We start from the raw sequence: 72,089 nt of genomic DNA on the forward strand, positions 1-72,089 counted from the left end.
GAAGGAGTCAACATTGACTTTTGAGGGTTGATCACGAAACCTAGATTCTGCAAGAGATCCGTGGTCCAGGCAAGATGTTGCAAAACAAGACGAGGACATTGACCCATGATGAGGATGTCGTCCAGATAAATAATGAGGCGAACGCCCCTGACCCGAAGAAACTCGACCACAGGCCTCAGAAGTTTCATGAAGCACCAAGGTGCCGACGAGAGGCCGAAAGGAAGGACTTTGTACTCGTACCATAGACCCAGCCACTGGAATTGTAGAAAACGACGATGAGGGCCGAAGATGGGTACTGACAGATAAGCATCCTTCAGATCCAGACGGACCATCCAGTCCCCTTCCTGAAGAAGATCGCGAAGAAGATGGATCCCCTCCATCTTGAAATGACGATAGACGACCCAACCATTGAAGTCCTTGAGATTTAAAACAAGCCTGGATCCACCCCCTTTTTTCTGAACTAGGAATACGTTGCTGACAAAGCCCTGAGGATGACGAACCGTCTGCTCTATGGCCCCTTTCCGAAGAAGCGAATCTATCTCGCTGGAAATGAAATCCCGATCTAAATGGGAAAAAACCATCGGACGGGGGGCAAGACTCTGAGAGGGGGAATGAAGAAATTCTATTCTGTAACCCTGCACCGTATCCAGGATCCACGCATCCTGCGAGATCTCTTGCCATTTGTGGAGAAAAAACTGGAGACGGCCCCCCAAGAGAACCTCTGAAAAGGGGATTAAGCTCACCTGAAGGAGTGGCATCGCGGTGACCTCCTTGGTTGCCTCCAAAACGTCCTTTTTTGCTGGAGTTACGGGATCCCCGAGTGGGGTAGAAATTGGCGGATGAAGTGGACTCCTGGAACTTCCCACGGTGAGTATCGTAGCCTCGCTGGGTGCCTCTTTGGAAACCTCGGCCGAACGACCGCCCCCTATATCGTCCGGCCCTTCCAAAAACCGGGCGGAAAGCTCGCTTCAAGGAGCCTTGAGCTTTATCCAGACCACTGAATGTTGCAACAAACTTAGTCAATTCTTTTAAAAAGGGCTGACCAAAAAGGAGACCCTGAGCCAAAGGGCCGGACTCCGAGGAGGACAACTCAGCGAGCTTGGGATCAAGCTTTAAAAGGATAGAGCGGCGACGCTCAGAAGACATGGCACAATTTGCATTGCCTAAGAAACATATTGCCCGTTGGGCCCAACCAATTAAATCATCAGGGTTGATAATCTGCCCCGAGGCTTTGGCAATGTACCCTAAATCCAAGATCTTGGTGAGGGGGCCGGACAAATCCAGTAACTTATCTTGGCAGGATCTCCATGCCCGATCAAGACCTCTCTTGGGATCCTTCGTATATTTCTTAAGATAAGTAAGCATGGAAGGATCCACATCTGGAGTATCCGCTATCTTGTCTGCTAGGTCTGGGCGGGGACATTCAGAACGCAAACGCGCTCGAACATCTTTGTCAAAGGGTTGACGTAAATGGGAATGGACGTAAGTCGCAACTTCATCCGACGGGAGCCATGAAGAAGAGTTCGGATGAACAATTGAAGAAGGCTCGAAGGTCAATAAAGAGGGATGCGAGGGGGCGTCCACAAATCTCTCTTTGCGTGATTTCTTTGCTGGAGGAGGAGAAGACTCGGACTCCGACGAAGTACCAGAGGAGGTATTACCATCATCTCCGGGGGAGGAGCTAGAAGGAGAAATTTTGGAAGTGGAGCCATAGGAATGGTCTGAAGCCATGGTTTTAGCCAGTTTTGCAAAATCTGATGAATGTGGGTTCTTGCGTTTTACCCCAGCAGAAGTGCGGGACGAAGAGGCTGGAAGCCATCCCTGCTGTAAGGCATAGTTGCATAAATGGCGCTTCAGGGGTGCAATTGCCTTGACCATTGCTTTATTAACGGAGTGCTGGACTCCCACATCAAGAGCTTCGACGAGCTCATACTCCAAAGACCCAGAGGGTTCCTCCTCAAAATAGTCCGCCTCATCATAATAATATTCGGACATTATAATCACTAAAAGTGACCAAATCTACCCACAGGAGGAATTAAGAGGAGTAATATGCACTGTCAGAGGTATCAAAATGGTAAATCAATGAAGACAGTGACAAATAAGGGGAGTGGCCAAACCCTAGGCAAGCCAAACACAGAGGAATGAGGAAATTCCAATGTGAAAATAAATGCAAATAGGTAAAATGTGGAGGGAGGGCTTGCCAATAATGCCACTCTAGGCAAAGCCTTATGCAAATTATCCAGCCCAAGCCCTCTGGTGGACTTGGACGTCAATGGGGAGAAAACTGGCAAGTTTTGTGGGTATAGGGCACAAAACGCTGCCCCTGCGTTCAACACCGGTGCTGTGAGGAGAAAAAAGTCGCCGGTAATATTTTATTATGCAAATATGGCCGCCGCGCATGCGCGGACGACCAAACTAGCCAGAAGAAGGACTGCGCTGCAACGCGCGCGTGTCCACACTCCCCCGTCTCCCACTCCACTGCAAAGCTCAACGGGCGAAGAACGCCCGTAAGCGGGAGGCGAGAGACGCGCTCCCAAGGCAACCGGCAAAGCCAATGACAGAGAGACCGACGTCGCAAGAAATGCGAAGTATGCACGGGGAAGGAGGCGGGGACCGCCGAAGAGCACAAAGGCAGCAATAAACAATGCGAGCAACGCGCACCACAATCACAAAGCCAAGTAAGCAAGCAACAGTAAAAAACACTCGTAAGAGAAAAAGGAGAATGTACTTAACTGGCTGCGGAGCAGCAAAGAAAGAGGAAGTGGTATTCTCTTGGACTGCATTTATAGTGGGCTACTCTATGGTTATGTCATGATACCCACTGGGTTTATGGGTATTGTAGTACTTGTTGTGTTTTTTCTACTTTCTGATTGGCTGCTGAGATTTTCAGTAAAGAAAATGAGAAGCATAATCGGAGCCTCCGTTCCTGACATAGAATTCATAGTGTGTTACATATTGTGGTCATCTTAGAACAGATTGTTATATAATCAAACAAAAATTATTTTGAAAAATGGATTTGCAAGAATGTTAGCAAGAATTTTTAAGGGGAATGTTATCTTAAATTTCAAATTCATATTCAAGTAAATCTTCATTGAATCCCTTTGACTGGATTAATATCAAGCCCAGGATGGGCTATGCGATAACTAGGCCTCGTTCCGTTCACGGAAATTGCGATCATTTGACATTTTCGCGTTCCGCGGAGAGCACGAAAATGTAAAAAATTCCGGTTTCCGCAGCTTGGCGATAATTTGTTTCTTGCTCGCGCTGTAAAATAATACATTCTCGTGCGCGCGATCACCTTACCTGAATCCCTGCATTCGCTGACAAGTTTTCTTGATCCGGTCGCGTTCTCCATGAGATGTTGTCTTGTTTTTAGCCATTTGCGCTGTCTCGCGACAGTTCGCGCCCGCAGTGACGTCATGCGTCGCGCGATCACGTCTTTCTTCTCGCGATCATGCACCGCGAGACAACTCAAAACAAGGTGGCCGCGCCCACAAGCAACCACATGGGTAAGTTCGCGACCCGCAACCATGCAGAAAATCTCGCGAACATGCCGGAAAAAAACTTCCGCATCTTCGCGATATTTCCGCTTGTTTGCGATAATTTTAAACATTTTCGCGATAATTTGCGAAAGTTAATTTCGCAAATTCCGCCCAACCCTACCGACAACCCCATTACATGGGAAAGTATGAAGCCATCAATGGGCTATGCAAACTTCGTACATCTAGTCCAGCTTCTCCCTTCTTAAAACTATCACTATTATCAGTGGTTTCTGGTTTATCACTGGTATGCCCCTTCGCTTGTGGATAAATAGGATGACCTGATATTTATTGTTAAATATGTTATTATTTTTACAAGTGAGTTTCATCCTACATGTATCCATAATTCCTCTTCGGTATTGAGCCCTGTTGGTGCTTTCGTCCCCAATTTAATTATGTACCTAGACTCCAATTGTCTTAATGACCTCACTCTGTCTCTACCCAACTGTTTATGCGGTATTTAGTCAATGCAGAAAAATCATAGGGCCTGATTCACAAAAATAATCTGAGATAAAATCCTAACTTTACGACTTTCAGTATTCACAAAAGGAATTTAGGACTAGTAAGTTAGGATTCCTAACTTTAGTACTCATAAACTGAGACAAAATCCTAACAAAGGGCAGGAATCCTAATTTTACGACTCCTAAATGCCTTTTGTGAATACCGAAAGTCAGAAAGTTAGGATTTTGTCTCATTTTAGGAGTAGTAAAGTTAGGAATCCTAACTTTACTACTCCTAAATGCCTTTTGTGAATACCGAAAGTCGTAAAGTTAGGATTTTGTCTCAGATTACTTATGTGAATCCGGCCCAGAGACTTCACTCCCGCCCCATTCTCTGACACTGTTGAGTGACCGCTTCACCAGGGCACTCAGCTTCCATGTTAGAGAGTTCACTAAGCATTCACAGGCAGTTTCTCCACTGCGGGGATCTCACACAGACACTTTGAACTGCATAAAAATAGAAGTGGGATTGACGCCTTAGGACGCAACAAAAATTGTTGTGGTCAAAGTCCTCATTTTTCCTGCATCGTCCCAAATGAGGATGGTGAAAGTGACATGGCACGAGGTGCCCTGAATTAATGCATTACGCTCTATCCAGTATAGGAAAAATGCCTGCTCTAGAGTCATAATAAAAAGGCTAAGAAAAGATTACTCGTTACCTGAACTGTTACTCCATCAGAGCATCCTAGCGCTAATCCAAATACAAAGACTATATCACATTCACTACTGCTTAGATAAAAAAAAAGGTGGAAACTTATAATGATCGGCCAAAAACTCCTGAAGCAAAGAGACTAACCAAGTCTTAAGATGCTTTCTATAGGTAACCTCATTTTCAACTTGTCTCAGTAAAAGGTGAAGCTGATTCTAGGCTTTAGCTCCTAAAACAGAAAAGGATATTTCACCTCTAGTACTCAATCTGAAGTTGGAGATCTGAAGAAGTTTAGTGCTGGTGGATGTCAAAATCCTTTGGGTACTACAATGTGTGTAACGGTCAGAGAGATGTTTTAGGCCTGTTTAGTGAAAGGACCTGAAAACAATATTCAGGGATTTGAATAAAAAACAGTTTCTGCACTGGTAATCAATGGAGTATCCTAAGCCACCATGATATGGAACCCCTGTGAGAGAGCTTGAGCATCAAGCTGTGTTTTTTACAACTTGTAGTTTATTATTCAGGTATTTGGGAATAGCTAAATAGAGACTGTTAGAAATAGGGTTTATGGTTGGTTAAGGTATACACCCAGGTTAGGCAGAACCCACCACTCAAGACAGGGTACGTTAGATACACAACTGAGATAAACTGTGCTCACCCCCTGGTAGCTTGACACAGAGCAGGCAGTCTTATGAAAAGATGAAGTGTGTAAAGTGTTTGTGCAACGTACACACACACACATTAATACAATGAAAGTACCACAAAAATACTCCACACAGGTTTATAAAAATAGGTTGTTATTTCATAAACACATTAAGGCCAAACAATAAATATCGAATGCCTACTTTGCGAGATATATGTGTTTTAAAATGCAGGTAAAATACGGTGCAAGAGCAATCTCAGGTTAAAATGTTGCTGATCCATGCAGTGGATTGCTAGATGCCGGCAAAAAGCTACTACTATCATGCCCGCGCCACTCATTGAGGGGCATGCAGCAAAGTAGTCACTTGGGAGCGTACAAGGTGGTTTTACGAACCTTGCAGCTTCAAGGTCTTATGCACAGTAACTTGTCTGCAGCAGTGGCAGCTCACTTCACTCAGACTCCCCTGATGGAAAGAGGTGCAGTTTGGTCCTGGATGCAGTCTCGGGGGTCCACCGACAATAGGGAAAAACACAGATGGCAATCCCCCGTGTTAAGGTCTCTCACTCTGAAGTGGTCGATGTCAGTGTGTATCGTTGGGTCTGCTCATGTGGGGGGACTGAGCTGAGAAGAACATACTTTATGAAGGGAACCTGTAGGAGCCCCATTGATAGGGCTTTCCTCTGCAATGTGGCATTATTAGCAACATCATCTTGATCTTTCCTCAGAGACACTGGTGCTTGGGCAGTGCTGATACTTCTGATCAGTCAGCCCAGCAGGGCCGGCTGATTCTGAAAGAAGCATAAAATGCTCTGAAATTAAAAAGATTGAGGTAAGTTAAATCCATTTATTATGAACACAACATCCATGAACAGGTCACTGCTGTCATTAGAATCAACGGATTCAAAACAGACACCCTTCTGACTTCCAGGGCCCTGTTGAGACGATAGAGAACTCTTCTTCTTCTGGATGTCATGTCCAAGGACTTCCTAGAGCCTATATTTAGTCACTCCTCTTCCAGATGGTTCACGTCATCACCTTGCTTAGTGTAGGTACTTCGAGCCACACTTCTTCGAAACAACTTGCAGTGTCTACTTCTTGAAGTATACAATGAGGTCATTCTAATTAAAACATATCTGTGCTTCTAGAAGTTTAAACCACACCACAGCCATGACTCGTTAACCGCCAGAACAGTGAATTTGAAGCTCAATCAGCTCCGAAGCTAATCTTAGCCTCACAGAAAATGTACCTCATAGAATCATAGGGAATGTTGAGCGTGTTGTCCTCTGCACAAGTCGTCATCGCCAGTGAAATACTAAAGATTGAGGAACGTTTAATCTAAGTTAAATCCATTTAATAGGAACACAACATCCATGGACAGGTCACTGCTGTAGTTAGAACCAAATGAATCAAAACGGCAGCTGAAGTATAACATTCTAACAAGGACGGGAGAGAGAAAGAATGAAAGGAAGGGGAAAAGGGCAAGCCATCATGAAAAAAGAATAGAAAGAAGGAAAAGGAAGTACAAGGAAGTACATCATAAAGTGGTAAAATACAACACACTCGATATCAATTCCTCGCCAAAATGCTTGACCTCTGCAAAATGCTTGCTTTGGAGCAGCAAAAGCTGGTAAGCAGGCACTGTCTAATTCTGGCCAAAGTGTAGCTGCTGGATTCCTGACTGGCAGAGTGCCACAGCAGGGTGTATATTATTTGATGTTCTTTAGACTTCAGGAATAGGGACAAGCCAGAAAGCCCTAGTGAGCACTTTGAGTTCAGCACACAAAAGGTAGCATGTAGCAGGCCAGCATAACAAGGCAGGTAGCAAAGTGACCATCTCTCCTGCAGCACAGCAATCTGTAAGCAGCAGGCCAACACAGCAGATCAGTTAGCAGAGTGACAATCCCTCCTGGCTGCACAGCAGTCCATCTGGCAAGGTGCAGTTGTAAATCAAGCAATGTCTGTTTACAGGTCTGAAAAGTGTTTGCTATTAGTAGGTCAGAGACCCAATACTTATACCCAAAAGTGCCTTTGATGTAGTGGGTGTCTTCAAAGGAGCTCTTTGAAGTGCACAATGAACCCAAGGCTATCTGTGGGGGGTAATCAGCACTTTGTGTGTAGACACAACACTACTCCCTGCCCAAGAAGACCCATTAGAATGCAGATTAATGCAGATGTAGTTCAGTGTCCTGTGATGTTGCTGTCTAGAGGAAATTAAAAAATGTAACTGTCACCCAGCCCAGCCATGTATTGCATACAGGCTGGCAGGCACACAGAGCAGTAAGTGTGGAGAAATGTCCACTTTCTAAAAGTGGCATTTCTAAACTGGTAATGTTAAATCCAACTTCACTAGTAAGAGGGATTTATCATTATCACCCAAAGATATAAAAAACATAAAAAAGCTATGCCTCTCTGATCAGGAATTGCAGTTTAAAAGCATATAAGGGAATTCCCAATGCGAACCGATGAGAGGGGTATGCCTCACAGTAGTGAAGAATTAATTTGGCTGTTTGACACTATCAGGACATGTAAGGCATCACAGTGCATGCCCCACCTTTGATTTACATAGCATATGTAGGATAATATGGTAACCAGGTGCAAAGCAAATAAGGGTGCACTGCAATCCTATTTTAGGGGGAGTAAATGGCAAATATAGTATATGTTAGGTGCTCCGAGGAAAAGAAGGTTGGTTACCATGAACAACCCTGTATCGCCCTCCAAATGAAGTTAAAAAAATATGAACATAAAAATACGAGCACTCAGGTATTTAAAAAATAGTCATGTATACTGTAATTTCGCAGTAATAATCCAGTTTAATCCAAGGTTTTTTTTTTTTTTTAAAACCTTTATTGAAACAAAAAAAAAGACACCTAGTCTGACACAGCTATCCAAGTTTTTAGTTCAGTCCCAAGAGGAACAATTCAAGTCTTCACAATAGGCTAGTAGTGAATATCACTGCCAGTTCGTGTTCCAAAGGAGAAACAATCACCTACAATAAAGCAAATCATCCAGCATGTGTTTCATCGACGGGTCAGTAACACCTCGACTTCTTCAGGACTGGTACATTTGGTGTATAGGTATTCATCCACATAATCAATATCAGATATATTTTGAAGAATAATGCTAGAATCCAGTAGAAGTCAAAGATTGCCAGAGTCAGTTATCCAAAGAGGTGTGTCAGCAAGTAGAGTACTCCTCGTGTTCTGGTAGCGTGGCTAGGAAGGAAAAACATTTGGGTGACCCTTCAGAGAGGGCCATATTCCATCAGAGACATTAAAGTAGTCAATCTTAGAAGTAATATGAGCGTAAGCTATCATTTTCCTGGATGCTAAAAGAAAAAACTGAAAAACTTTTTTAAAAGATTTAATTTAATAAGGGAAGAACAAGTTCAAGGCACTGCCAGGATTTGTGGATGGAAAGATATGTCACTGTCAAATTTCACCCCTAGATTCCTAGCTACAGCCACCGGACAGGAGGGCTGGCAAATTCATTGGGCAATCAATCAAAGGCAGAGAGCATGTTTATCTTTTTGCCCTGGAGAATTTCTGTTTTCTTCATATGACACTTTAATTGATTACTTTCCATCCAACTGATGACTTAAGTGAGGTGAGTCAATTCTTAAAATTCAATTAAGAGCCAAAGGGATTCTGATCTAAACCATGAAAAAGTGAATGTCATCAGCATGTGAGATGGTGGCAATTCCAAAATATTAAAACAGATAGATCAAAGGAGGCATTTAAATGTTAAATGGTGTTGGACTGAGGTATGAACCCAGGGGGACGTCATACTTCAGTAATTTTTCTCCTGAGGTAAAATGACCAGTTGTGTCAGCATGACCTATTGGCAAGGAAAGATTGAAACCATGACCATTCATGGCCACAAATTCCAATATTAACAAGGTGCTGTAGTAATAAAGCAAGTAATACAGTATCAAACACTGACAAGTCAATAACAATTGAAACAGTATTATAACCGTTATCAAGAGTGATCTTTATAGACTCAAACACTTCAAGAAGAGCAGATTCTGTAAAATGTCATGTATAAAGCCTGATTTAAAGGGATGTAGAAGCTTAAACATTTCTAATAGTGCTCCAATAGTTCATTTACTAGCTTATTCCAACATTTTGACTCAGGCAGGGAATTTGAAAATAAGTCTAAAATTAGTTAAAATGTGGGGTTCTTCTGTTCACCAGGGATTAACTGTGACCAATTTCCAACTGCCCAGTACTAAGGCGCATTTTAAATAATGACTTTAAAATAGAATTAAAAATAGGATTTATGATGTTGATGGCTTTCCTAACGATTGGTCGAAGGGAGGGATCAATAAGTGAGCCAGATTTGCAAAGCTGAAAAGCACATTCAGAATGCTGTAAAGTGATTGGTTGAAACTCAGCGAGTCAATTGTTGGAATTAGGATGGCATGCATCTCCACTGGCTGTGCCTTATTATTTGAAAACACTGCTTGGATCACTTCAATCTTCTGTCCAAACACACTGTGTTTGAGAAGGCTGGATTTCACAGGAACAGGCTTTGGGATGAGAAAAACCCTTCGCAATCTGAAAGATCTCTGTAGGCACATCCTTTTCTGATTCAATGTGTGAGGTGAAATAAACCAATTTGACTTCTTTTATCAACTTATGTTAGCATTTAATGCTAGCTTGTACCTCGTCCTATCATTTGAATGATAGTGGGATCTCCATTTTCTTTCAGCCCTTTCACAGGCTATCCTCTCCTTTGCCAAAGAAGATGAAAATCAGGGAGAAGATGGGGCCTTACGTTTATGACCTTGGAAAGTCGTTGATGCTAAATCATCTATGGCCTCAGTAAGTGTTTATCATAGCAAGTCAAACTACCCTACACGTTTCGGACTTGTGGCCTTGCTCACAGGTAATGGTGAAAAGGTGAACCAAACATAAACAACGGCATGAAGGAATTGGAGGTTTAACATGAATAAACAAGCACCATCTTGGAATTCCCAATAGGTCAAAAGAATATGTCCAATTAACATGAATTTAGTAAGCGATACAAAATTCACCTTGAAACATTAGCAATTCATAAAATCAAAAAAACAATGAATCTGGGAATCATCAACATAAAATCTCTGCCCATTTTAGCTACACCCCATTCTTCAATAACTTGTAACATGCAGATTTTCAAACCAGACGATCTAAAATGTGTAGTCATATTTGTCTATATATCCACCACACAAGTGGCTCCAGTAACCAACTACAAATTGATACTGCCCAAGTCGGCTTTGTAGCAGAGGATAGTAACCGGTGATATGCTAGGCATCTGACAAATTAATTCATTAACATCTCAACCATTATGGTCAATCCATTATTGTTGATACTTGTATGTTGTAGGGCATACCATTATCAATTAATTTTGTGTACATGATCTCCATAAAGAGTGACCTCATAAAAACAAAAGTGTGTTTGGCGAGCTAACCAGGTACCGTCACCAATGAAGCAACATCATAAATCTGTACTCAGAGAGAAGAGAGGTGCATACCCTGGAATCAAGTAGCAAACAATACCCAATACTGCCTCTGTGGTCATTCTAACTGATTGTTGGTGTATTGACAAGCAATATACTAATACAGTCCAATTAAACTTCCTCTCATGCATCATAATCAAACATAATATGTTACAGTTGGAAATATTAACATCTCTATCAGTGTCTTCTTCAAGTCCTCATCCCTCCCTATAAATATCATTTAGTATATCAAGTGTTTATCTAAGTTTCAACATGCAAATGACCACAAATATATAAAAAAAGACTGAAATTAGCTTCAAGTGTCTCGTCTCCATGACCTGCCTGAAAACATATATCTGTTAAATTTGCCTAAAACACAGATGGTACATGCCTATTCTAAAGAAATAATGTTTACACATGTTAAAGCATGGTTTTGAATCCCACTTTGGGAATGTTATTGACTACATTTATTTTTTGGTCTGAATGATACACCATATGTTGTTTGTCTTTCCGATTATGTAAAACAAAGAGATGCACTATATCCCACAAGAGTGACTGTTCCTATAAGAGGAATGCAAAGAAAGGAAACAATTGCCATTCTACTACTGTGATTACTGGGGACAGTATGTCCTATTTTTGGTGCCCTCACATGCCCCGAAGGATGTCATGCTTCATCATTGGGCTATTGCTCCTCGTCGGTCTGGCCCTGCAATGCCCTATGGGTCCCCCGAAGGGTCACCTTTTCGGAGAACTTTTCAGGATAAAGCCGTATGGGTGTGTAACGCCCTGAACGTCTCAGGATCGTTTAACAGACACGGCAATGAGGACGCAACCACTTGTGAAGGGTTAGTTCTTTTAATGAAGGCAAATAAAATACAAAGAACAAACAAAAGTTATAGTCACTGGAATCCTCCAGGCTAAGTACGTTACCAGCCCACAGCACGGATGGTCCTAACCGTCCTCTGCATATACGCCGATCCCGGCGTATGCCAACAGAGGGCAGAAATGAAATGGCCGACAATGCCAATCGGTAGGCGGTGAGGGGCACGAAGAGTGTTGGGGAGAATCGAGGAGTCAGGGAAACACCCAGCCGGGGTCTCTACCTGAAGGGAGCAGCCGCTCAACCTCTTCCTCAGACTGCACCGGGACGCGGAGTCACCTCCTGGTGATGCGTCACCGATACCCCAATCACAAGCAAGAAGACTGAACCGAGAGCAGCCGCTCGATCGATCCTGTGGACTTCCGAGTCTGTAACGCGGCAAACACCTCCTGGTGTGCGTTACAGCTGGCAGTCCCTGTGTCTCTGGTCGGGCTGGGAGTTACGACTCCAACCAGCAAAAGCGCCACTGCGCTTGGACTCAGCCGAGTCAAAAAGCGAAGCTCAATGGTTGACCGGTAGAGCTTCCGGGTCCTTCACAGGTGACGATGGGGCAAGACACGGCCCAGGGAGTAACGACTCGACCTACCTCCGTTCTTGCCTTACTGGAGCACCACTCCGGAACACTGCTCTTCATGAAGCAGGTACGTCGGTGTAAACACAATATCCGACAGCCTTGTACCTCCCGGTTCCTCCCTTTATAGGGCGTGTTTTCCTTGAGTTATGTAACAGCTCTCCTGTTTACATAAGGGCGTGTTTCCCTTGAGTTATGTAACAGCTCTCCTGTTTACATAAGGGCGTGTTTCCCTTGAGTTATGTAACAGCTCTCCTGTTTACATAAGGGCGTGTTTCCCTTGAGTTATGTAACAGCTCTCCTGTTTACATAAGGGCGTGTTTCCCTTGAGTTATGTAACAGCTCTCCTGTTTACATAACCTCTCAACCGCTAAGCATCCTGGGAGATGTAGTCCGTTTTCGCTGGTTACCGTTTTCCTCCCCTCGTATGACAGGAATTCTTGACAGTACATCCTCCCTCTCAGCGGCTCCCCACGGGTCCAGCGCTGGCAGGAAAACGCCGATGGAACAAGGAGACCAAGCGCGGAGCATGAACCCCTTCAGCCGGTTCCCATGAATGCTCCTCCGGGCCAAAGCCTTTCCACGCAACCAGGTACCACAGCTTCCCCCTGCGCCATTTGGACGCCCGTATGCCCGACACTTCATACTCCACCTCCGACTCCACGCATACCGGCCTAGGTGTCCCAGACGGCTTGAAGGGTGCTGGTTTGAGCAATGATACATGAAAGACAGGGTGTATCCGCAATGACTGGGGCAAGCACACCTTCACGTTCACGGGACCCATACACTTGGTAATTCGATAGGGGCCCATGTACTTGGGATGGAACACACTGTTCTTTCGAAACCTCATGTTTCTCGTGGATATCCAGACGTAGTCTCCAGTGCGGTACAGTGGCCCGGGCCTTCTCTTCCTATCTGCCGCAGCCTTGTATCTTCTCTTGGCCTCTATTAGGACAGCCCTTGAGCGCATCAACGTGTCTTTTATGTGTGCCACCCTGTCCGCTGTGGCGGGAATCCTGTCCTCTCTGAACGGATGTAGAAATGGCAAGAACCTGGGATGTTGGCCATAGTTGCTATAGAACGGAGATGACTGTGTGGAGCTGTGAGTGGCGTTGTTATAGGCTATCTCTGCAACCCATAGCAAGTCGACCCATTCTTCCCTGCCCTGGTCCACAAAACATCGCAGATACTGTTTGAGCGTTTGGTTCAGGCGCTCGGTTTGGCCGTCCGTTTGAGGGTGGTAGCTGGTGGACAGGGCGGTCTTAACATGCAGCGCAGTGCACCAAGTCTTCCAGAATTGCGCAGTAAACTGCGACCCCCGGTCCGACACGATCACCCCAGGTAATCCATGCAGTCGTACCACATTCTTTAGGAGTAGTGACGCCAATTCCCCGGCCGTAGGGACTCTCTTGCAGGGGATGAAGTGCCCCATTTTCGTCAAGTAATCCACCACCACCAGTATTGCCGTCATCCCCTGGTCTACCGGTAGGCCCACCACGAAGTCCAGTGATATGTTATCCCATGGTCTATCCGGGGTCGGAAGTGGATGTAAGAGCCCTTGGGTTCGGCCATGGTCGGCCTTCATGGTAGCACACGTAGGACACTCCTGTCCCCACCTCCTGACATCCACTCTCATGGTTGGCCACCAGAAATGCCGTCCCATGCTAGCCACCGTTTTTTCAAAGCCCAAATGACCTGCGCATGGAGAGTCATGGCACCAGATGAATGCTTGTTTCCTTAGCCTATGCGTGGGTATCAATAGGCACCTGCCCTTCAGGGGTATCCCGTCCTTCAGCTGCCATTCTCTGTGACTGAGGAGCCACCTCCGCCATGCGAATGACCTGATCCCTCTCTTTATTCCCCTCAGGAAAGTATCCGGTTGGATAACCCCCAATACCATCCTCGGGGAAATGATGGAACGCTCGGTTGCAGGCAATGGTTCCTTAACTGCAGATTGACGGGACAGGGCGTCCGCCTTCCGGTTTTCCGTCCCCGGCCGATATGTGATGCGGAAGTTGAACCCCGCAAAGAAGATCATCCACCGCAGCTGCCTGGGAGAAAGGTGTCTAGTGGCCGTCATGAACTGTAGGTTCCGATGGTCCGTGTACACCGATACCACATGTCTTGCCCCCATCAACCAATGCCTCCATTCGGTGAAGGCGTCCTTGATTGCGAGAAGCTCCTTCTCCGCAATATGGTAGTTGCGTTCGGCGTCGTTGAGTTTGCGGGACATGTACGCAACGGGATGAAGCACCCCTGTGTCGTGGTTGCGTTGGGACAAGATAGCCCCCAGCGCCACATCCGATGCGTCTGCTTCCACCACGTAGGGGAGATCCGGATCGGGGTGAGCCAACACCGGCGCCTTACCAAAGGCGCTTTTCAGGGCCTCAAAGGCTTTGTTCGCTTCAGGGGACCAGACAAACTCCTTGGACTTCCTCAGTAGCTGTGTGATTGGGGCCACCACTCCTGAAAATCCATCTATAAACCGCCTGTAAAAGTTGGCGAAGCCAATGAAACTTTGGACGTCCTTCACGCTTTGGGGCACCGGCCATTCTTTCACCGCCTTGATCTTTCGTTCTGCCATCTCCTGTCCCTCTGGACTCAGCATCACTCCGAGGAATTCCACGGATGTGACGTGGAAGTCACACTTGCTGAGTTTACAAAACAGCATGTTTTCCCTCAGCTTTTGGAGCACAGCTTTGACGTGGTGTACGTGCTCCTCCACACTGGACGAATAGATGAGGATGTCGTCGATATATACGACCACGTAGATATCCAACTCCTCTCTGAATACCTCATTCAAAAAGTACTGAAAGGCTGCCGGGGCGTTGCACAGACCGAACGGCATGACGAGGTACTCAAAAAGGCCGAACCTGGTCTTAAAGGCGGTCTTCCACTCGTCTCCGTCCCTCATGCGCACCAGATGGTATGCCCCTTTCAAATCCAACTTGGTGTAGATACGAGCTTTCTTGACCTGTTCCAGAAGTACACTGATGAGAGGCAAGGGGTACCGATTTTTTATGGTTATCGCATTCAATGCCCTAAAGTCCACACAGGCTCTCAGCTCCCCATTAGCCTTCGGGATGAAGAAGAGTGGCGAGGCGGCCGGAGACTTGGACGGGCGGATGAATCCTAGCTTGAGGAGTTTATCCAGGTACCCCCGGAGATGCACGTTTTCAGGCTCCGTCAGGGCATACAGCCTGCCGCTGGGAACGCTGGCCCCTGGCACCAGGTCGATCTGGCAGTCAAACTGTCTATGTGGTGGTAGCACTTCCGCCTTCACCTCATCAAATACATCCTCAAAACTGTGATAAGCCTGGGGGAGAGCCACATCTTTTTCTGCCGCTGTAGCCACCGTCTGACTCCCGCTCTCATCTGCGTCAAGGGATTCCGTTCTTATTCCACAATGCAGGATGCAATACGGTGACGTCATTTCGATGCGATGTGTTGGCCAATCCACAAAGGGGTTGTGTTTCTGTAGCCACGGCAATCCCAATATGACGCCATATTGGGACGCTCGGATGATGTTAAAATCGATTTGTTCCAAATGGTTCCTCCCATATCTCATCGGAAGGACCCCCGTGTGCTGTCCGATGGGCCCCGTCACCAATCGCCTTCCGTCTACCGCATAGACGTCTTCGGGTACTGCTTTGGGAAGAAGCACTAGCCCTAGCCTGCATGCCTCGTTGTGGTCCATAAACATGCCAGTGGCTCCTGAATCCACCATGGCCACAACGGGTATCCACTGGTCATGCACTCCCACGTGCACCGTGATAAACAGGTGTCGTTGTCCCTTAGTGACCGAGTTGGAAAGTGAAGGGATGGATGAGTGACTCCGAGATGCCCCTTCTCTGGTCTTGGAGTCCTCTAGTTTTCCGCCGGTATGTCCACCACGGCTGTTACCGACCGGTTGGCCCGATAACGTGACGTCTTCGGTTTGGCAGGGCATTCACGTACGTAGTGGCCTTTTTTGCCACAATATAGGCACAATCCTTGTTTACGGCGTGACTCTTTCTCCGTGGCTGTGAGGCTCGCTCGTATTGCGCTGATGTCCATGGGTTCTCCCTTGGATGCGGTGGAAGTTTCAGGACTTCCCACCGTCACATAGGATGGAAGGGATTTTCCTTTTCTCCCATGATCCCCCTTTCTTTCACTTAGCCTATGTTCCAGCCGTAATACCAGGTTGATAAGGCCCTCACATGTCTTGGGTTGAGGGTCAATATGAGCCACGGCGTCCTTGAGCTCATCGCACAGCCCTTGATGGAAGAGCGCCGTCTGTTTAGCAACAGGCCACTTGGTTTCCGCAACCAGCCTTCGGAACGCGTTGAGATACTGCACCAGGTCGTTGGATCCCTGTCTCAACTCAAGCATTTCACGGTCCGCCGTGTACGAGTCAGCCCTTCTGTCGAATACCTTCAGGAATTCCTCGCGAAAAGCACCCCAATCACATAAGAGGGGGTCGTCCCTGCTCACCAGAGGTACGGCCCATTGTGCCGCGTTTACAGCCAAATAGGATATAAGGAAAACCACACGAGCCTGACTCGTGGGGAACGCCTTTGGTTTGCACGATAAATGTAGCGCCACTTGTGTGAGGAATACCTGCACTGTGTTAGGATCCCCACTGTACCTCTCTGGTGTTGCCAAGGGGATGGCTACCGGCATTTCCACTACTACTGCAGGGGTCTGGTTCGTGAGGGAGGTGCTGGGCGTGAGCGGGTCCAATTGGATAGCATCCAGTCTGGCTTTTACATCGGCTGTTTCTTGCCTAGAGGCAGCCACTTCAACTTGCATGGCCGCTAAAGCAGCCAGCACATCATCATGTGTTGCCATGTCTGTTATCGACCGGGAGACAGTTAGTGTTATTAAGGTCGGATATTTTGTAACGCCCTGAACGTCTCAGGATCGTTTAACAGACACTTTTAATGATGGCAAATAAAATACAAAGAACAAACAAAAGTTATAGTCACTGGAATCCTCCAGGCTAAGTACGTTACCAGCCCACAGCACGGATGGTCCTAACCGTCCTCTGCATATACGCCGATCCCGGCGTATGCCAACAGAGGGCAGAAATGAAATGGCCGACAATGCCAATCGGTAGGCTGTGAGGGGCACGAAGAGTGTTGGGGAGAATCGAGGAGTCAGGGAAACACCCAGCCGGGGTCTCTACCTGAAGGGAGCAGCCGCTCAACCTCTTCCTCAGACTGCACCGGGACGCGGAGTCACCTCCTGGTGATGCGTCACCGATACCCCAATCACAAGCAAGAAGACTGAACCGAGAGCAGCCGCTCGATCGATCCTGTGGACTTCCGAGTCTGTAACGCGGCAAACACCTCCTGGTGTGCGTTACAGCTGGCAGTCCCTGTGTCTCTGGTCGGGCTGGGAGTTACGACTCCAACCAGCAAAAGCGCCACTGCGCTTGGACTCAGCCGAGTCAAAAAGCGAAGCTCAATGGTTGACCGGTAGAGCTTCCGGGTCCTTCACAGGTGACGATGGGGCAAGACACGGCCCAGGGAGTAACGACTCGACCTACCTCCGTTCTTGCCTTACTGGAGCACCACTCCGGAACACTGCTCTTCACGAAGCAGGTACGTCGGTGTAAACACAATATCCGACAGCCTTGTAGCTCCCGGTTCCTCCCTTTATAGGGCGTGTTTTCCTTGAGTTATGTAACAGCTCTCCTGTTTACATAAGGGCGTGTTTCCCTTGAGTTATGTAACAGCTCTCCTGTTTACATAAGGGCGTGTTTCCCTTGAGTTATGTAACAGCTCTCCTGTTTACATAAGGGCGTGTTTCCCTTGAGTTATGTAACAGCTCTCCTGTTTACATAAGGGCGTGTTTCCCTTGAGTTATGTAACAGCTCTCCTGTTTACATAACCTCTCAACCGCTAAGCATCCTGGGAGATGTAGTCCGTTTTCGCTGGTTACCGTTTTCCTCCCCTCGTATGACAGGAATTCTTGACAGGGTGCGTGGGGTGAGTGGCAGTGGTGTACTCGTGAAGTTTATAAAATGACTGGAGGGTAGCCTAGAGAAATTTTTAAGAAAGAGAGTCCCTCTGACATTAGTAAAATGGTGGTGCTGCTGTGAGGGATATGATGGCCCTCTGTAGCTAGGCTTGTAACACACCCCTAGTGGGTATGCTTTTTAGATCGACATGCTTCGCGCAATTTAGTGGTCTCAGGAGGAGATCCCATGCGCTTCTTCAGGATCAGAAAATGTGTGGTGATAGATAGTAAAGATATGTGGCCTGTAATAATTAATCTAGTGCCACAAAGGAGGTAAGGAAGTAGTATTTCAATTTAAGCAGGAAGAAATCCCCATGAGAGTCGGCTGAGGATCCATCGAGATAGTTCCTTGTAGGAATTGGAGGCCCGTGCACCCACCCTACCTCACTCTGTCAGACGGCGTGAGGTCGGGTAGGTGCAAGGGCTGTAGGGGATGGAAATGTTGAGGCTGATTGTAAAAATTGTGGAGATAATAGGAATGCAGTATAGTGACAGGGTAATAATTTTTCCTGTCCAGGGAAGACATGGCTTTGCAATTCGGGCTGGACTGTTCCCATGAGGCACAGGGTCAAGACTGATTTGCATATGGCCATGTCTGAACTGGGGTGGCGTGGTGAGTAAAATAACGATGGATTAAACCCAGATCTGTGACTGGGGGTGAATGTTTTGCCAATGCGCAACATTCCGTCCATCATCTTGTGTGTTTTGCTGTTCGCCCTATTTGGGAAGGGTATGCCCAGATGTGGGTCCCGTGCTCACTACACCACTGGAGTCATGCTATCCTGGCTGAAGAGGGGTGAAACCCCAAAACCGGTCCTAGGATGCTTGATTCCGGTCCAGGGAAGACATGGCTTTGCAGTTCGGGCTGGACTGTTCCCATGAGGCACAGGGTAAAGACTGATTTGCATATGGCCTTGTCTGAGCTGGGGTGGCGTGGGGAGCAAAGTAATGATGGATTAAACCCAGATCTGTGACTGGGGGTGAATGTTTTGCCAACGTGCAACATTCCGTCCATCATCTTGTGTGTTTTGCTGTTCGCTCTATGTGGGAAGGGTATGCCTAGATGTGGGTCCCGTGCTCAGTACGCCACTGGAGTCAAACTATCCTGGCTGAAGAGTGGTGAAACCCCGAAACTGGTCCTAGGATGCTTGTTTCCGGTCCAGGGAAGACATGCCTTGCCGTTCGGGGTGGACTGTACCCATGAGGCACAGGGTCAAGACTGATTTTCATATGCCATGTCTGAACTGGGGTGGCGTGGTGAGCAAAAGAACGATGATGGATTCAACCCAGATCAGTGACTGGTAGTGAGTGTCTGAAAATTTTCAGCGCTCCGTTCATCATCTCCTTGTGTTTACTCTCTGGAAGTGTCCAGAGATGAAACTGGAGGAGGGTGACTTTGTGTTATGTTATGTTATGTTATGTTAATAACTTTTATTAGGCGCACAGCTGCCCCAGCGAAGGGGCGTCCTGGCGCCTGATCAGGTACACAACACAACAGGTCAAAGCTGAGGAGAAGAGAAATCAATTAGCAGAGGCAAACAGGTGGGTTTTAATGGCGCGTCTAAAAAGAGTCAGACTATTTAGGGCGCGAATATGTAAAGGAAGGGAATTCCATAGATCAGCCGCCAGAACACGGAAGGAGCGTCCTCCCATCCTACTCAGCCTGAACCTAGGCTTAATCGCCAGATGGTAAGATTCATACCTGAGGGACCGCGTGGGGACGTATGAAGAAATAAGGCCCGCCAAAGCAGGGGGAGAGGAAAGCTTCAGAATCTTAAATGTCAGACAGAGAGCCTTAAATTTGATTCTCTGTCTGACCGGAAGCCAGTGAAGGGAGGTCAGAACAGCAGAGACAGAACATCGTCTCGGAAGGCCAACAATGGCCCGTGTCAGTGTTGGACCCGGCCTCGTGGCGTGGTCTTAACCCTCTTGGATTGTGCTCGTCCCCCGCACCGGCCTACATGGGCCGCCCTTTCAGGCCGCCAGGGACCCCTCCTCCCTTCGAGGCCCCCTTTGGATTGTACCCGTTTTCCTACACCTGCCTCAGCGGCCCCCTTTTCCAGGCCGCACAGGGACCCCTCATCCCTTCGGGGTCCCCCCCATGCTTGCTCCACGCACCAGCCCACGCAGCCCGGCTCCCTCCGGCCTCGGCCCCAGCGAAGCCCCGACATCGAGGCACCAAGATCTGGGCAGGGGGCACCGCATGGCCACTTCACCACTCCCGGAGGAGGAGAATTTCGATGCGACCCCCACCGTCCCCCAACACCTAGGTGCGATCGTCCACCGGCCTCCCCGGGCCTGGCGCCTCTCCCGCTGGGCGTCTGGCCTCTCCCAGCCCGGCCTCTCCGCCCCCCCAGGCGCAAGGGCCCGGACATCAAAGGGCTCCAGACCTATATCTGGGGCAACCCCGCAATGGGACAGTAGTTGTATCCCGGAGTCAAGAGCCCTGCTGATGGAATTGCGGCTGACCCTATGGAGAAGAACTCTTGCTTGATACTATACCACGAGCCCTGCTGACTGCGTCGCGGCTCCACCTTATTGAGACCAGGAACCTCACGGAACATCGGGGCCCTGCTGACGCTGTCGCGGCCCAACCTCGCTGAAACCTCCACCAGAGCCCTGCTGACTTCGTCGCGGCTCGAGCTGAACTGAAACACCTTAAGAGCCCTGCTGACCTAGTCGCGGCTCAAGCTCCACGAACTGATCGCCAGAGCCCTGCTGACGCCGTCGCGGCTCGACCACTCCGAGACCCGGAGTCCCTCCAGCTTGAGGATCAAGAACTGGGCCAAGGTACCCTCGTACCCAGCTGCTACTAAAGACTGTCCCGCTACCCCGTCCCTACCAAAGACTTTGAGACTCTTGCGGATCCCTCGATCCCCCCTTGCATATATCGATAACCGTAACTTCCTAAATGCTGATAAAGAATTGCTCGTCTTGATAAACATCCTCGAGTCCTGTGTGGTGGTGTTACTGTGCGAGTACGGTATAGGAGAAGGACCTCTCCTAGGAGGCTTCTCAGCAGCGCTCGGCTACTTCGTACAGTGTGGGGGCCCCTCTGGGTGGTCTCTCCGACTCCCCCGAGGTCCGCCTTCCAACTTTTGGTGGCCAGCGACGGGATCCGAGCCGAACACAGATCGTACAAGCAAGTAACCCACTCGCTATCCATCCAGACGAACAGAGACCATGAGCAACCAGGAAACCACCGCGACCATGGAGTTCCAACCAGAACGATTGGAAGAGTACACGCACAAAGAGTTAAAACAGTTCTGCAAGGACAAGGGAATTGCGACCACCGGCCTAGGTACCAAGGAAGAGATGCAGAAAGCCCTGTGAACCTGGATAGAGTCCGAGGCGGGTCCCTCCCAGAGTGAAGGTCCCCTGCCCCTGAATGCAGCCACGCCACCAGCACCGACCCCAGCGAACGGAGGGAGAAACAGCCTGGAAACTGGCCTCTCCGCGGAAGAAATACGAGAGCGGGAGAAGGTCCGGACCCATGAGCTAGAGCTCGCACGACTTCGGCTGGACGGCGAACTCCTGCTGGCCGAAAAGAAATTGGCCATGGAACAGCTACGGCTACAAGAGGAGATAGAGGAGAAGAAGCGGCATCGAGAGCTGGAGGAGAAAAGGCTGACCCTCGAACACGAGCGGGGCCTCAAAGAACTCGAGCTCAAGGCCCAGAAGGGGGAGACCGGCACCCCCAGCAATAGAGACGCTCTGCCGCCCACCGAAGCCAAGGTCCATATTCCCAAAGATTTCGTCAAGGAGTACTATAAAAACGACGACATCCAGCAGTGGTTTAAGGCGTACGAGGTGCCCATGACCTCCCATCGGGTACCCCGGAAGGATTGGGGTGCCGGCCTATGGGGTCGGTTCCTTAGCGAGGGCCGAGACACCCTACTCCAGCTCCCGGAAGAGGTGATGACCTCGTACGACCATATGAAGGAGGCCCTGCTCACCCGCTATGGACTAACCGCGGAAATGTACCGCCAGTGTTTCAGAGACTGCCAGAAAATCCCCGGTACCACGTGGGTAGAGTATGTTGACTTTTTCAGCAGGGCCCTAGAAGGTTGGATCAAGGGGAGCAAGGTCACCACCTACGGGCAGCTGGTCGACCTCATTATTTGGGAACACCTCTCCAACAACTGCTTCGTGGAGCTAAGACAACACCTCCTCGACAGCAAGCTGACCGAGCCGCGGAAGCTCGCCGCCGAGGCCGATCGATGGGTCAACACCCGAGTCCCCCGGAGCTCGATGGGGGAGTACCAGCGAAACCCCACCGGACCCCCCCGCCAGCGCGGCGGGGGAGGAGGGTCGAACAGGAATCGGGACATCCCAGCCGGAGTCCTCCTCGGGGGCCGCCTCAGCAACACACCTCCCCGAACGTAGCCCGAAGAGGGACGACGCCTGCCAAAACCGGACCCCGGCCCACGATAACCTGCTACGGCTGCCAACAAACAGGACACTATGTCAGTGACCCTGCCTGCCCCCGGAACCGACGAAGTGGGACCAGCAGGCCCCCGCCCCGACAACTAGCGGCTGCCGCCCTGGGAGAAGGGGAGGAAGAGGAAGAACCCCTCGACGGGGGTCCACTGAGTGGGAGCCGGCGGCCATGTCCCTGGTCTGCCTGGGCAGCCGAGAAATGGTGCCCCGAACACCCATCCCGAGCAGCACCCAGAAGTACCAACAGTGGGTCACTATCAATGGACGACGGGCCGAAGCCCTCCGTGACACCGGAGCCAGTGTCACCGCTGTCCGCTGCCAACTGGTGGCCCCCGAACAGATCCTGCCAAATGTGCTATGCCCCGTCCGGACGGCCGACAACAGCGAGAGCCTGTGCCAGATGGCCCAGATTCCCTTCGAATGGGGAGGGGTGACGGGCATGCTGAAGGTGACTGTCCGCGACGATGCTCCAGTGGACTGCCTCCTGGGGAACGACCTTGAGAGTTCCCCCTGTGCTCAAGTGGAGCAGCGAGAGCATCTCCAAATGCTAGGACTACCCGAATGGGCCTGCGCCACCACCCGGTCCATGGCCGCCCAGGCCCCCCGTTCGTCCACGGCCGCCGACATCGTCGAGCCCGAGGGGCCCGTGCCACCACCTGCCTCCAGCGAGGAAGAAGCGGACGCCGATGCCAGATCCACGGTGCCCCCCCCGGACGAGATCGCCTCTCTCGGCACATTCCCGGAGCTTGCCCAATGGCGCCACAACGGGGGCCCCACCAGAGAACAGTTCTTGCAGGAACAGAAGACCTGCCCCTCCCTTGAAGGAGTCCGGCAGCAAGCGGCCGCGCAGGCCAACGGTGACCCGACCGGAACCCACTGGGTCTATTGGGCCGAAGGACTACTGTACAGCGAGCAGAAGATTGCAGAACTGGGGGCCAGTCGAGTGCTGGTGGTCCCCCTCCGATTCCGGGAGTTCCTCCTTAACCTGGCACATGATGTGCCCCTCGCCGGGCACCTGGGGCAGGACAAAACCTACAGCCGCCTGGTGACCCACTTCTACTGGCCCCGGATGCGGAGGGGCATGGAAAACCACTGCCGGTCCTGCCAGACCTGCCAAGCCAGCGGCAAGACAGGGGGACGGGTCAAAGCCCCTCTCCAGCCCTTCCCAGCAGTGAACACCCCGTTCAAATGGGTCGGAATAGACATCGTAGGGCCCCTGGACCCCCGGACCGCCCTGGGTCACCGCTTCATCCTGGTCCTCGTAGACCACGCAACCAGGTACCCTGAGGCCATCCCGCTTCGAACTGTGACAGCCCCCGTAGTGGCCTTAATGGGGATCTTCTCGAGAGTGGGGTTCCCCCGAGAAGTGGTGAGCGACCGAGGTACGAACTTCATCTCTAAATACATGCGGTCCCTGTGGCAGCAGTGCGGGGTCACGTACAAGTTCACCACCCCATACCACCCTCAGGGGAACGGACTGGTCGAGCGGTTCAACAGAACCTTAAAAGGCATGATCAAGGGCCTGGAAGAACCCCTACGGCGGAGATGGGATGTCCTGCTGCCGTGCCTCCTGTTTGCCTATCGGGAGGTCCTGCAGAAGTCCCTGGGATTCAGCCCCTTCGAATTGTTGTACGGGCATCCAGTCCGAGGACCCCTCAGCCTGGTCAAGGAGGGCTGGGAGACGAAGCCCCGAGATGCCCCTCCCGACGTCTACAGATAACTCCTGACCCTACGAAACCAGACACGAAGGTTCCGAGCCCTGGCCGAAGCCAACCTCGAGGCCAGCCAAGAGGACATGAAAAGATGGTACGATCAAAACGCCTCTACCATCGAGTTTGAGCCGGGCCAGCAAGTCTGGGTCATGTCACCGATTGACCCCTGCGCTCTCCAGGACAAATCGACCGGGCCCTTCAAGGTGGTGGAAAAGAAGAGCCCTGTCACCTACCTGATCGACATGGAGTCTCCCCGGAACCCCCTCCGGGTTCTACACGCTAACCGGCTCAAACCCCACTTTGCCCGGACCGAACTAAGCCTACTGCTAGCGACCGACGACGGGGGCGAAGGCGACTCCGAGCCCCTACCCGACCTCCTGCGGACCAGCGACCACGACGGGACCATCGAAGGCGTCCAACTCGCCTCCTCCCTGACCCCGGAACAGCACCACGACTGTCAGCAACTGTTGCAGCCCTTTGCGGCCCTCTTCTCCCTCACTCCGGGGGTGACTCCATGGTGTGTCCATGACGTCAACACTGGGAACAGTCCCCCGTGCAACACAGAGCCTACAGAGTACCCGACCGGGTGCGGGCCTGCATCCAGGCTGAGGTGGCGAAGATGCTGGCCCTCGGGGTCATCGAGCCCTCCGACAGCCCGTGGGCCAGTCCCGTCGTCCTGGTGCCAAAGGCCGCCGCCCCAGGCACCCCCCCAGAGCTACGATTTTGTGTGGACTACCGGGCCCTGAACACTGTTACCAAGACCGATGCCCATCCTCTTCCCCGGGCCGACGAGCTCATCGACCGCTTAGGGGCAGCCCGCTACCTGAGCACTTTTGACCTCACAGCCGGGTACTGGCAGATCCAGCTCACCCCCGGTGCCCAAGAGAGATCCGCTTTCTCCACCCCTGATGGGCACTACCACTTTCGGGTGATGCCCTTCGGCATGAAGAACGCCCCGGCCACCTTCCAGAGACTAGTGAACAGGGTCCTGGCCGGGCTAGAGGCCTTCAGCGCGGCTTATTTAGATGACATTGCCGTATACAGCAGCCACTGGGCTGAGCACCTGGGGCACCTCAAAGCAGTCCTGGCCGCCCTCCAAAGGGCCGGGCTCACGATCAAGGCCAGCAAATGCCAGATAGGCCAAGGATCGGTGACCTATCTGGGCCATCAAGTAGGGAGCGGTCAGGTGGCTCCCCTCCAACTGAAAGTTGATGCCATCCAGGCGTGGGAACCCCCCACCACCCAGACAGCTGTCCGGGCCTTCCTGGGCCTCACCGGTTACTACCGGCGATTCATCAGAGACTATGGGAGCATTGTTGGCCCCCTCACAGAGCTCACGTAAAAAAGCAGCCCAAGAAGGTACACTGGACCCCCCGCTGCCAGACGGCCTTCGAGACTCTCAAAACGGCGATGTGCACTGCCCCCGTGCTACAGGCCCCTGATTACAGCAAGGAGTTCGTGGTGAAGACGGACGCCTCCGAATATGGAATTGGGGCCGTCCTGTCCCAGGTAGGTTCGGAGGGACTCGACAGACCCGTGGCCTTCATCAGCCGACGGCTGCTGCCCCGGGAGCAGCGGTGGAGCACCATCGAGCGGGAGGCCTTCGCTGTAGTGTGGGCCCTCAAAAAGCTCCGGCCCTATCTCTTCGGCACCCACTTCCGGGTCCAGACCGACCACCGGCCCTTGCGGTGGTTAATGCAAATGAGGGGCGAGAACCCCAAGCTGCTGCAATGGTCCATCTCGCTGCAAGGGATGGACTTCTCTGTTGAACACCGGCCCGGCAATTACCACGCCAACGCCGACGGCCTGTCCTGCTTCTTCCGCCTCGACGAGGAGAACCCCCAAGGAAATGGGTGACTCTCCCTGCCTTCGGCTGGGGGGGACGCCTGTTGGACCCGGCCTCGTGGCGTGGTCTTAACCCTCTTGGATTGTGCTCGTCCCCCGCACCGGCCTACACGGGCCGCCCTTTCAGGCCGCCAGGGACCCCTCCTCCCTTCGAGGCCCCCTTTGGATTGTACCCGTTTTCCTACACCTGCCTCAGCGGCCCCCTTTTCCAGGCCGCACAGGGACCCCTCATCCCTTCGGGGTCCCCCCCATGCTTGCTCCACGCACCAGCCCACGCAGCCCGGCTCCCTCCGGCCTCGGCCCCAGCGAAGCCCCGACATCGAGGCACCAAGATCTGGCCAGGGGGCACCGCATGGCCACTTCACCACTCCCGGAGGAGGAGAGATTCGATGGGACCCCCACCATCCCTCAACACCTAGGTGCGATCGTCCTCCGGCCTCCCCGGGCCTGGCGCCTCTCCCGCTGGGCGTCTGGCCTCTCCCAGCCCGGCCTCTCCGCTCCCCCAGGCGCAAGGGCCTGGACATCAAAGGGCTCCAGACCTATATCTGGGGCAACCCCGCAATGGGATAGTAGTTGTATCCCGGAGTCAAGAGCCCTGCTGATGGAATCGCGGCTGACCCTACGGAGAAGAACTCTTGCTTGATACTATACCACGAGCCCTGCTGACTGCGTCGCGGCTCCACCTTATTGAGACCAGGAACCTCACGGAACATCGGGGCCCTGCTGACGCTGTTGCGGCCCAACCTCGCTGAAACCTCCACCAGAGCCCTGCTGACGTCGTCGCGGCTCGAGCTGAACTGAAACACCTTAAGAGCCCTGCTGACCTAGTCGCGGCTCAAGCTCCACGAACTGATCGCCAGAGCCCTGCTGACGCCGTCGCGGCTCGACCACTCCGAGACCCGGAGTCCCTCCAGCTTGAGGATCAAGAACTGGGCCAAGGTACCCTCGTACCCAGCTGCTACTAAAGACTGTCCCGCTACCCCGTCCCTACCAAAGACTTTGAGACTCTTGCGGATCCCTCGATCCCCCCTTGTATATATCGATAACCGTAACTTCCTAAATGCTGATAAAGAATTGCTCGTCTTGATATACATCCTCGAGTCCTGTGTGGTGGTGTTACTGTGTTAGTACGGTATAGGAGAAGGACCTCTCCTAGGAGGCTTCTCAGCAGCGCTCGGCTACTTCGTACAGTGTGGGGCCCCTCTGGGTGGTCTCTCCGACTCCCCCGAGGTCCACCTTCCAACAGTCAGGCTGTGTGTGGTCCTGAGGCGAGTGGTGAGGTTGACTTTTTTTGTGAGGCTACTACCAGAGATGTAGTAGAGGCATGATGATAAGAGGTGAGAAATTCAACAGCATAGGGAGTAACACTGGGATCCGGATGGCTGTAGTGCAAGAAAAGCTGAAAGTAAGAATGTGTGTGTGTTCTGAGGCATTGAGTGTGTCTGGGTGTTACGGTTACTGCATTTTGAATGCTGTGTTTCATTCAGTTTGAAAAGATAATGATGTGCTATTGCCTTCTTGCCATTAGTGTGTATATAATGAAATATTGTCTTAGAATTACTGGGGATTTCTGCCGCTATTATTGGAAGTTTGCATCATATATCTTATCCGAGGGCCATGTTTTCTCAGAATTAGACTAGTCAGTTAAAGGCTGAGCCGACAAGCAATCGCTGTACATTGCTTCGAATTTACTAGGAATCGCGTCTCGCTAAGTCTGAATAGTGACTGCTTCATTCTTTTTGTGGACATTTTCAGTGTATCGTGGTTTTTGTATGGCTCCTTGATTGGTTACTATTCAATGTTTGTTCTTTCACCACCATTTTCAGACATAGCATCGAGCAACATAGTGCTCCTGTCCTCAATGCTCTTCCCTCAGCACTACCCTCTTCAACGTATACATGACACCCCTAGCTAACATCCTCAGGAGCCACATACTCAACAACATCTCCTATGCCGGCGGCACCCAACTCATCCTTTCCCTGACAAACGACCGTACAACCATCAAAGAAAAGTTCCAAAGATGCATGAAGGACATGGCAAAATGGATGAGCAGCAACTGTCTCAAACTCAACCCAGACAAGACAGAAGTACTCATCTTTTGGAAAGGCAAGAACACCCTATGGAACAAGAATGGTGGCCACCTGAGCTGGGCCCTACCCCCAAAACCACTGAACGTGCCTGCAACCTCAGCATCATCCTCGGCAGCCAGCTAACCATGGTAGGCACTGTCTCCTCTTCTTGCTTCCTTACTCTCCAAACACTCAAGAATGTCTTCAGATGGCTCCCATCCAACACTAGGTGAACTATCATACAAGCTCTCATCACCAGCAGACTCGAGCACTGCAACCCCCTCTATGCAGAAATCACTGCACAACTCATAAGGATACTCCAGCCATTCAGAACACAGCAGCCAGACTCATCTTCAACCTCCCCAGACAGAGACATATCAGACCTCACCTCAGGAAACTCCATTGGCTACCAGTCTCAAAGAGAAGCCGGTTCAAGCTGCTACCTTAACAACGAGTGAAGTTTCACTAACTTACCAGGGAGCTTTGTTGCAGATCCCTCGCCCTAGCAGCAAACCCAATGCATCCGCCAAGCAAACAGCGATGGCTGATCCAGCAGCTAAGACTGGAAACACCATCCCCCTGCACCACAGAGCCTCACCATCGCTCCAGCAGTTCAGGAAGGATCTCAAGACCTGGATTTTCAACCAATAGATACAGGCAACATGATCCAGAAGCCTCGAGACCCTCATGGGGGAAGCAGCTGTGCTTTTTAAATCTTGATTGATTACTTGACAGGTGTGAGGATATTGATCTAAGGTAATTGTTGAGTCTAGCAACTTAGCCTCAATCATCTTTTATTCTACAAACCTCCAAAAAACAGCTTTGCAAACGTCATATGTGCAAAACCTACTTTTTCAGAATAAATGTCTCTGGCAAATATCAGCAGGTGAACTATATAGCAGAGCCTACATTATTGAATGTATTTTGTGTTATTACTACACATCTATCGACTGCTAGCCATGCACAACAATTTAAAGATAGTCCTTTCCTCTCACAATTTATCGTTATTACAAAAACATGTATTATTCTTCAAAGGATTTAGTCTTATCTGATGTGCGAGTTAAAGTTTGAATGTTATTTTTAACGATCTAAGATTCCACTTTTCATCTTATATTGTTGTTTGAAAACTATATATTTGTAAAGTTTTAAATGTGGGCTTTGTCCTACCCTTTTTCTGGATAAAAATGATACTGACTATATTAACTACAATTTTCAATTCATCCTCACGATCACAAGCAAGACCAGAGACAGCTGTTGAAGATTTATAGAGGGATATATTTAGATCCTAGCACATTTATGCCTCTCTTAAGTTGTTTGATGATATATTTATTAGTATTTCACAGTTCAGGCAATTTTTTGGCTTGCCCGACATAAAGCATGTTTATCATCTTTATGCGCAACATTCCCTAGAGGACGCGGCAGAATTACAATCGGAATTATGCCTGTATACCCACTGCGACAGAACTATCAAACACTTGCTGCACAGAAAAGCACGGATCTGCTGTGAGTCATAGCTGACCTTTAATAATGCCATACTAAGAGCTCTAGTGAAATAGGAGTGTGTCCTTGTATTGTGAATGGAATTTAAAAAATGCAATTTCCTGTGACATTTAACGTTAAAATGTTGTTCTGTATTCTATGTTGTGATTACAATGACAAGAGCTATTTATATTGTTTGGATATAGTTTGCAGTGACTATTCATTTTCACAATGATTTATTTAAATTAATATTTGAAAATTGTATTCGGTTATACACATTTCTCTTGCCCACATTACTTTTATGCTGTATACCACTGGCAACTTGTATGGATATTTAATATAAAGCGGATAGATGGAATCCCTGTTTCTTTTTCCTGGAAGTCAAAGAAAGTCAAGCTAACCCCGTCAAATGCCATATTTTTAATCAAATGTCAACCCGTATTGCTTTGTAAAGGTTCTTGACAACTGTTTTAAACATTAGGTTCGTAAAGCTCGTAAAGGTGTTTTGATTCAATGTGTGTACCGAAAACCTCAAGATATCATATATTGTATCAATTTTGAGAGATGCATTTTGGGTTCCAAATTGCCTCAATGAAAATGTATTATTCATTTCATTTATTTATCTTTATTTCGGTCACTCGGACCCTAAAAGAGTACAAAAAATACAATAAAATCATGACAATATAAATAGGATCATATTTCAGTTGGAATTTGAACATTTACACAGCTAAAATGAAGTCATCACGTTAATTCATCGACTGGAGTAGTTTGAGATGATGCAAACGAGTGAACCACATTGATGTTAAAAATTTGGCAACAGCAAAGGCGATTGGTGCCGAAAGATCAGTTTTCAATATTCTAAAAGCAGGGGAATACTGTCTAAAGCCCAGATTTCTAAGAAGAGGGCGGAGCCAGTACATCCTTGCTCTTTCATACGCTGGACAGAAAAATATGACATGCAAATTTGTCTCACGTGTATGCTTGCAAAAGGGGCATAGGACTGTGTGGTCCGAATGTACCCAAAGTGCTGTGTACGCCCTAAGAGGGAGGGTACTGTAACGCCATTGCATATAAAGCTTCCTTGTGAATGGCGGGCCCATATTGTTAAAAGTCGGCTCTAGATGGTATGAGTCTTTGAAGGCCAAAAAATAGGCGATATTGGACCCCACCCGCACACTCATAATGGCATCTCGTAAGTAATGCTCATAATAAGCCTTCGAGATAAGTTTGCGTGAGACCCTGGGGCAAGCAGTCTCAGGGTCCTGCCACAACTCTAATCTATCAAGTAGCTCACAAGTATGCTTTATATAGTTTAGCCATGGTATTTGTATATTTTTATGGAGACGCAAGATCTCTGACAGCTCCGCTCTATATTTAGAGAGTTCCGGCGAAGACCAGATTTTACACCAGAAGGTTAGGGGTTTGAGGCCCAGCTCCTCTGAAATCGGTCTTAAACCCAAATCTAGTCTAAGTGGCAGAAGGGGTGTACTTACAGGCAGGGCTGCCAGCTGCCTGAGGAAAGTATTCTCCGTTACCTGGAGCTTCTGCGTTGGCGTGTGCCCCCAGATCTCGGCTCCGTAAGTAACAGCCCCCCTGGCCTGTACTTTGTAGATTTGTATACGTGGGCCGAAGGGCCTATAAGTCAGTCGTTTAGTCATCCTGGCAATTCCGCCCACCAGCTGGGTCAATTTCATGTTTGCCCTTGTTTTATGGGAATCCCAGGTCATAGACTGATTGATAACTATCCCCAGATATTCAAAGGTATAGACCCTCTCTAGTCTGGAGGACCCTATGGTGGGGCCCGCACGCGTTGTGGGGGGCGGGTTGAAGATCATGTATTTGGTTTTAGCGGCATTGATCTCCAAACCGCGATCCACACAAAAACTCGCGAACCCATCGAGGACCCGTTGTAAATCCATGGGGGATTTGGAAAGCAGCAGGGTATCATCTGCAAACATAATTGCAGGGACCCTGCTGCCGTCCAGCTTTGGGGCATCGATGTTACTCAAGGAGCTAAGATGGTTTATAACCCCGTTGACAAAAAGACAGAAAAGGGTCGGAGCAAGGACGCATCCTTTTCTATCCCCCTTTCAACGGGGAAAGCGTCCGAGAGAGTGCCTCCTCTTCCGCATCTTACCTTGGCGAAATTTCCCTGGTGCAATCTTCTCAGAATTGAGAGAATGTCAGCAGGAACCCCCAGGTCCATTAACACCGCCCATAATTTGTCCCTAGGCACCAAATCAAAGGCGGCACGGAGATCCACAAAGACTGTATAAAGGCTGCCGCCCTCGATCAGCACCGTCTTCCAGTATAGGAGATTTAAACGGAAAATTTGGTCAGTGGTGGAAATGCCTCTTTGGAACCCCGCTTGATAAGGGCTCATTGTCGCCGTATCTTCTATCCATTCCTGGAGGCGGTTTAGAATAAGTCTGCCAAAGATCTTCTGTGTTACATCTATAAGACTAATGGGTCTGTAGTTGGCTGGGAGCAGAGGCGAACCCTTTTTGAAAATTGGGACAATCTCTGCGCCCAGCAAAGTACCTGGCATGGCCATGCCTCTCAGGATGGCATTAAAGAGAGTCATAAGATAGGGCGACCAGACATCCGGTTCCTGCTTAAACAGATCGCCCGGCAACCCATCTAGCCCCGGTGCCTTTCCTGAAGCCAGTCCCAGCACAGCTGCACATACCTCCTTGAGTGTGAACAACTCACCAATCTCGACAGGGCAATGAAGTTGGCTAGAGTTTGCCCTAGCATCCTCGGGGATTTTGTAGAGGGATTGAAAGTGGTCCTGCCATGCCTTAGCTGAAATATTAGGTTCTATGGCAGATGTCAATTCCTCTGAGCCTGTGTTGACACAGCGCCAAAATTTGCGCGAGTCCGCACAGGCCAGGGAGTTGGTTAGTTTGATCCATTTATCGTGTTCCCACTCACTTTTAGCATTAGAAGTCAAAAACTTGTAGGCTAATCGCCTTGCCCTAATAGCCACACTACCCTTTCCTTCTTTAATTGATGTCAAGAGATCGGTTTTTGCCTTGCGGCAAGCACCATTATAGCAGAGGGGGCCAGGTGTTTTTCCATTAGACCTAGTTATTTTTTTGGTTAGGAATTCAGAGAGGGTTTTAGCAAGGGCAACATGTAGCTGTCCTAATTGGAGATGCATGTCCTCTGTGGTGTCTTTCATCATAAGTGCCTCAACCTTTTCAAATAAGGGCACTACCTGTGCATATAGGTTAGGTATCTTAGCCGGGTGGGAAGGTATTAGCTCCCACTTCACTCTACGCCTGTTATTCTCGAGACCAAGCTCTCCTGAATTGCCTCCTGTTGTTTCCCCCTGGCCGTGGGTCCGGGATGATTATAGATTAGTTCGAGGGCATTATGGTCACTGTCATCCCTATTAGTGACCCAAAAATCTCTGATATGCGACCAGGAGGGCAGGGGGACCAGAAGATAGTCCAGCCTTGACTCACTGCCCACTCTATTAAAAGTGCATCTTGCCGGGATGTCGGAATTAAACCTTCCATTACATGCCCGAAGGCCGTATTTCAAAGTTAAGGAGGTAATTTGTAGGGCCAAGGGGGACCAAGTTTTTGGGGCCGGAGCCTGTGGGGGCGGTATATGCCACAGTAGATCCTCCTCCAAGGCCAGGCCTTCCATAGTGCCAAAGAGTGGCTCATAGTGACAGTTAAAATCTTCTCCTATTGTATTGTATTGTATTGATTCTTGTATAGCGCTGCTGTGACCCTACGGGTATCCTGGCGCTCTGATATAGCACAACTATTACCGGTTCGAGATAATAAACAGATGGGGGATTAGGCTTTCGGAAACAGCCATGTTTTAAGGCTCTTTCTGAAGTCGGTAAATGAGTCAAGTTGTCTAATCTTCTGTGGTAGCTCATTCCACAGCAAGGCACCTGCCACGCTGAAAGCCCTCCCGCCCATCCTAGACCGTTTGAATCTAGGAACTACCAGCAGGTTAGCGCTGGAAGAGCGAAGCTGTCTCTGCGGGAGGTACCAGGTGAACTTTTCCTGGAGGGGTATTGGGCCCATCCCGTGTGTTGCTCTATATACCAAACAGAGGGATTTAAAATGGACCCGTTCTTTGATTGGCAGCCAGTGAAGCTCTCTCAGAGCCTGAGTAGAGGATGAAGCACGTCTGCGGTTTAGCACTAATTTGGCTGCAGCTGATTGGACTCTTTGCAGCCCCTGGATGATATATTGAGGGGCCCCCAAATACAGGGAGTTACAGTAGTCCATCCTACTCATCACTGTGCTGCTCACGACCAGGGAGCGCATCTCATTCGGTAGAATCGGTAAGATCTGGCGCAACAAGCGCAGTAGCCCAAAGCACACACTGGCTGTCTTGCCTGCCTGAGATTCCATTTGGAGGTTGTTATCTATAAGGACCCCCAGGTTGCGTATTGTCTTAGTCGGGGTCAACGAATCTTCCTCTGGGGCAAGCCTGAACTCCACCGGTGAAAGTAGAGGCGCTCTTGCTGGTGAGTAATACAGTATCTCAGTCTTCCCTCCATTGAACTGTAGAGAATTACGCTGCAGCCAGTTTGTGGTCAGCCGCATGCACTCATGGAATCGTTCCATGGGGACAGCATGTTTACCCTCCATGGAGAATACCAATTGCGTGTCATCAGCATAGTTGACCAGTTCAACCCCAAATGCTTTAATAATAGAGAAGAGTGGTTGTAAGTAAATGTTGAAAAGAATGGGGCTGATACTGGAACCCTGCGGTACTCCATGGGCTATGGAAGAAGTCCTAGATGTAAATGGTCCCAAGGTTACCATCTGCTGTCTCCCTGTCAGATAGGAACGGAACCACTGCAGTGCCCGTCCCTTTATCCCAATGCCCTCCAGTCTCTCAAGCAGAATTGGATGACTCACTGTATCGAATGCGGCTGACATATCCAGGAGCACCAAGACCGCTGTGCTCCCGTTGTCCGCCCGCATCCGTAAATTATCCATCATAGTTGTCAGGGCTGACTCTGTCCCATGTCCGGGTCGGAAGCCAAACTGGTCCCTATCCAACAAGTTATGCTCTTCCAAATAATCTGAGAGCGATCTGCTCACGGCCCTTTCCAAAATTTTAATTGGAAAAGGAAGGAGGGAGATTGGCCGAAAGTTGGCCGGGTTATTCGGGTCCAAAGAGGGCTTCTTAATCAGAGGTGACACCACCGCCTTCTTCCAACCCTTTGGGACTATACCTTCTTCCAGAGAGTGGTTACATATCTGTCGCAACCAAGGAAAGGTCAGGCGGCCATATGATCTCCACACCTTCTGGGGCAGGGGGTCGAGTGGTGAGCCCGAGGATATGCTTTGCACCGTAGAATTAAAGACAGGGTCTGAAAGGGTAGGAAACCTATCCAAGGTGCATTGCTGACCCGGGACCCCTTCTGTTACCTCTAACCCATGGACCTGAGTGGCAGTTTCGTTATCCTTGAAGGAGCCCACGATCTTTGCCACTTTTTCCTCAAAGTGGGTGGCAATCTCATCGCATAACTTCTGTGAAGCCTCCACTTTGTTTTCTAGGCAAGTTGGAGCTGAGAGGTCTCTAACAATCTTAAAGAGTTCTCTGGTTCTATTTGTTGCTTGTACAATAGTTTTGGCGTAGAAGGTGGCTTTACTTTCTAGAATAAGCGTCTTGTACTTTGTCTGTGCCGTCTTTAGCACTAACTTATCCTCCTCCAAGTACCCCTTCCTCCATTTCCTTTCTGCCTGCTTGCACAAGAGGCGTAACTGTTTCAGTTCCTCATTGTACCAGGGCGCAGAAATTTTATTTCTGGTTTTTATTTTCCTCAGAGGGATTAATTGGTCCAGGGCATACGTAATGAACTCCTGATAAATAGTATAGTTTTCCTCCACTGTGCTAGATGCACGGAAGAGGTTCCCTGTAGGAGGTATCAGGAGGGCACCGGTCTTGGCCAACTGAGCCCAGTTTCTACCTCTTCGAGAAGTCGCAGAAGTTTTAACTTGGTCCCGTCGGCCAGCTAGCAACATTTTAAAATGAATTAGGTAATGATCTGTCCAATTTTGAGGTACAATGTTTAGTATTTCAACTTTCAACTCATTTGCAAACAGGAGATCGAGAATGTGCCCTCCCTGGTGGGTCGGGGAGGTGACTAATTGTTGGAGATTTAAATTGGTACAGGTGCATTTCAAATCTCTCAAATAGCTACCCATATTTGCATTCTCCCACAAGTTGAAATCGCCCAGAATGATTAGATTAGAGTGTGTTAGGGATAGGTTGGTAATGGTATCCAGGAAGGACTGATACATAGTGGTACTCCCTGGAGGACGATAACAGATCAAACCTGAAAAGAGATTGCCCTTGGCTTCCTGCAGCGAGAATCCCATCAGTTCTATCCCTATCTCCTATGAGATAGGGGGTGCCCTCCGTGATATCGTTCAAAACCAGGGCAAGCTCCGCAATAGTGGGCGACTCCTGTGTGATGTTAGTTGGCCTGGAATAGATGTTAATCAGCAGGAGGCTTTGGGCATTTGGCCATTCCAGCAATACAGCAAGAATATCTGCCATGTTCGTCGGAAGGACAGCGGCCCTACAACCCAGGTCAGTGGCCACCCATGTTGCAAGGCCGCCCGAAGGGTGCCCTCTGCCCCCCCAGGATGCGTGTGTTGAAAATGTTGCAAAACCGTTGTGGGAGATGTCTTCTCTTGCCCATGTCTCTTGGAGGAGGCAAATATCTTTATGCTCAATAAAGGAGCACCAGGACGGGTTGTTCAATTTGTTGGCTAGGCCCGCCACATTCCAAGATAGGATCCTAATGGGGGTGGAATTTATTGGGGGCGGGGGATGGACTTGGATGTGCAACCTCTTCCAAGTCCATCCTCCGAAAATGGCTTGAGCCATAGTTGTTTCCGTGAGGAATCCACTCAGATGATGTAGTAGGCGTGGAGTGGATAATCCCTAAGCCTCCCTCACCATTGACTTTAGTATGCAGAGAGTGCTCCTTCTCCATAGCAAATACTAATTGGCTATTGACTGCTTTATTCTTACTTTGGGACATGGCACCACCAACCTCTGGCGCAGACGGTCAATCCTCCATATCTAAAGTACTAAATCGATTGTGAATTGGAACATAATCTGGTCGGGGAAAACCTATAGTCGGGTACTCCCTACCAGCCCCTCGACCCCTTCTGCCATCTCTCCTGGGTACTAAATCCCACCCTTCCTCATCTTGTTCAATATTTGTGGGAGGATAGAAGAATGAAAGGGGGAGGGGCTGGATAGAAGATCCCGGTGTGATGTGCGGCCAGCAACATATATGTGATACTGTGCGGGGGTCCCTGATTTAATCAGTACACAGTCGCCCTGTATGGTTCTTTTAGTATTCCCAAGCCACGGAAGTCTCCTCACCATAAGGACCTTGCTATTAATACCCAAAGGGAGAGGCCTATTTTTGGAGAGCCAGTGAATGACCTTGTTTTTCAAGGCCACCGCTAGTTCTCTGTTTGGTAATTTTAGTTCGGGAATACCCGCTAAAATAACTGTGTATGGAGCTGACTCAGGTGGTAGATTAACTGGCCTGTGTCTACCACCTTGACCCTGGATCCGTGTTGGAGATAGTGTTGACATATCACAAGGGCTAGGAATGGTTGTGCAAGGTGGAATCGTGGGCCTAGGTGTTTGAGAAAAGGGTGAACTAGGAGGGTGTGGGTGTGCAAGCTTTTGCGGACAGCAGCCTTCCCTGGCTAATGGTGCTTTCGTGGGATTCATGTTTGCACTAACTATTTTGGAAGCTTCCACTAATTGATCGATTCCCTTTTGGAAATTAATTAGGCGTGATTCCAAGTTAGCAAGGCGATCTATTAGGGGAGTAAGCATTTCATTCATTAGAGATTTTATATCTAAAAGAGAAAGACCAACCGCACGTGGTGTAGTATTAAAGCTAGATGGTCTATTAACCTGGGTTGGAGGTATATCCGCCCCCGTATAAGCCACTCCCTGTTGGTTGGCTTCACCCCTTGGGTTGTGCTTTGTGATCTTTGGCTTGCGCCCCCCTGCAGTTGGGGCCCTTCTTTTTCTTTTGGGGATTGCTCCCTCCTGATCCCCCTGTGTTGACTGTATAATTGAGTTAATACTATCAGTGGTGGGTGCCTCACTGGCAATACCTGCTTTGCAAATAGTTTGGGCAGGGGGAAGCCTGGGTGGTGGAAAGGGTATTACGCTAAAATCTGCAGAGGCAGAGATATCACAGTCTACGATAGATAGGGTCGAGATGTTTGACTCCAATGGTGCAGAGATAACAGGTTCCCCCCCACATCAGGAGTGACAATTTCTGACAGTTGTACTGGGGAGGTAGCATGTGCAAGAGGACCCAATGACGATCTTCTGACCCTGTCAATTTCGAGAGAAATGCGCCTCTCTAAGGTTGTTATATCATCGATCAGCAGAGAACCAACCTTAGCGAAATACAAGTCCAATGTACCTGTGGGCTTAGCTGCGATCTGCGCAGTTTTACTCCGAGTTTCTCTGGCAGGCATGTTCGATGCTACAGTCCTCAGTCCGATCCCTTGCGATCTCTGTCAAACGCAGGAGATTAGCCCTGTCCCTGCCTCTCCCGTACTCGAACGGCCTCAAACGGCCCGCTCTTTGCCCGGTCTTCGCCCCGGACGTCGCCCCGCGCGCGTCCCGCTGGCGCGTATGGGCGTGGGCTTACTAATCAAAGAGGGGTTAGGAGGGGGAGGAGCGGGAAGAGGTCCCAGATGCTGCTGATGAATTATGCGCTCAGCACCCTGGTCCTCGCAGTCCCGGGGCAGTGGATTTCGGCTTCCAAGAGCAACTTTCCCTTCACGGAGCCTGGCGACCTTCCCAGCGATGGAGAAAGTTCTGAAAATGATCCCAGCAGGTAATCAGCAAAGTCTGAGCCTCCGAGCGGCTCCCGCGAAGCGGGGGCCGCGAGGCGTGAAATAGCTAGTGAGGGAGGAGCGGGAAGTGGTCTCAGGTGCTGCTGATGAATTATGCGCTCAGCACCCTGGTCCTCGCAGTCCCGGTGCAGTGGATTTCGGCTTCCAAGAGCAACTTTCCCTTCACGGAGCCTGGCGACCTTCCTAGCGATGGAGAAAGTTCTGAAAATGATCCCAGCAGGTAATCAGCCAAGTCTGAGCCTCCGAGCGGCTTATTCAAATAAAAGACTTTATTCAACAATAGTATTTGGAAACGTTTTGCATGTGTATATATAGGTGTTAGCCTTAGGGGGATCTTTTCCCAAACTTTTTGCCTGCTTGCTTCCTATTTTGCTGATCTTGTTTTTGTTGGTTTTAGGACTCTGGACACTTTACCGCTGCTGACCAATGCAAAAGTGCATGTGCCCTGTTCCTAAACATGGTTTTATTGACTTATCCACATTTTGCATATTTAATTCACTTATAAATTCATAGTAAAGGGCCTTTAAATGTATTGCTACTAGTGAGCCTGCAGCATTGATTGTGCCACCCACTTCAATAGCCCCTTACAAAAAGGCTCACGTCTGCCACTGCAGAGGCTGTGTGGGCAATTTACATTGCCTTTTCGACTTGACATTTAAAACTCCTTGCCAAGCATGAAGCTCCCCTTTTACTACATATGAGTCACTCAAAGGTAGGCCTTAGGTAATTCATACGGCATGGTGCTGTGTAATTGAAAAGTAGTGGTGGTAAAAAAAAAAGATTTGCTTTTCCCTACTGTGAAACCTACCCATCCCAAAAGTTGACATTGGGGAGTCCTTATTACATCGAATACATGCAATTCCCAGTTGGAGGAAGGTTAAGCTATCATGTTTAGTAACTATCAAACTGTAATGATAAATCCTCTTCAATGGTGTAATTAAATTGATCATTACAATTTTAAGATTTCCACTTTTAGAAAGAATACATGTTTCTGCCCCTGACCCTGTGTGCCCATGTTTGGGGTGGGTGACAGCATGGCTTTGTGCATTCCCTCTAGACAGCCACACACAAAGGGATCTGAGGTGTGACTCAGTGTGCCATTCACATCCTGATGCGCCATCCTGAGCAGGATGGAAGGGAGGAGCTGGACACATGCTCATACTTACACATGCATAGGCTGTGTCATGTCACCACACAAAGCACTGCGTAACCCCCTAGAGTGAGTCTGGAGCCAGGGCAGAAAGGGAGGATCTCTGCACACTTCAAAGCCCCTCTTTGAATCATACCCTGCTTCAAAGGCACCACTGCGTTTGAGAGCTGGACTTCTGACCCTACCAACTCAGTAAACTTCTTAACCTGTGGATACTCTGCCAGGAAGAAGAACTGCTGTGCTGCTGAAGGACTGCCACTTTGCTTGACAGCTGCTCTGGGAGAACTGCTTTCTTGCTGCTCTCCTTGCCTCAGTGAGAAGGACTGGACCCACATCACTTGAACCAAGAACCAGAGTGACTCCAAAGGCCTACTGGCTTGCCTCCTGATTGAAATCTCGGGGGCATAAAAGACTTCTAACTCACCTGCTACCACACCTGGACTTTGCCATCTGTGAGTCTTGCCCTGGAAAGTGGTGCTAAACCAGTCCTGGGCCCTTGGAAGTGGGCATAATGTACTGCTCCAGCAAAAATCCACACACCAACGCCATTGTGCCACCCAGAACCAGTGCACCTTCAATGATGGCGATGCAACGCCACTGCTGTGAGGATCAAGCACATCACACTACCTCCATCACTGACGCAGCTCCAACTTTGGGCAGCTCAGAGCCGATGCATCACCTACAGCCGAAAGATTGACGATGACGCATCGCCTTCTCTGCTCCTCGCATCTCCCTTCAAATTGATGCAAACAAGGTACTTTGCTGTCGTTCAAGGCAGGTCCCTGTAATCATCCTGCACTCCATCATGGTCAGACTGAAATTTTGCATTTTATCAAAAGAGACCAGATAGCCCCAAATGGTGTTTTATGTCTTGAAGCCCTATTTTACAGGTCATTCTTTAAAAATTCATAACTCCAGTTCTAATTATTGGATATTTGTCGTTTTGGTCTTGTTTAATTTTTTTAATTAAGCCTTATTGTTCTAACCTGGTGTGGTATCTTTTTGTGTGGTGCTTTCACTGCTTTACTGTTCGAAGTGTGGAACAAATACTTTACACATTGCCTCTTAAGTTAAGCCTGACTGCTCTGTGCCAAGTTACCAGGTTAATTTATGGTATGTTTGTGACTTACTCTGACTGGGATTGTGGTTCCCTGCTTGGACAGGGCGCAAACTTCTGCCGCCCAGAAACCCAATTCCTAACAATAGGGAATGTGCTTCCTTATACACTGTGTAGGAAGGTGGAATCTGACTATATGGTTGCCCCCACTTTTTTCCTGGTGTTTTGCTGGTTTATGACTTAGTTGGACTGGGACCCTGATATTCAGGGCCCCAGTCTATCTGCATTCTCTGTAAAATGGTTTCCAATGTAGTTGGATTCTGGCGTGCCTTATAAGCCCCTCGTATATAGTATACTATGTACCTAGGTCATAGGTACCTCAGAGGCCTACCAGGGGCTGAAGCAGGCCTTAACAATCCTGAAGGCAGAGTGCTTGGTTTTTATGTGAGAGGGTGCCCCTGCATGAGTAGAGCCCCTCTGCAGCATTCGGAGTACCTCCTCTGATGCTGTTTGTGGTGCAGCCTGACAATATACTCTTAAGTTCATTATAACTTCGCGGTAAATGCTAACTTTGGGATGGCTGCACGGACACATGTCGTGTTTGCTGTCAAACGCTTTCGAATACTACCCCCGGCCAGTTCTGGCAGCGGGGGTAGCATTCCACACTTCTAGAGGGAGAGACATGTTCACACTGGTCTAACCCTGTAGGACTTTCTACAGCCCTAGCATCACAAAATGGATGCCTCTACCACAGACACGGGTCTGGTCTCCTGCTGCTGACCGAAACTCCGGCAGGGGAGCCCTGGACAATAGGTTTCTTGTCCCAGGGAGGTGTAACCACCTCCCCAAACAGGCAGATGTGTATTGGGGCTGGGCGGGAGCACTCTCTGGTGCTTTGAAGTCCTGCACTGGGGGCACACTTGGGGCCCGATTCACAGAACTAACTTAAGACAAAATCCTAAACTTACTACCATTTTGGTATTCACAGAAGGCACTTACTCATTTTGGTATTCACAGAAGGCACTTACTCATTTCGGTATTCACAGAAGTTAGGAGTCCTAACTTTAGGACACCTAAATGCCTTCTGTGAATACCGAAAGTCTTAAAATTAGGATTTTTCTCAGTTTCGTAGTAGTATAGTTAGGACTCCTAACTTTAGGACTCCTAAATGCCTTCTGTGAATACCGAAAGTCTTAAAATTAGGATTTTTCTCAATTTAGTAGTCCTAAGTTTAGGACTCCTAACTTTAGGACTCCTAAATGCCTTCTGTGAATACCGAAAGCCTTAAAATTAGGATTTTTCTCAGTTTAGTAGTTGTAAAGTTAGGAGTCCTAACCTTAGGACTCCTAAATTGAGAAAAATCCTAACGTTAAGGATTTCGGCATTCACAGAAGGCATTTAGGAGTCCTAAAGTTAGGAGTCCTAAACTTAGGACTATTAAATTGAGAAAAATCCTAATTTTAAGACTTTCGGTATTCACAGAAGGCATTTAGGAGTCCTAAAGTTAGGAGTCCTAACTATACTACTACTAAACTGAGAAAAATCCTAATTTTAAGACTTTCGGTATTCACAGAAGGCATTTAGGAGTCCTAAAGTTAGGACTCCTAACTTCTGTGAATACCGAAATGAGTAAGTGCCTTCTGTGAATACCAAAATGAGTAAGTGCCTTCTGTGAATACCAAAATGGTAGTGAGTTTAGGATTTTGTCTTAAGTTAGTTCTGTGAATCGGGCCCTTGGTGTCCCTGTGCATAGTCCAGTTCAAACCAGTTGCAGGGGCTAACTGCCCCTGCTCTGGTGCAAAACTGGACAAAGGAAATGGGTGTAACCACCCTTCTTTCCAAACCCTCCCATAGGTGGGTCCCTAGAGTATGTCTAACCCCCAAACTTAGTATAAGTATGGGAACCCAGTCCTTGCAACTTTAGATTACCCTGGTCTAAACTCTGGAACATATATCCTGGACCTTCGAAGTTCTACTTTGACTAGAAGACTGAAGAAATCTCCCTTGGGGTCAAGGAGTGGCTCCCCTGCTTGGCAGGCACCAAAGAAGCAACTAAACGGTCTGCATCGCTGAAGCTCCCGCCGGACGCCAAAGTCTTTGCATCACCAGAGGTGGATTTCCAGACTTTGCCGAAGCTACCCTGAGTTCACAGCAAAGCTGAGGCCCGTGGCTATCGTGGGTGACGTGGAACCATGACCCCTGGATTCCGTGAACTTTTGCAGCAACATCATCTTCCTGGTCTTCCTCAAAGTTGTGCTTTCCGACACTAAAGATTTCTGGCCTCCACTCCACGAGTGACCCGTGGACCAGTTTCCAGTGCGACCGCTCGAGGCTCCTTCGCGATCATTAGCCCGTTGGCTAGTAGGTGCGGACGAAGGCAACTGCTCTTCTGATTGGGCTTTCCTGTTTGCTCCAGATGTGCCTGACTTACCATTGCTGAGTGAGTTCCCCAGACCTTGCTGGTCTGCACCGCAGTCCTTTCTCTGATTTCCAGTGACTTGCCGTTGCCAAAGCTGGTTGGGTCCAATCTGGTCGCTGACACTGCAGCACTCGACAGACTTTGTGGGACAGCTTGAATCCAGCTCCTGGTCATCATCGGCACCTCCTGGACTTCGTGGCTGAAGAGTAAAGACACCCGTCAACTCACCTGAAGCACCCGACATCTGTGGGCATTGGTCCATTGTGCCCCTGGTCGCTGGCAAGTGACCCAGACTCTGTCCCCTCTGCTTTCAGGTTCCTTCCATCCTAGACCCAGGCTTGGATCGCTTTGGACACTTCTCTTCTTCACGGCAGCAGCACTTCTTTGCCAGCTTCCATTGAAATCGACGACGCCACCCGACACCAAAAGACACCTATGCACTCGGCTTCCCTGGGTGAGGTAACACGAGTACTCCGGTGCTCCCATGGGTGCTAGCCCTAGAACTTCCTAAGTCCGAAAGGGTTTGGTCCCAACTCGATTCTAAATGTCCCTAATCTTTAAATTTCCAACCGCGACATTGCCCATAGAAGCTACCGGAAACCCGCTGTTGTGTTTACACACTGCACAAGGCCCCCGTGGGTCCCCTGTGTCATTACCTTGGGTGGTTCCTTGGGGTCCCAGCGATTCTACAGGCTCTAGGCCTTGTGCCTAGTTTAGTCGTGGTTCTTATACCAATCAATCAAAGTAATCTTTATTTCGGTCATAGACCATAAAAGATAAGCAATCCACAAAGACATACATTTATACAAAAGAAGAAAGGGGGTATTGCAGTTCATAAAAAGTAAGCACAATAAAGATTAGATTAATTGCCAGTTAATTCATTAAAACAGTAGATAAAAGATTAAAAGATTAAAATATTGTAAAAACAATGATAGATAAAATCAATGGGTGTTGCATTATACCGGGAAATTAGACAATAAAAGGGAACTTCTCCTTCGCCACACAGCATACCAGAAACGTGATACCGAAAAGACTATAGGTAATGCTGTGTCTGTCTTCAGGATTCTGTAGGCAACTTTACAATGTGTGGTCCCCAAATTCCTACAGAGTTGAAGAAGCCAACGTTTTCTGATAGGTTTATATGTGGGGCAAAAAAAGAGGACGTGTAGATCAGTTTCACTAGAGGCTCCACAGGTTGGGCAGTCAAGAAGATTATTTATCGACCACTTTCCTGTGAAGGCTCTCAGGGGCAATGTTCCATACCTGAATTGCATATATAGTTTTCTCGAGGCATTAGGCTCCATCAGGTCTAAAACTGGCTCTATTTTGAAGTCTTCTTTAGTATTAAAGAAGTCCATGGTCAGTGAGCCTAATTTATTATTGGTTAGCATCATATTTTTGTTATTTAACCAAAATGCATTTGCCAATTCAGCTCTAGAGAGTGTAGGGGCGTTTATTTCAGGATGATGCCATAGAGCAGGAAACCCTAATCTGATAAGCTCCCTTTTAATATAGAGAAGCCACGGTATATTATCTATACCACGGGGGGTCAATAACGATTTTAAATCGTTTTGGTAATCCACTAACTCTGGTGTTGCCCACAGCCTGCGCCAATACAATAGTGGCCTTAAAGCAATTTCGTCTTGGATGGACCTGACTCCCAGGTCCATTCTGAGTGGTATAAGGGGAGTGCTGGGTGGTAGGGACAATAACGACCTTAGGAACAGGTTCTCAGATCTGCCAATGTCACCGGTTAGACAGTGCCCCCATAGTTCAACCCCATATAGAGATGCAGCCCGTGCTTGTGCTTTATATATCTCAATGGTGGGTGCTATCGGTTTTGAGATGGAAGCTCTATATATTTTAAGGATCCCACCGCAAGTCTGCGTGAGTCGTAATTTAGCTTTTGCTAGCTGGGGACCCCATTCCATCCTATCCGAAAGTGTGACACCGAGATATTCAAAGACTGTAACCCTATCCAGGGTAACACCATTGAGAGAAGGGTTAGGACCGTTTTTTTGGGGCGGGTTGCATATCATAAATTTTGTTTTTGAGGAATTGACCTCAAGGCCTCTCTGGGAACAAAATTCAAAGAAACTATCGAGGGCGCGTTGGATCCCCATGGGGGATTTAGACACCAGAAGGGTGTCGTCAGCAAACATTAGTGCGACCACCTGCTCGTTGTTAAGTTTGGGGGCATCGATGTCCTTGACTCCCCTCAGGTGGGACACTAATGCATTAGTATAAAGAGAAAATAGGGTTGGGGCCAGGACGCATCCCTGTCTAACTCCACGGTTAACAGGGAACTTTGGGGTCAGATTGCCCCACTTGCCGCACCTAACTTGGGCGAAATTATCGTTATGGAGCCGTTTTATAATCCCCAAAAGGCAGGCAGGCATCCCCATCTCAGCCAGGACCGCCCACAAGGTTTGCCGAGGGACTAAGTCAAAAGCTGCTTTGAGATCGACGAAGATAAGGTAGAGGCTGCCACCCTCTACCCTCACGGTTTTCCAATAAAGAAGTTGTAATCGGAAATGTTGGTCCACCGTGGATGTCTTCTCTCTAAAGCCAGCCTGGTAAGGAGTTAGTATTCGTTTTTCATCCATCCAGGCTTGCACTCGATCTAGAATAATACGTGCAAAGAGCTTCTGGCTGACGTCGATTAGGCTAATTGGGCGGTAATTACTAGGCAAGAGGGGGGAGCCCTTCTTGAAAACCGGGACTATCTCGGCACCTGCCCAGGTATTCGGAATGGGGGCACCATGGTGAATGGCGTTGTAAAGTAAACAAAGATATGGTGTCCACACCTCGGGTTTATGCTTGTATAGGTCCCCTGGAATCTTGTCAAGGCCTGGTGCCTTTCCTACTGGAAGTCTGTTTACAGCCTTTTCTACCTCCCTGGGAGATATACTATCAATGACTTCGTTATTCGCATCAGGGGGGGATGGGGCCTCAGTAGTGGGGGCCAAGGGAGCATACAAACTCTGAAAGTGATCAACCCATTGACTCGATGCAATATTAGGATCATCGGCTATACAGCCTTCCTTTGATTCTGATCTAACAATTGCCCAAAATTCTCTCACGTCCTTTTTGATAAGAGCTCTTTTGATGTCCTCCCATTTATCGTATTCCCAATTCTGCTTAGCCACTTTTACAGTCTGCTTGTATTTAATTCTACTCATGGCGACCGCATTCCTATCGCCAGATTTTAGTGTGGCCAATAGGGCTAATTTTGCCTTCCTGCATTCATAGTTGAACCAGGAGAGTGCCATTGCGGTTTTCTTTTTTCTAGAAGTCAAAGGGTTTAAGTAATTTCCCAGTATGGTAACTAGCCCGGTGTGGATTTGGGACACGTGATTTTTCCTGGTATCACTGTCCTGGTCTAAGGTTTGACACATTTGAGCAAGGGCATTACATGTGGCCGAGTATATAAGGCTGATTTTGTCAGGGGATTTAAGAATCAGCGTCCACTTAAGGCGTCTTCTGTCGCCAGAGAGATGTAAGGGTCGAGGCCTACCACTGTTTTGTGTGGGACTATTTTCCATCACTACAGTCAGATCGAGGGTCAGCGCATTGTGGTCACTATCATGGGGAGGGTGGATCATAAAATCCATAACCCTCGTCCAAGTTTTGGCCTCAACCATAATGTAATCAATACGCGAAGTCTGGCCAGGGCGATTAAAAGTATGTTTACCCTCAAGATCCGACAGAGAGCGCCCATTGCAGGCTCTAAGTGAGTTAGCTAATGTTAGGGAGTTAATTTGCAGAGCTAATGATGTCCAAGCCTTGACAGGTGGAATTTGAAGGGCCGGTATGGACCATTGTTCATCTTCCTCCCTAGTAATTGGGTCAATGAGCCCCGATAGGGGCTCAAATTGACAATTGAAATCGCCAGCAACAATCAAAGTGCCCTTATCTTTTACTGATTGAATAAGTTTGTCCAATAAGTCTAGTGTAGGCGATTCACTGCCTGACTTAGTAGGGCGGGAGTAAACATTAACCAAAATAATGGCAGAACCTGAGGGAAACATAAGCTGTAGACATTGAAGATCAAGTGATTGCGTGGCAATTTCAGAAGTTACACAACCCAGATGTGACCCTATAAAAATAGACAACCCACCAGTTGGTCTTCCTCTAGGACCCGCAAGGGCTAGAATATTAGCTGTAAAAAAGCCCTTTTTTATAAATTCTTCTTTTGCCCAGGTCTCCTGCAGCAGACAAACGTCGTGCTGGTTAATAAAAGAATTCCAGTCGGGGCAGAGGAGTTTATTTACAATGCCCGCGACGTTCCAAGATAGGACTTTTAGTTGGTTATTTAAGTGGAGGTTCTTTCTTTCAGGTCGTGAGGCAATAGGCGAGGAAAGAGAGGAGTGGGTTGTCACCTCTCTTAATATGGGTCTGAGGGGGATGGATTCAGTGGGAGCAATATTATTTTGAGGGGTGGGGTAAGCATTGATGTCGCTTGTCGGGGGGCAGAGCGAACCCCTATTTTTTGAATCAGTGTCGGTTGAATCTTCCAGTCAATCGACGTCCTCTAACGGAGCAAATCGATTGTATACGGGAACTCCAAAATGTGGATTATTCAAGTTAGTTCTATGTGGTACATTTTGGGGTAACCCGATATCTGAAAATGTAGAGCCGATTCGGTAGGGGACTGAAATCCTGGGAGCCTGAGGATAGAAAAATTCAAGGGGGGATGCATTAATTGAAGTATGGTGTCCAAAGGATAGTGTTGGATGGTCAAGAATCATTTGATTAGTCTGCGGACATCTAAAATTGATGACCACGCAATCCCCCCTAAGGCTTTTTCCCGTTGGTCCTATCCATGCAACCCTTCTCACCATCAGAATCTCGTTAGCCATCTCGTAGGGAAACTGTTTGTATCTTGCCAACCAGAAGAGGACTTTATTACGCAAATCAAGGTGGTTTTCTTTGGTACCTTCTCTAAGTTCGGGGACACCAGTCAGTATGGTCACATACGGAGATGCAGCTGGAGGAAGATTGATCATTGAAGGGTTAGTAGCAGTGGTTGCAGTCTTGTTTTCCAGAGATTTTTTGCGAATTATGGTAGGAGTGGCTAGGGGCTCATTGGTATTAGTAGTCTGCATTGGAAGGTTTTGGTTATTGAGGCGCAAATCTTGTACGTGACGAACATGGGAAGGGGATTTTCTAGTACCAGTAGTTGTAAGGGGTCCCTCTGTTAATGAGCGGAGTTGGGTTGCCTTTAATTGCCCAATCTTACGTTGAACAACCACTGGGGCTAGTGGTAGAGGCTGGGGTGTAGGTGGACCGGTGTTTTGCGCTATAGATGTGCTTGGCTTGGGATTACAGGGAGGGTCAGTATGTGCTTTCGAAAGACTTTGAACTAATTTTAAGATAGGGGTCATCTCCTCCTTTATAATAGTCCTACATTGATCAATAATGTTAGTCACCACTAAATGCACCCAAGCAGGGTATGGTATATCCTGAGAGAGTGGTGATGTAGTGGTAGTGGCAGGAATTTGGATGGTAGAACATGTAGTTTCCTTGCAGGGACTCCCCTTGGTCTTCCTGGGCTTTTTACCAACATTAGCAGCTTTCCTTTTTCCTTTGGTTTTCGATGGTATAGGTATAAAACCTTCACTAACCATGGGTAAAATTATTGGGTCTTGTATGGTTACAATCGATGGAGAACAAGCCTGGCTAATGTATGTGTCATTCAAATCTTGAGCTGTATGGTTGACAGGCGACCCCAGAACTGGAAGGTCAGGTGTTAAAGAAAGGCGACGCTCAGTTGATTCGATTTCCGAGGTGACCACGCCAATTGCTTTCTGGAGCATTAAGTCAATTGCAGTTGGAAGTTTAACCCCAGAGACTCTTGGAATGGCTTGTTGTTTTGGAGCACATGCACGTGCCCCTTGGACACGCTTTTGGAGTGTAGGCTTAGATGGCATGGTGTATCGTTTGGCACCCAAACCCCCAAATCACTTAAACAGCACAATAATAGTTCCCCACAGTACCTTGTGACCTTCGTGTGGGATGGTTAATGCCGGATGTTAAAGGTATGGCCCCAGACGGCCCGCCCTCTGCCCGGGCTCAGCCCGGCGCCGCCCGCGCACGTCCCGCGACGCGGAGGGAGCCAATGCTTTTAAAGCGCCTCCGGGCGCGCTGGTGTCCGGAAGTGTGCTGCACCGCAGGGGCTCACGGGAGCTGTAGTTCCCCCAGCTACGGCCGATGGCGTGGGCCGGGCGGAAGAAACACACAGCGTTTACACCCCGTTTACAGTGGCTTGCTCGGGACCCGGGAAATCAAGTAAGTAGTGGCTGCTTAGGGCTTCGGCAAATGTCCCCCGCTCCACCGAGGGAGCCAATGCTTTTTAAAGCGCCTCCGGGCGCGCTGGTGTCCGGAAGTGTGCTGCACCGCAGGGGCTCACGGGAGCTGTAGTTCCTCCAGCTACGGCCGATGGCGTGGGCCGGGCGGAAGAAACACACAGCGTTTGCACCCCGTTTACAGTGGCTTGCTCGGGACCCGGGAAATCAAGTAAGTAGGGGCTGCTTAGGGCTAAATTTTAAAATTTAAAGCGGGTGTGCCGGATTAACCAGTGACTGTCTCTCGCTCGTACTTGAGGCAGTCCAGGCTTTGCAGGCTGTAGCTGTAGCTGCTCACCATCCGCCTGCCAGCCTGCCTGCCTGTGTTTTCTGACAGCCCCTCACCGCCCCTCACTGCGCAGCAATGGTGGTGTCGGTGGAAGCAGTCGGCGGGAGCATGCGGTGGAAGCAGGCAGTGGAAAACAGACGGCTTGACCACCTGGCGTCTTAACCTCCCTTCACCTCTCAACTCAGCTTCAGGCAGATTCAGGGATCCTAGACCTCCTGCGGCTCTCGCGGTGGCTCCGACGGCTCCCGCGGTTCGCGCGGCCCCCGTGGAGCTCCAGCGGTTCCGGCGGATTTTGGGTTCGGATCCGGATTCGCTCTCCTGCTCCCGCGGCTCCCACGGCTCCCACGGCTCCTGCGGATCCTGCAGCTTGGCTCGGCTCGGCTCTCTCGGCCGCACTGCACTGAGCTCTCTCAACCCGTAACCAATCTTTATTGGTATATGGTTTGGTATGCCCCTAGGGTCCAAACGTGTATTCGTGCTATTACTGTTGATTGCTAACTTGTAAATTAAGTACTTCGAACTCCAGTCTCATAAAGAGACTAGAGGGGTGTGTTTTATCTTAAATACATATATTTTAAATATATACCTGGTGTGGTTGTCCTTTCATTTGATCATTCAAGAGATTATAGACTGGTAAAACAAACTGCTTTACATTCCTTCAAGACTTAGCCTGAAGGCTGCTCTCCATAGCTACCACTAGGATAGCTTTCAATAAAGGTTGTCTTTAAACTATTCACCATAAGGGGTTGTTTGGACTGATACAAGGAGCCCACTATAATTAGTGGACAGCATATATCAGGCCAACTTCTCACACACTGTGGTAGATTTGGACAGGGAAACGTTGTATAACTTAATAAAAAAACAATTTATAGGCAATAAATACTCCAGGAAACTTAAAATGACTCATACGCAGGAGATTAACAAATGTCCGGTTGGCTAGGGTATTTACTTAAGCCAGGCTGAACCCACCATTCTAGTCAGGGCAAGGGAGTTACACACCACAGATAAACCCTGTTCACTTCCTTTGTACCTTGGCAGAGCAGTCAGCCTTATCCTAGAGGTAATGTGTAAAGCGTTTGTGCAAAATACACATGCAACAGTGACACACTAGGCACACCACAAAAGAGACTCCACACAAGGTTACATAAAAATATCCCTTGTATTATCCATAAAAACACCTTAGGTCACAATCACTTACATTACTGTGCCTTTGGGCACTTGTCATGACTTCACAGGGATTACATAAATCACTTGGCCAATCAGGCCACAGTCATAAACATTACAGTTAGGGTCACCAGTAACTACTGGCAGGATTTAACTTTTGCGTGAAAATATTAGGCATAACCAACATCATCAGCAGTGCACCTTGGTAAGTACTAGTAGAGTGCACACATGGACATATCATGCCCAGCTCAGGCATACCACTAATACTGAACATATGAAGCAGGTGATAGGTAAAAACCCTCATGCACTCCCTCCTGAACATATGATGCAAATCCTGGTACTGTAGCGCAATACATTTCATCATGAAAGCTACATATCGAACTCCATTTCTAGGATGCCAATTCCCTTGCACTCCTATCAGGCGCTACATGGTAGTTCCAGTACTCAAATGTAGACTACCAGGCTGCCTGCCCACCTACAACAGGAAATGCAGTGATTACAGGGGCCTCCCTCGACGGCTCTCCCCATAAGCAATCAAGACAATGTCCCACAACAGCAGGTAAGGTTTCAGCTGCCCGCGACCATGCGGTGCAGCTGCAACAATGCCTAAAATGCATCAGAGATGTCTATGCGGCAAACTCCATGAGACCGCTTCTTGCCCCCTCTGTCTCCGTGATGAGACCCAATGCCAACAGTGGCCCGCCCCTCCCGGCGGCCAACCTGCTGATAGGAGCCCGCGAGGCTCTGGCTTCCTGTTCCTGGGGGGAGCCTGCAGGGCTCTGACTTCTTCTCCCTGGTGTGTTGCCCTGCTTGGCCCTGCCCATAACCCGTCACTCCTGCCTGGCTTCCGGCTGCAGCAGGGGTGTTCTGCTGGTGTCACTCTCAGGCCGGCACTCTAGTTTGCGTCTCCTGTGTTGCCACGACAATCGGCAGGGGGCTGTGCTCAGTTCTCTGTCGTGCTCCGGTGTGAAGGTAGAGTGACGTGCTCAACACCAAGCGCTCCACACACTCTGATCTCCTCTCAAAAAGCCCAAAGAAAAGCACCCATCATGTGCTTCTCTGTAGGGCTCACCAGCACTGGAACTGGCAATTATCGATCACCAGGCACTGTGTAAAAGTGGCACAGGGCAAGCCACAAAGCCCTGGCAAGTCACTGGGGCAGTGAACAGGGCTCAGGCAGGCCAGCACACAAGGTCCCCTAGCAGAGTCACAGTCCCCTCAGTCACCCAGCAAGCAGCAGGTAGTCCCAAACAGTGGTTACTCCTGGCACAGAGCAATCCTTTAGCAGTCCATGCAGTAACCTCTCATCTCTCATGGGTCACAGCCCATTTTTTATAGTCCTAGTTTCTTTGTTCTGTGGGCATTTTAAAACACATTTACAAGTGCACAACACTCCCCCATTCACATTGTAAGCCGTGGCCCCAGACAGATCACAATGGGGCGGAGCCCGCATTGTAAAAGGCAGGCAGAGCCCTATTCAGTTGCAGATGCTACTGCTCCCACCATTCCAAATGCAGACCAGGCCTATTCGGGTGCAAGGGAAAACTCCCCCATCTACTCTAAATTCAGCTCAGGTCTAATCAGCCTAGTGCTGAGTCACCCAGGAAAGGCAAGACACACCTCAACCCACCCAGGGACTGGCTGGAGTGAATGCACACATCAGTCAGAACCAGACGGTCAATACACATCCAGGCAGGGCACAAAGACACATAACACACAGAAATGCCCTCTTCTAAAAGTTGAATTTCTTAAATAGTAATCATAAATCTGCTTTCACCAATAAGCAGGATTTATCGCTACTATCCCAAACATACCAAACATGGTCATGCTACCCCTCTCATGTCAGGAATTACCACTGAAACACATATCAGAGAATCCCCAATGCAAACCTATGAGAGGGAAGCATCACAACGGTGAGAATCCAAATAGGCTGTTTGTCACTACCAGGACATGCCACATAGTTAAAGCACATGTCCTACCATTTACCTACACCGCACCAGTAGCATTTCATTACTGGCCCTGGGATACCACTGTACAAGGGACTTACTGATAAATTAAAGATGCCAAATAGGTGTAGACCAATCTTGCCATGTTTACCAGAGAGAGCACATGCTCTTTAGCACTGATCAACAGTGATAATGTGCCCAGAGTCATAAAACCACCAACACCAGGTCAGATAAAATACAGGAGGAAGGCAAAAAGTTCTGAGCTGACCCTGCAAACAGGGTCAAGTCCAACATTTATTAACATCATTTAAACAGTTTACACTTTGAACTAGATCTACTCAAGGCATTGGTTACCAACCTCTGTCTCCTGAAAAGATGGAGAGCACTGGGGAATTTCATCAGCATTACATCCACACATTAGTGTTCAGAAAAGGATCATCTATACTGTTTCAACTATATCGGTGAGGATCGAAAAGGGGCATCGCCGTCATCCACATACAGTGTTGGTCAATTATCTTCCCCAGAAAAGCTCAATCATATTTACTGGGTCAAGTATACATGAGAACAGATTAAGTCTCAAATGATCTCTGTGATCGAAAGACTGGATGTCAGAGACTTCAGAACAGCAGGAAGAAGGAGAACTTTCTCTGCAAGTAAGGAATGGTCATTCTTGCTAGCAACGTGTAAGCTGATCATTTAATTTTCATCATCAGTGTGAACTATTGTAGTAGGTGGAAGGAAGAAGAACCTTGGTCTATAATATTCATGCCTGTGGGAAGCCAGTATGACGTATTTTCAAATGGCCTTACTATCTCCATAATGTTATTCAGAAGATTAATGTAGTGGGCATTTAGCTTTTGGCATAGACCAACATGCACAAAATTGCACTACATGTCCTGGGGTTAAGCAAAGGTGGATGCTTGTGAAAATAAATGACTTAGCAGGAGGCTATATGGTTACTGCACTTCTTTGAGGGAATGCCCAAATCGCTCTCAAGGTAAAACTTAAAGGGTATAAAAGGGCTGTATGATAGAACCATGCATGCCATTACCCAGCAGCCTTTACCATACAATGCCTTTACCACACAAGTCTTTACCTTGCATATTAGTTAGAAGTATGTTTCCACAGGAAAAGCATTTTTTGACTTGTCTATATCTTTGGGGCCATGTAACGAATCTTCATGAATTGTTTTTTTTCAAATGTGCCCAGTGAATCTTTTTTTATTATTTTGTAGTTTTATATAGCACAAACTTGACCCAAATGTATCAGGTATCAGAACACTTTACATGAGCACCAGTTGCGTTACACAAGGACACATGAATTTTTTTGTTAGGCACGGGAAGATTAAGTGATTTGCTCAGAATCACAAGATGTTGAACGTCACTGCCGAGACTCGGACCCGGTTCCCCTGATTTGAGATTGAACGCTCTAGCTGTTAGGCTATATCCTCGTTTCAGGGTGTTCTGTCAAGCAGGGCCGAGAAAAATAGGGAATCAAAATAGTGTATTTCCCATGTTAATTTCCATCGAGATTTTAGACACCATGACTACAGCTTGAACAGCTGGACTGAATTACACCACATTGGGTAGAAAGGTAGCTGTTGGTCTAGAAAGAACCCTTCTTGTTATTTGGTGTAAATGTGTTCATTAGTAATTTGCTTATTAAAATAAATCTAAATTTGTATATATAGGCATGCAGATCCTCAGAGGATCCGGCAGTCCCTTACTAAAATCTGATTGGCTGCCAACACTTCAACTAGGAAGTGATGGCAGCAATCTTGAGACTCAGCTTGAGCAAAGTCCCACAAAAAACATTTAAAAAAAGAAAAGGGTACAGGGTAGGAACACCCTGACCCCTTAGCTCTGGTTATGGGGTCCCAGTGGGCCAGGTCTTAGAGGAATGTTGTTTAAAAAAGGAGGGCGTGCATGGAGTCCTCCTCCTAAGGTAAATTGAGTCCCGGGGACCACCACCTCCCTGTGGATTTATTTATAGAAAATGAGGGGGCCCACTGGAGCCCCCCCTCCTGAGGCTCTATTAGCCCTAGAGAGACCACCTCGCCAGGGCTACAGAAATGTTGCACTTACTGCATAAATGGAGTGGGGTGTACAAATAAAGAAGGCAAGCCTAAAACTGGCCCAGACAACGGGGGGGGGGTTAGCATAGATGCTTAGGAAGTATACCCATAAAACAGTTGAACCGGTGATGGAAATTAACAAAGTACAAGCTAGGGGGGCGGTCTTGTATGAGGCAGAAATCTCCGGCCATCGCCCATCCGACACTCTATCTAAGATCGAGAATTCCTTTGTCAGGCAACTCTTGGGTCTTCCCATAAGCACACCGCTCGCACCGCTCTGAATGGATCTTGGGGTTGGACCAATTGTAGAGGATGTTGCCTTTAGACCCATTTTAAATTGGCGATGCCTGTGGAGTACCCCAGAATTAGCTGTTTATAGAGAAGAGTTGGAGGAAGTGTTAAGCTTACAGGGAGTGAGCAAAATCTAATGGCTGGTCTACATTAAAAATTCTTTAACAGCTATGAGAATGGGTGACCTATGGGTTAGTGCTGAAGAAAGTTATCTGACAACATCTAGGAAGGCCCTGTCAAAGAGTTTTAGGGAATACAAACTCGCTCAGATACAAACTCGTTCTGCGACTGGGACATTGACAGCAGCATTTTTAGAGCTAAAACAACAACCTGCCCTTGATGATATTCAGCCAGCCATTGCTAAAAAGCTTTATCTACAGTTTAGGTATGGAGTACTCCCATTACACGCTTTTATAGACAACTGGGGGGGGTACTCCAACTCAGGGATGTCCGGCATGTAATAACGTACCGGAGACGAATTACCATGTATTATTCTTTTGTCCGGCATATTTGAAGGCGAGACACCGATGGTTACTGCAGTTGTGCAGAAACCTCGGAACAAAACATTGCGCACATGCCTTTAGGATACTAAAATATGACACCAGTATGCCCATTGCCTTATTCAGTATCTCATTTTCTATTTTCCATGTGGAGTGCACATCCAGCTATTTTAAAACTAGGGCTTGCCTAACTTGATCATTTCATTCTATCACTGTGATTGGTCTTTTCTTCAATTTTATCTGCAATGTTTTAATGTTACAAGTGTGTATCTTTTTAATTATTTACTATATTTAAAATTTCTACTTTTTATTGGATTTTATAAATAATATAGTAATGCACATGCACTTTATCAATTATGAAAGTCTTACTGGGTAAATTAAGTGAATGAATTGTGCTGTATCTTTTATCTGTGCTTTTAAGGCCTCAATGGCCAAAATAAAGAAATCTTTGACTTGACTTGCTATGCCGCTACAGTGTACTACAATCCACAGCACTGTTCTATATGAGACTCCACTTCACTATCTGACACTGTAGACCACTCCTCACTACAACACTCCATTTGACCACACTGTATGACACTTTAGCTCACTGTAATCCACTGCATGCTACTCAAATTTACACCACTCAACTCTACACCACTCTACTGTACTCTATAAAACTACAAAATACATTCAACTCTCTACTGCTCAACAACACAACACTCCACTCAATGACACTCAACTCCATGACACTAGAGTCAGCAATACTTGACTGTACAACATTCAGCTGTACTGTACTACACACCACTTCACTGTACAACATGCCATTACACTTTACAATACTTCACTCCACTATGCAATACACCACTCCACTGCATAACACTTTACTTCAATATATGCACTCCACGCCACTGTATTTCACTCCACAACACTAAACTCTGACACTACACTGTACGGCACTGACCTGTACTATATGATACTGCACTTAACAGCACACAATTAAATTACATTCAACACACATTTTATTAAAATATAGAAACTATTTACATGTATTTTTATAAATCTTTAATCATCATTTTCAAATACAGTCAACATCAAACAACACCACCTTTCATGTCATGATATGCTGCTGATTACTACATCGTAAACAATGCACTGCAACATTCCGCCATAGAACTCGGAAAGTGAACTGGATTTGTGCATGGAGACGAGGATCAATAAACATTTATCTGCCCAAAGAAATGTTACTATGTGGGGAAACAATGTGTGGAGGTGTGCCAGAGAGGCTGGAAAAAACACAATTGATGTAAAACAATCAGAGGGGGAGGGGGAATTTTTGTTGAGGAGGTCACATCTTTTTGGATCGCGAGGGGGAGGCACAACCGGGTGGGTCAATCTTATGACTGAGAGCTCCCGTGCTGCAGGTATGCGCGAAGAGGCTGCCAATTATTCCTTGGGCAGGACGTGGGGGGTGGCATCAGCACATACAGTTCACTTGTCATGTCACAGAACATGAGGCTCTTCTTAAGCAAGTACGCCCTAGTGGGGTGGCGGGCACTCCCCAGTTAAGCGCAACCTCCCGTTTTGCAAGCAGCAATACGAGCACTGCAAAACAGAGGGCCTCTTTAGGGATGTTGCGCATGTATCCCAGCAGCACAAGCAAGCAAGGATGCTGGATCCAGCGCCAGTTCCTGCATCCAGTAGAGCTGTACTAAAATGTCCTGCCAGGAGGCATGAACATGTGGGCAGGCCCACTCTAAATGAAAATAATCTGGCTTAGCAACACTGTACTAGGGGAATGCGGAGCGGGAAGAATCCACCCTGGTCAAAGCTTGAGAGTCATATAGGCCCACCTGAGAAACTTAAAGAGTGGCAATTTGTGTTTGTGGTTAAGAGATACCAGTTTGGTTTGGAGGCAGCAATAGTAACAAACGTCATCCAGTAGGTATGCAGACCACGCTCCCCCCAGCCCAGCATTCAACACAGGCACCAGGTCCAGGCATTTCTGGTAGAGCCTTGAGGTCAAATGCACGCTGCTAACTTCGGTGATGAGAAAAGAAAGAGGGAGAACCTCATCCAGAGCTAGGTGATAGGAGCGTATTTGGGCACGGAGGGTATTCTTGATGCGATATAGGATAAACTGGTCAAGGGGCTTAGCCGTAGCAAATCGAGTGTCCCTGCCCCAGGTGATGACATGTCCATCTCAAAAGAGGTCCCCTTCAGTGGCGAGTGCGTAGCGGGCAAGGGTGCGCTTAACCACTGCCTCAGTCATGGGGGAGCCAATGGTTATCTGCGAGGAGTATAGAAGGGGAGTATAGATGCCCCTAGCCAAGCAAGCACATCAGGTGGAACCACGCCCAGCACGTTGTGGCCAGTGGCTCTATGCACTTGAGGTCTAGTGGGACACCCACGGGGAGAGCAGCATTTAATGACACACCTCCCATGAAGTCGCCAGCGATACAGGTATAAACTAGACGGGCGTCGGTGTGTACCAGTGGTATTAGTACTGGCACTGGGCCACCAGGTAGTACACCTGAAAATGCAGCATGCTAAAGCTGCACTTGGCATAGGGGAGTGTCAGCACCCACCACCCGATCCATGCCCTGTGACCCACCCAGATCAGATGCAGTAATAAACCCCTTAGCATAACAAAAAAGGTGTTGGTAAGTGGAATGGGGATGTTAAGAAATAAATAGAGAAAGCATGGAAGCACAACCATTTTAATAATTGCCATGCACCCAGTAAGCGACAATGGCAAGTTGATACAGGTCCCTATTAAAGTGGCAAGCCTACCGATTGCCGGGCTGTAATTCAGGCAGACAACTTGCTTGCGGTCTCAGTGTATGTGGATGCCGAGATATTTAACTGTGTCGGTGCATCACTGCAGTAGGAGGCCAGATGGAAACTGGTGCCTGGCATCTGTGAGTGGGAAAAGCTACTACTTGCTTCATCTGATTAAGAGGCCAGAGAATTGGTCAAACCTCTGGATTTCATGTACTACTGGATAAAGGTTCCCTGACAGGTGCCTAAGTAAACGCAATATATCATCTGCATGAAGTGAAAGGAGCAACAGACCTGTGGTGAACTGCAGCCCCCCAAAGGTGCCTTTCCTGCAAATGCCACATCAGGTGGTCCATAGCAATGATAAAGAGGAGCGGGGAGATGAGACACCCCTGTCTGGTGTCCCTGGCAAGCATAAAGGAGGGGGGTCAAAGAACTGTTGGCAAGAATACAAACCACGGGTTGAGCGTATAGATGTTTGATCAGGGAGGTGAACCCCAGTGGCAGCCCAAGCTTGCACAGCATGGTGAATAGAAGGGGCCACTTCAGCAAGTCAAAACCCCTTTCGGTGTTGAGTAGAGCCACTGCCATTGGCAGAAAAACCCAGATTGTAGAGGGGAGATAAGTGCAATGATTTTGGCTAGGCTCTTGTTATAAAATTTAACAGGGATAATGGCTGTGGGACTGGCAGCATAGGGGATCCTTCCCGAGTTTTGGCAGTAAGACAATGATCACTCCAGCCTCCAGGGATTGGGCATGGAGGTCCAGAAGATGGGGGGCAAGCAGTTGTTTGTATGGCTTGTAAAACTGCCTCGTGAAGCTATCAGAACTGGGGGCTATTGACCCATCCATGGCATCTATCACGGCTCTGATTTTGTCCACCGTGATGGGCTCACTCAAAAACTGCTCCTGGTGGGTAGACAGCCAGATCATGGCCTCCACCAAGAGGTAACTAGCCAGCACCTCATCGTTCCTCGTACCTCTGAAGAGTAGAGCCTGGTGTAAAAGCAGTACAATTCCTCCAGTGTCAGGCCATTATTGTATATCCTGGTGCCATCCTCCAAGAGGAGCTCCGGAATATAATCAGACCCCCGCTGCGGGTGAAGCAGTCTTGCAAGTGTGTGGCCGGGGTACTTGCCTTCTCCATAGCGGCGGACCACTGCATACTTTACCAAGAAGTGCACTTTGTGGTCTACAAGTTCACTGAGCCCGTTCTGGATGAGAGCGCAGCGACGGAGTAGATCCTCCTTTGGGATCTACACCTCAGATACGTTTATGCACCGGCGAGTGGCCTCCAAAAGTGCAAGGGAGCCGCAGATATCTCGCAAGATTCCACTCTGTTTTGCCAAATACTCCCCTCAAATATATGTTATGTTATGGGAAATTTGTAGGGCACACGTACTCAAACAGGTCTCTTGGCACTGAGTTTAGAGCCACCACAGAAGTTGTATCCAGCAATAGGCTTGAACGAAGAGCCAGGTTTTCCATTTTTTGCTGAATCACCTATAATTCGTTGTCTGTCTAATCTTGATCGGCATGGAGTTCCAAAGATGAGGGCCCAACTTAGAGAAGCAAGAACCGCTCTTTCTTTTGCACTTAAGTCTGAGGACTGTCAGCAAGTTCATTTGTGCCGGTCTGAGATTCCTTTTTGGGAGGTATGGGTGAATCTTTGTAGAAAGAAATTTGGTCCTCTGTTGCTGATTGCCTTAAAGATAATACAAACCATTTTGAACATGGACCACTGTACTACAGGAAGCCAGTGGAGGTCCTTCATCAATGGCATTGTATGGGAGTGCCTGGGTTGTTGCAAGATGATTCTGGCTGCTTGATTTTGAATCAACTAAAGCTTATAGGTTTGGTTGATGGGAAGACCTAAGTAAATGGCATTGGCATAGTCAATTCTGGACAAGATCATGGCCATCATGATTAACGTGCTCCCTAGTGAAAAATCTTCTGATTTTTCTAAGATTTCTCAGTTGGTAAAAGCAGGATGACATAACCATGCTTATCTGAGATTGCATGGAAAGGTTAGCGTCTATTTGAATGCGAAGAATCTTTGGGGCAGGTGGAATTCCTAGTGTTTTAGAACAGTGTGTTGGAGTCCAATGGTTTAGTCTGTTGTTGGAAATGACTATCTCTGTTTTTATCAGAGTTCAGTTTTAGATGGTTGTGATTCATCCAATCTTTGATGAGTCCTGTGTCTTGTTGCATATCATCCGCGTAATTGTAAATTTTAACCTTCATTTGTTGGAGGGAGTAAATCACGCGGCGGATATAGAGGTTAAAAAGGTGGGGGGTAGGAAGGAGCCCTGAGGTACCCCACAATTTGTGGTGGCTATAGAAGAGCTGTAGGGTGTGAGCCTAACTATTTGGGTATGATCTTTCAGAAAGGATTTCACCCATATGCCTCTAAGACCTGCCGCTGCCATTTGATCTGCTAGTATTGCATGATCAACAGTGTTGAATGCCGCCGATAGGTCAAGTAAGACCAATGCTTGCGTGTGCCCCCCATCAGTCCCTTCCTTCAGATCATCCACAATACTTAAGATGACTGATGCAGTCGAATGAGAGGTCCGAAAATCTGCATGGTAGGGTTCTAGGAAGTTGGCCTCTTCAATGAAGGCACAAAGAAGTTTAGCTACGTGTACCTCAAGGATTTTAGCAGGATAGGGGAGAAGCGAAATGGGTCTATAGTTGTCTAACTGTAGGGGATCCATACCTATTTTTTGGGGAGCTGGATTTTGACTGCTTCTTTAAAAGTGTGAGAGACCACACCTTGCATAAGTGAAAGGTTGAGCAAGATGAGGGTATTGTCTGGGAAGAGGGTAATGATGTCTTTTTGTATTGCAGGGTGTCAGGGGTCTTTAGGTGAGCCTGATTTTACTTTGTTTGTTAGTTCTGTGAGATGTTCTATATTTATACCATGGAAGGTAGAGAGCTTGGAAGGATTGCTATCTTGCTGTTGGAGTTTCCAATCCTGAGAACTAGGAGCAATGGAGTCTTGTACTTTCTTTATATTACTCACAAAGAAGAGATTAAGATCGTCACACACTGACTGAGAAGGAGTAAACGCGGGTGTTCTTCCTTTACTATATTATATTTTGCTTTGCTTTCCGAGCTTAAGACTTTGTTGGTAAAAAAGAATTTCTTTGCCTCTAGAAAGGCTGCTTTGTAGGCTGTCAGGGATTTTAAAAATGTTTCCCTTGTTTCTGGCAAGTAAGTTTTCCGCCAATTCTGCTCAGCCTGGCAGGTTCTTAGCTTTGCAAATTTCAGCTGTGAGGAGAACCATTTGGACGAATCATGCCGCCACGAGCGACTAGCTTGACTGTGTAGAGGGGCATGTATCTCACTAGCCTTCAGTTTCCAATTTGTGATAGCTGTCTCAAACTTGTCAATGTTATGTAGGCCATGAAGGCTTCCCACAGAGTCACCTGTGTAGGGACAGAGCCCGTGTTTAGTTCAAAACATTCAGTGATAGCTTAATGGAGTTGGTCGCTGAAAACAGGGTCAAGCAACGGAAAACTGGGAAACCGCCAGGTCTGGGGTCCACCACCCGGGAGGGGGACGCTCAGGCTCATGCGTACTGTGGAATGGTATGATAATGTGCGGGGATAGCATTCAACCACTCCAAGCCAGGGAAGTAAGGAGGTCGATAAAAACCAACAGTCCAATTGCGGTCACGTACCATGCGGTGCAGAGGAGGTGCTGGGACCTGGGCATGTTGGAGATGCAACGCGTCCTTAATCGCAGAAGTTTTACAGTATCCTTGCCACATGTGCCCGACATGATGGAATCCAGTCCCAGGTGGAGACATAGGTTCAGGTGTCCTCCGATGATCACATTATCAGTGCTCATTCTGACTAAAAGCTGGGACAGGGAGTTGAAAAACTCAGAGTTGTTATTAGGGGCATACACATTCAATAGCAAAATGGAGTGGACTGCCAAGCAACCCATCACCGCCACGTATCGACCCTCAGCATCAATATTACTGGATAAAATAGAAAAGGGGAGTGAACGATGACTCAAAATGGCCACCGCCCGGGAATAAGAAGTATAACTGGAGAAAAATCTATGTGGGCTCCACGACGAGGCATAGTATGAGGTACTGCCCGGGGTTAGGTGAGTCTCCTGCAAAAATGCTATTTTTATCCCATGTCGCACTAGGTATTACAGCACTAGTTAGCCCTTCGGAGGGTTATTTATGCCTCTGATATTACAAGACACAAAGGGGAACTCCAGGCCCAAGGGGGCATTGTATCAGTGTGTCAGAGGGGCGGAGTGTATCGGTGTAGTCAGTTACGCAGTGTGGTGTAAAAAATAAAAACATGAATAACAACCCATTTCCAACCCCCTCCCCCACCCAGCCTGGGCATTCCCAAACCCAAAGGCAACCCATCGATACATTCAGCAATACTACCAACCAATAGAAACAAGTAAATACAGTGATACACACCATGGGGGTGGCAACGCTTTGCCAGCAACTCCCGTTAGCATATCTTTACAGTTTATTGGAGTCTGGATTCAACTCAATACACAGAGATTGGTGAGTGAACCCGGAAGGCAAGCACACCCATCTGGGCAGCTGTCCCCCGCTGTGGGAGGGGCTGCAACCTCACACTCATCCAGTGGGAGTGCCCTTCCGGGGAGAGCAGAGAACTACTGAAAGTAAGGCATACCCTAAATGCCACCAGAGCACTGAGGAGAGGAGTTAGTTGTCCCAGTAAAGCACAGCTTATACTCAGTCATCACATCAATCAGCTGGGAACAGTTCCGAGCTGCTCGTGACAAGTACGTCCGTCGAGGAATGTGCAGGCGGAGGGCCTCCGAAGGAGCGGTGCTCTTTAGCATACGATTTGCAAAATACCTGGGCCTCTTCAGGAATGTCAAACATACACTCCTTGCCCTGGACATCTACACAGAGGCAGGTGGGGTACAACATACCATAACAAATGCCCAGATCCCTCAAAGAGGCCCTCACTCCTGCAAATGTATAGCGTGCCTTCTGAACTAGCAGGGTGGAATAGAGATAAAGAGAAATGGTTCCCCCCTTGTAGCTCACGTGCCAATCCCAGTGCTGTGTCTCTGTTCTGATAGTTCAGCATGTGGGCAATAATGGGCCTCGGAAGCCTCAGGAGGGGGTATAGGCCCCAAGGACCGGTGCTCGAGCTCCACCAGGAACGCTGACGAAAAGACATCACAGCCAAACAGTTCCACTAGCAGGTGTTTGGTGAACTGGTTCATCCTTCCAGTCTCCCAGTCAGTGCATCAAATAGCACGTCCATGGCCCTGAAGCCCACACAAATCTCTGCCATGATGCCTCCACAGTGGCGGCTGAGAATGTTCAGGAGCAGCGCCAGCCGCCCCTGTTGGCCTGGCCCATTCTGAGGCAGTGTGGATATATCCACTAGGTTAGATGTCTATGGCCCATAAGGACTCAGGCTCATTCCGCATCAGCAGTAAGGCACGGAGGTCAACACACATCGCCCTCACCCATAGTCCTCCCAATTCAGGGGAAACCGAGCATATATGCCGTTCAACAAATATGCAGGAGATGGTTAAGGCAGACTGGGAACTTAATCAGAACAGTCAGAAAAGTATTGTACACTGATATTTGAATGTGCAACGTTTGCATGGCCACAGAGAAAAAATGCATTGGATGTCAGTATATGCAACTATATGAGCCAGGATACCGAATTTTAGAAATTGAACTTTGCCACTGGAAAACCCTTTGGAGGTTGGGATCAGTGATTACTGATTATGCACATGTTTCACAAATCGGATACCTAACCAGAATGGCACTGAGCATTGCCACTCTGAATTTGCATAGCCATATTTTAACCCTGATGGAGGTTAAGGGGCTAGACATTACAAAATGAAAATCCGATTCTCATATTTTCCAGAGACGGAGTGCTGAACCAGAACAACGAAAATCAGATTCTGAGCATTGACACTTTAATCTGTTATCTTTGCACAGCTGCAGGGAAATCTCTTGGAGGCTAGAACCTGTGATTGCTTTTTATATACTTGCATCACATGTCTGATATTTAATCATAATGGCACTGATCAACGAAAACTTTAAATCTGCCAAATTTGCACAGTCATATTTGACATTGAGGAAGATCAAGGGACGCAACCTCCCTCTCAATGTTGAAGCCCTGGAATAGGCATTGAGTATGGATGATGTGAATCTGAATGGGAACTATAACTATACATTGAGAGAATTTGTGAATGTGTACACTTGGTACCTGGAGTGTTCATAAATAAAATTGTAAAGAAGTTTCAAAACTATGGTACTCACCCGAAAAAGAAATTGAGCACTGTCACTTTAAATTTGCTGGTACATCCATTAATATGGTATATTAATTAATGTAACAAGACAACAAAATACTATATGAAAATACTAAATAGGCATTGAAAACAAACGCCATAAGTCTAAATTCAAATTAAGTTCATAATATGCAGTGACGCTCTGTTCTTGTCAGGTTTATGAACATATTGTATATCAATTAGAACGTGATTCTGGAGTGTAACATGTGCGATCAAAGACACCCAGTTAAATGCTATACTTCTACAAAAATAATTCCAAAGAGTGCCAATTACCATGAGATATAAATTAATTAATGTCCTTTACATTATATGAATTGTGACTATGAATGTGGATGTACATTAGCCTCTCCCTCTGTTGACCGAAGGACCAGGATGTGTTTGGTGTCTCTAATATAGGCCGGGAGGTTCTGTACCATCGGCTGCAAGAATAGGTCCATGTATTGGGACCCCCTATGCTGGACACAATAGGTCTGGCCGGCGGAAATGGGAGGTTCTTATGAACCTTGGGCAATGTGTATAAAACTGGAAATCTTGGTCTCTGAACTTCCAGATATAAGTGTTCATCCTCACTCAGGAGCCCCTCAGAATACCACGTCCTGAGATGTTTGTTAATCTGGATGATAAGAGGTCCCATAGGGTTAGAGTGAAGGGCCTCATAGCTAGTTGGTTTAGGACCTCCTGACTGTAGACATGCCTATCCATGACCACAATATTTCCCCCCTTATCGGCTTCCCTAATGATAATATAATTGTCTGTGGCTAAGGTTGTCAGAGCTTGTTGTTCACACTGTGATAAATTGTCAATGGTGAAATACCTACCCGGTTTTCTTTTAGCCTCAAATCTGTCAATATCCTTTAAGACCAATTGATGGAACATATCTATTGAATTTCTACCTGGTAAGATGGGAGTCGATTTGGACTTTGCTTTCAGTCCACTAGCTATGGAATAGTCTGTGTCAATGTTTAATTCCCTCAGGAGTCATGTCATGTTATCTGGTGTGTCTTCATGGTCCGTTATGGAGAGTAATAACTGGGTGTCATAAAAATCTTGTATGCTGAGTACATCCGGAACGCCACACATGGGGATGTTTTTAGGATTTTTATTCTGCACAGGATTATTCACAAACATTCTCTTCAATTTAAGTTTCCTGGTGAATTTTAACAAGTCAATCTTCTCTTGCATGTGTCTCCTCTCTCAGTAGGGCAAAAACCTAAGCCCTTCTTAAGTAGTGTAACCATCTCTTCTGTTAGTGTCAGGGAGGAAAGATTAATAATGTCTACCCCCTTGTCTGGTGCATCTCTTAGTTCTTCTTGTCCCCTGACCTGAGACTCATTTTGATATCGCTTGTGCCCTGCTCTGTTCCCCCTGCGGGTTTTCTTTGTAGTTCCCCACAATTTAGCTGGGTTCTGTTGCCCTTTTTGATGTGCTGCACTTCCCTTAAAAAAGAGTTTTCAGGCTTCTCTAAATTGGAAGTGCTGGGTGCATTATCTAGATCACTGTCACTATATATAGGGACGCTCATGGAGGTGGAGCTAGAGGAAATGAAAATCGTCTGTTGTCTGCCAGCTGTGTTTCTATCCTGATCATTTGGTAGGATTTGGTCATTCTTATTTGCAAACGTAAAGACCCTTCCCTCGCTGTAATCTATTTCATCCCTCTTCTATTTTCAAGCTTTATGTTGTTTAATATCCTCTTGATGTTTAGTCAGTATTTCTGTGAGGATCACATAATTTTTCCCAGTGGCTTCAGGTAATCCAAGTTCTTTAATTTCTCCCTCTAATTTGCTAATCTCTATTTGAAGTGCACCAATCTTACGTTCTGCTTTCTCAATCAATACCCCTATCAGAGTTTTAGAGTTAGAGGTCAGTGCTTCCTCCCACAATTTTAAAAGGTCCTCGTCCAGCTCATCGTACGTGGGGAAGATTTGGGCGCGTAACTCTCTCGGTATCCTGTCTAATCTAAGATACTCTTTCAGAGTGATGCCGTCCCACCACTTACTGTTCTCATTCTTTTTCAGTTTTTCCAGTTTTATAAATTTCTCCCAAGACTCGCGTACATCATTTATGGCTTCATGATACAATTTCATTCACTGTAATAGTCAGGTGTGTGGCTACGTTAAATACATTTTGCAATCTTCCTTGCCTGTCTGACCCACAACACATGTCAATTTCAGCCTTGTGGCCTATTGGACATCGCTGCATGATCTGAGTGACATAACAGACTCCAACTAGTTCCACAGCTTCATGATTAACGTTTTTGATTACCAACGTCAATAGACGTGACGTTTTTCAGAGCAAATGTGTTCATTTTACTCCACACAGGTATATAACGACCCTTGACATGTCAATGACCAACATTGTATATCTCACTGAGATTGTCAGCCAGTTGATCATGGGGAGTGTACCACTATCAAAGCACGTAGCGGTGGCATAGTATATCATTACAGGTGTGTATTTTAGCCAGATAGCGCATTCCATGAGGTGTGCATAGATGTTGCCCTGAACCTAATTAGTGTCCAGTGGATTCATCCTCTGATGTGATACAAAGTTACTCATGTACTTACCACCTTGCCTGCCAACAATGAGTACCGAGGGATCCAGGAGGCCCCCCTCACACCCAACGCAATCCTGCCAATGATACTTCCACTACTGCACAGTCCTGTCCACATCAAACATTTTCATAATTTTCTCCCGGATGTGCCCCCACCTCACCTTATGGATTTTCACAATGTATCCCTGTTGGATACGTCCCCCAGCCTCTACCATCTTTGGCAAAAAAAACTTTACGAGCCAGAGGAAGCCCCCCAAGGTCAGTTCAGACATCCTGCCCTCCCTACCCTGACCCAAATCTCAGAAAACACAGGTGACCCGAAGAAAACAAAACAATGACCCACAAATAACCCTTAAGAACTGTGAAAATTACAAAAAGACACAGGACTCAACAAATACAGTATGGACAGTACACTACACACCCTCCAAAACACCAGCAACAGCAGACACCTTCCAACACCTCCACAGCTACCAACAGACACTAACAGTTTGTTTGAAAGAGAAAGTGTACAGTACTCCTCCATGGATACAGATTGACATGAGGTGGTGTATACCTTTGAGAATGCAATTATACAGCCCCTTGACATTATTGCACCTTTGTCAAGGGTCAAGCACAAGTTTAAAGCATCGCCCTGGTTCACAGAATCTCTCAAATCTGACAAACTAGCTAGCAGGAAAGCTGAATATAAATGGAGAGCATCTAAAAGTACAGAGGATAGAAAACCTTATAAACTTATTCACAGACTCTATCTAGAAAACATCAAATCAGCCCCAAAAAACTATATTATCAATAGAATTGACAAGTCTGCAAATTCGCACTAGGAGCTTCGCAAGATTTTAAAAGACTTTAGTGCCCAGCTTCTTGCACAAATCATGCCAGTCTGTCTTAAAAACAAAAATATCCTGCTGATAGGGGATTTCAATATACACTATGACAATAGCAACAACCCCCTAACTAAACAGCTACTGGAGGATATAGAAATCCTACAGCTGACTCAGAGAATTGATCAGCCTACACACATGGCAGGACACATATTAGATCTAATGTTCTCTAACATAGGAGCCATTGACATCAACGAGATAAAACCAATGATATGGACAGATCATTTTATCATTGTGTTTTCCATTAACCTATTTACTAAACACTCCAAACTACCGGCCTCAGCAGCAGTAAAAACAAGGAGCTGGAAAAACTTTTCTGTAGAAAAATTCCAGCAACATTTCACACATGTAAACACAGGAATTACTAACACTAACGACGAAATAGAAGTACTCCAGAACAACATTAGGAGTTCACTGGAACATTGTTCAGCACCACACTCCAAACACAAACGTAGATCCACTATATCAGAGAAATGGTACGGATCAGAACTAAAGTCATTGAAAAGGAAATGCACATTATGTGAACATAAATGGAGACTCAATAAAACCCAAGAAACTACAGCCACATACAAAAGAGAACTTACACTTTATAACAAAGCCATTAGGAAAGCGAAGAAAGAATATTTCTCACGTAGAATAACAGAAAATAAAAACTCATCGAAAGAACTATTTAAAATAGTCAAAGAACTATGTAGCCCTGCGAGTCTCTCATTAGATTTCACTCCTTCGCAAGAAGGCTGCAACAAAATAAATGAATACTTTTGCGAGAAAATAGACACAATTTATGCCTCTTTCTCTAATATCGAACTGGAACATACAGAACCCCATGTGCCATTCACAATTCAGGCTAGTTGTCCCAGGTTCGGCCCCTTCTCAGAGGAGGAGGTGGGCAAAGTTATGTTAGAAGTAAAATCAGGCTCTCCATTGGACCCATGTCCACATCATATCTTCTCGCAACTAACTCCAATAATCTGCCCGGCCGTAACAAAAGCATTTAACCTCTCTCTAAACTCCGCTGAATTTCCAAAAATCTGGAAAAACGCCACAGTCACCCCTTTGTTAAAAAAAGCAGGTTCTGATGTTAATAACCCGGCAAACTATCGGCCTATATCACAATTACCCTATTTATCTAAAGTATTAGAAAAACTAGTCAACAGGCAGTTGTCCAATTTCCTGGAAGCCAATGATCTACTAGATATCTCTCAAACGGGGTTCCGGACCAATAATAGCACCGAGACAACTCTCCTGGCAGTGATGGATAACATCAGAACCCAGGTAGATCGGGGTAAAACCGTCGCCCTGATATTATTGGACCTCTCGGCGGCATTTGATATCGTACCACACTATCGGTTACTGGAAATTCTTGCAGCAAATGGCATCCGGGAAAATGCTTTAGGGTGGCTACAGTCTTTTATGCAAGATAGGACACCATCAGTACGGATGGGTGACTTTTCATCCCCTCCCCGGGACATCAAGTATGGGGTCCCACAAGGGGCCTCACTGAGTCCGACTTTGTTCAATGTGTTTGTCTCCTCGTTGGCTGCAATAGGAAGAAAGTGGGGTGTCGATATCTGTTTCTATGCAGACGACACCCAACTGATGATCACATTGGATGAGGAGGATGACCCAAAGGACAGGTTACTAAATTGCCTCACGGAACTAGCTAATTGGATGCATAGCCACTGTCTTAAGTTGAATGCAGAAAAGTCCGAAATACTGTTGCTCGGCAGACATACACAGCTATGGGACAGCAGCTGGTGGCCCATAACCTTGGGCACCCCCCCCAGCCCGACAACGACGACTAAGAATCTAGGTGTGACACTAGATAACACTCTGAGTATGAAAACCCATGTATCAATAATCTGTGGTAAAGGTTTTGCATTACTGAAAATGCTCAGAAGAGTCTTTCCATGGATTCCTACTGAGTGCAGAAAGATCCTGGTCCAGTCTCTACTAATGAGCAGGCTGGACTATGGAAACTCCCTGTTCGTGGGAATGGCTGACTATCTCTTTTCCAAATTACAGGTCGTACAGAACGCTGTGGCAAAGGCAATCTGCAACAACAGAAAATACGACCCAGCCAAGAGCTGCATGAGAGAGCTGCACTGGCTGCCAATGAGACAATGAGCTACTTTTAGGCTACTGTGCATAACGCATAGAGCACTGCATAATACAGGCCCACGTATTTTAAAAAACAAAATCAAATTCTACGCCCCCTCCAGGAATTTACGCTCCCAAACAACAGCAAGAGCAAGAACTACCCGTGTGAAAACAGCAAGGATGGGCGGACGGGCCTTCTCCCACCTGGCGGCGACCACTTGGAACGAGCTGCCTGTGAATCTTAGATTAACGGACAGCCACCTGTCCTTCAGGAAGCAATTGAAAACATTTCTCTTCCCCAAGCCTGATTAAAATAATGACCCTGTTGTCTGCCTACCACTCACTACGGACACTATAGCGCTGTGATATCCTACTCAGGATGATTGTTCGCGCTTTATAAGCACTATTAACATAACATAACATCCCTCTTCCTGCCAACCTGACTGCCCATCCACACAAGACTGGGTTGACACACCGTCAACCTTCTTTGAGGAAAATAATGACAGTATTCATAACACCTTCCTCAATCATAATGTTGAACAGCAAACTTCGGAGAGCCTGACGGTACCCAGATACCCACTACTGCACTTTTGGAGGAGATTTTTATGAACTTACTCAAGAAGAAATTAGCACTGCCCTCATCAAAATGAAATCAGGTTCCCCCGTCGAAACCTGTTTCACCCAACATTCTATCAATGCTTCCCAAAAGTCTTACTGAGATTTTCAATATGTCCTTAACTTAAGCAACAGTCCCCACTAAATGGAAAGCAGCCAGGGTCAAGCCAATTTTGAAAAAAACGTCAGCTAATCCCAAGAGCCTAGCAAATATTGGCCTATTTCCCTACTCCCTTACTTTGGAAAGGTACTTGACTCTCTTGTCAACAAACAGCTAACAACCTATTTAGAAAGCCACAAACTATTGGACCCCTCTCAGTCTGGTTTTAGGGCAGGCTACTGCACTGAAACCTCTCTGGTGAAGGTAGTCGACAATATACGACTTTCCCAGGACCTCAGGCAGTCAGTCATACTTGTCCTGTTAGACCTGTTGGCTGCCTTTGGCACCATCTCCCACGGTATATTAAAACAATGACTGTGGGAGATGAGCATCCGAGGAACAGCCCTAAGCTGGCTTAGAAGCTACTTAAAAGACAGAACTACCATTGTACAGCTAGGCACCCTAGTCTCTCGCAGTTGGTTGGTAGAAAAGGGAGTACCACAGGGATCAATACTTAGTCCCATGCTTTTCAACCTGTATTTGGCACCCCTATCCAAGGTGATCAGATCTTTTGGGTTTGACATATTCTCATACGCTGATGATACCCAGCTGTTAATCACTCTCAGTCCCAATCCAACTGATACCAGATTTAGATGAAAAAACTGGATGGCTCATATTAACTCCTGGATGCAAGCCGACCATCTTCTGCTTAATGCCAGTAAGACTGAGATCATCCGATTTGGAAAGGCACATGAACTCTGGTCCAAAGACTGGTGAACCCTGTACACCTCTTAAACCCGCGGTACATAACCTTGGAGTA

Source organism: Triturus cristatus, chromosome 2_2 (genome assembly GCF_964204655.1).
Source record: "Triturus cristatus chromosome 2_2, aTriCri1.1, whole genome shotgun sequence".
Lineage (NCBI taxonomy): Eukaryota > Metazoa > Chordata > Amphibia > Caudata > Salamandridae > Triturus > Triturus cristatus.